General features: G+C 41.6%; 1 protein-coding gene across 1 annotated transcript; it reads left to right on the top strand.

Annotated features, from left to right (window-relative positions):
- Positions 1 to 29,913: 29,913 nt before the first annotated feature.
- Positions 29,914 to 64,332, top strand: LOC124598049 (structural maintenance of chromosomes protein 2-1-like). Its single transcript, XM_047135976.1, has 2 exons — positions 29,914 to 30,895; positions 64,157 to 64,332. The coding sequence occupies exons 1-2, from the start codon at positions 29,914 to 29,916 to the stop codon at positions 64,330 to 64,332; spliced, it is 1,158 nt and encodes a 385-aa protein (XP_046991932.1).
- Positions 64,333 to 72,089: the final 7,757 nt, after the last annotated feature.

Genomic DNA, 72,089 nt, shown 5'->3' with positions numbered 1-72,089 from the left:
GCAAAAAGTTGTTCATGATGAATGTCGACAAGGTCACAAGGTGGTCAACAGCGGAGCGGCGGCGACGAAAGCCGCATTGGACATTAGTAAGTAGTCGTCGAGATTCAAGAATCCAGACTAACCGAGCATTAACCATGCGCTCCATCACCTTACAGACACAGCTTGTAAGAGAAATGGGGCGGTAACTAGAAGGAAGGTGTCTATCCTTCCCGGGTTTGGGTATAGGAACAACAACGGCGTCACGCCAACGCATGGGGACTTGACCTTCGGTCCAGACGCGATTGTAGGTACGAAGAAGGAAGCTTTTGCCCGCCGGAGAAAGGTGTGCCAGCATCTGAACGTGAATGGCATCTGGCCCCGGAGCAGAGGACCGGGACAGTGCAAGCGCACGTTCGAGTTCCCGCATAGTAAAGGGGGCATTATAAGTTTCCAGATTCAGCGAGTGGAAGGAAGGTCGCCGAGCCTCTTCTGCCTCTTTCCTTCGAAGAAAGGCAGGATGGTAATGGGCGGAGCTTGAAACCTCCGCGAAAAAGCGGCCAAAGGCGTTGGAGACAGCCACAGCATCAACAAGGACCTCATTACCTGACGTCAGGCCAGGTACTGAGGAGTGGGCCTTAATGCCCGACAGCCGGCGCAGGCTACCCCAAACGACGGAAGAGGGAGTAAAACTGTTAAAGGAGCTGGTGAAAGAGGGCCAACAAGCTTTTTTGCTGTCTTTGATGACTCTACGGCTTTGCGCTCGGAGTCGTTTGTATTCAATACAATTCGCCAACGTAGGATGGCGGCGAAAGGTGCGTAAAGAACGTCGTCGAGCACGGATAGCGTCCCTACAAGCCTCGTTCCACCAGGGGACGGAAACGCGACGTGAAGAAGAAGTAGTACGAGGAATGGAACGTTCGGCAGCATTGATGATAACAGCCGTGAGGTATTCGACCTGACTGTCACAACTGGGAAAATCGTGGTCCGGAAAGGTCGCCAGGGAAGAGTAAAGTCCCTAGTCAGCTTTCAGTATGTTCCAGCTCGAAGGACGTGGGGATGGGGTGTGGTGCAGGAGACGAACGACACAGGGGAAGTGGTCGCTCGAATAGGTGTCAGAAAGGACATACCACTCGAACCGACGGGCAAGAGTGGTAGAACAGATCGAGAGACCCAAGTGGGAGTAGGTATGAGTAGAGTCCGAAAGGAAAGTCGGGGCGCCGGTATTGAGGCAGACAAGATTGAGATGGTTGAAGACATCCGCCAAGAGTGAGCCTCTTGGACAGGATGCAGGAGAGCCCCAAAGGGGATGATGGGCATTGAAGTCGCCAAACAATAAGAACGGCGGGGGAAGCTGAACGATCAGGTGCATCATGTCAGCCCGACTAACAGCAGATGACGGTGGAGTGTAGATGGTACAAAATGAAAAAGTAAAAGCAGAAAGAGTAATGCGGACAGCTATTGCTGGGAGTGGGGTGGTCAATGGGATGGGATGGTAATAAACATCGTCCCAAACGAGCAACATGACCCCACGATGAGCTGGGATACCGTCCACAGGGGTGAGGTCATACCGCTCCGAGGTATAGTGGGTAAAGGCAATACGGTCAGTCGGGCGCAACTTGGTTTCCTGGAGACCAAGGACGAGTGGACAGTGCAGGCGGAGGAGCAGTTGTAATTCCTCCCGATTAGATCGAATACCTCTTATGTTCCAATGAAACAACGCCATCGCTAGTCAAAAGGTTGGGGGAACGAGACGGGGGAAGAGCTGGTCACCTCGATGGCCGCGGAGGGCCAGGTTGCGAGGGAACAACGCTACAACCGACGGGAGGCAGATCCGGTTCCATCGACTCGTCGCCAGCCGCGGCCGCTGTCCCTGGTTGTGTAGGAGGGGCCGCATCATTTGCCGAAGAAAGGCCGGTGGAGCGCCTAGCAGCAGAGCGTCCCGGCGAAACTGAGGACGGCCAGGAGCAGCGACTCACGGATGGAGCGTCAGACGAAACGCGCCGGGGTGGAGAGGGGGATAGAGACTTCTTCTTGGAGGCCTTCTTGGAAGGCCGAGGAGGCACAGGGATGGTGGGCTGGACCCGAAGAAGGTCCTCACGCGCGGGGTCCGTTTTGGAACGCCGGACCTCGGAAGCTGGGGTCCGGAACGTTGCCCCGATGGATGCCTGAGAAGAGGATCGCTTCTCAGGTGGCGTGGGGGGAGGAGGAGGAGGAGGAGGAAGGGTGGCCCCTGGGGCAGAGGGGGTGGGGGCCCCGGGGGAGGAGGATTTGGAAGGGAGGGATTTGGGAGGCGGAGGCAGAGCCCCATGATGGGAGGAGGAGGCGGAGGGGGGACAGGATAGGGGTGAGGATACCGCGGAAGGAGTGGACACAACTGAGGCGAACGAAGTGGTCAATGACACGGGATGGAGGCGGTCGTACTTCTTCCGGGCCTCAGAATAAGAGAGCCGATCCAAAGTTTTGATTTCTTGTATCTTCTTCTCCTTCTGATATGCGGGGCAGTCTGAGGATCTAGGCGAGTGGACGCCAGGACAATTAACGCACCGAGGTGGTGGGGTGCATGTATGTTCCTCACGAAGAGGACGTCCACAATCGCCACAAAGGGGCTCAGCCTCACGCCGTGATGACATGTGCCCAAAGCGCAAACACCTAAAACAGCGCATAGGAGGCGGGACGTAAGGTCGCACGTCACACCGGTAGCACATCACCTTTACCTTCTCCGGGAGAACGTCCCCCTCGAAGGCGAGGATAAAGGCCCCGGTGTCGATGCGACGGTCTTTGGGGCCGCGCTGGACTCGCCGGACGAAATGCGCGCCTCGGCGCTCCAGGTTGGCCCTGAGCTCCTCATCAGATTCTAGCAGGAGGTCACGATGAAAAATAACCCCCTGCGTCCTATTTAGTGCCAAATGTGGGACAATGGATACTGGGATGTCCCCTAGGCGGTCGCACGCCTGGAGCGCCGCCGACTGTGTGGCGGGGGTGGTCTTGAGAAGAACGGACCCTGAACGCATCTTGCTGAGAGCCTCGATTTCCCCAAAGACGTCCTCAATGTGCTGAACGAAGAACATGGGCTTGGAGGTGGCGAACGTCCCCCCATTGGTTCGAGAACAGACCAAATAGCGGGGGAAGTACTTCGCCCCAAGCCGGCGGGCCTGTCCCTCCTCCCATGGAGTGGCCAAGGGGGAAAGGGCAGGAGAACCAAAACTAGAAACGGTACCTTTTCTTTTGAAAGACTCGGCCGCAGAGCGACCTGATACATGTTGACGTTTCATCTGCGAAACGTCCGCCCCGATACCACCCACTCCGACCCGGGGCTCTCCCCACGGGCGCCACCCAGCCGCAGCAAGGGCCACCTGGCAGGATGACCATTGCTGGGAGTCCTGATGCCCCAAGGAGACGGGCATCTACTCCTTGGCCGACGTGGGGAGGGTGCAACTCAGGTATCGGCAGTACGACCCCTGTGTTGCCAGGGGGCTACAACCTAGAGGGTACATGACGACCCCACCACAACGGGCTGGCTACCGTGCTGGATTTCTGGTGCCATGGAAAGTCCATCATGATCGCTGGTGCAGATGGAGATGCACTATGGGCGTAACTTGGACAACCCATCACGCGTTGAGGCCCAATTTGAGGAATAGTGGGTATGGTTACAACGCCAGTGCAATGCTGAGTGCCAAGGTCTTAGTGCACTTAGGACCAGTGGTACACCATGTAAGGTGTCCTTCCCCAAAAGGCTCGTACTTCTGTAGAATTTTGAAAAATGGAGGTCAAACCCCAAGGGGGACCATCAGATAGAAGGCCGAAACGGTTGAAACTCCTTTTAGTCGCCTCTTACGACAGGCAGGAATACCTCGGGCCTATTCTTACCCCGGACCCGCAGGGGGGGGGGGGGGGGGGTATGATGCAGTGGTGACAGTGATCCCTCTACGCATGTAATGGTCCAAAATGACGCCTTTTTCGTCCCAAAAGAGAGTCAGCATAACTTTCCCTGCTGATGGTTCTGTTCGAAACTTCTTTGGTTTTGGTGATGAGGAATGGCGTCATTCCTTGCTCGCCCTCTTCGTTTCCGGTTGGTGGCAGTGAACCCAGGTTTCGTCCCCAGTAACGATTCTTGCAAGGAAGCCATCACCTTGTCGTTCAAGTTCTTCACAAGCCTCAACACGTCCTTCTCTCATTTCAGGAGTCAGCTGCCGTGGCAGCCATCTTGCAGACACTTTGTGAAAATGTAGCACATCACGCACAATGTGGTGTGCTGAGCCATGACTAATCTGTAAACATGCTGCAGTGTCATTCAGTGTCACTCGGCGGTTTTTGCTTCACTATGGCTTCAACTGCTGCAATGTTCTGTGGAGTCACAACTCGTTGTGCCTGACCTGCACGAGGCGCATCTTCCACTGAAGTCACACCATTTGCGAACTTCCTACTCCATTCGTAGACTTGCTGCTGTGACAAACATGCATCACCGTACTGAACTTTCATTCGTTGATGAATTTCAATAGATTTCACACCTTCACTACGCAAAAACCGAATAACAGAACGATGTTCTTCCCTGGTGCAAGTCGCAAGTGGGGCTGCCAGCTTTATACTGATACTGCGACGGTACGTGTGCACCTGCACTATGCTGCCACCTACAGGCCATTCTGCACGCTGTTTGTAGCACGCTTACCAACTTACAGGATAAGGGCGCGAAATTTCGATTTGTTGTTACAAATGTAAGGTTTTCATTTGACTCACCCTCGTAAGATGATTGATAACTTCAGTACGAGCCTTTTTCCTGCATGGCTAAGGTGAGCGGATAGTCTACTTTGATTCAGGATGAAGTGTTACTCTGGAGTACATTAGTGGTTAGTGGAGTGAGAAGGATATATTATAGATGGTAACACGGTAGTAAGGGTGAAAGAAGCAATGTCGTCCGTTAGAAAATTATTGTCTGTAGCTTGAGGGGTGACTTGTACTCGTGTATTGTTTATTTGCTGAGTAGGGTGTGCCGCAGTGTGAGTATATAACGGCTGTTATTCTTCACCTCCCTTCGACGATATATAACAGTTTCTAAGAGTTGTAGCTCTGCTAAAACACACGAGCTAATGATCACTGACAGGAAGCAAATTATTTTGAAGGCGACACACAACGCATTATTCACCAGCCCCTGCTACACAGCGTACAAGAACCGGTTCGCAGACTGGCTCCGAACGGCGAGCCATTTGTTAAATGTGGCGATGACCACGCACAGGGAGCGCTGAAAATATGCCTTTCGCTTTTTTTCGAATAAATGCAGCAGCGAATTCGCCTGCTGCAGCAAAATTAGTCCGCCGTGTCCCGCGGCTGTGTGGGCGCGCGCGCTACGCGGCCATATTACGAGCAGATTTAGTGAGTGCGCCGTTCTTTTGTTTCTGCCAGATAGCCGGAACGCGTCCGGAGCGTTCGCCACCGCCAACCAGATGGCAGCACACAGCGCCGATGTGTCCGCAGCCGATAAATAACGCCTCATTTTAAACTGCCGGCGCTATAATTCCGCACGGAACGGCTGCACTCCGGTGATAAATTATGTCGCGAAATCGAAATAGCTGTAATTTATTCACCTCCATTGGCACGTGCAAGCTGCAAATGAATGGGAGCTCGCGCCCTTCGGAAGACAATCAGCAGATATACCTAGCTTTCACAGCATTGTTTCTTCGTTTCGGTTCGTGTGTCTGTAACATCACTGTACTGTGATCAGTTAAACTGCAATGAGCGTTTGATCGTAAGCCTAACATTTCGGTAATAAAGCTGTTGCTTCCGGAACCCATGCGAAACGAGTTGGGAAACGTACGTCTACTACAAAAATGACTGCCTTCTCTCCTCCTGTTTTACTTCAAGTTCCAAGGTGCTACTCCTGGCGACTGTAAAATGAATGTGCACAATGGAAGATAATGAACGCTAAAATGAAGATTTGGCCCTGTCTGACTACCCCTTGAAGCAGATATTAGGATCTCTTAATGATGGCCGGCCAGAGTTGCCGAGCGGTTCTAGGCGCTACAGTCTGGAGCTGCGCGACCGCTACGGTCGATGATTCGAATCCTGCCTCGGGCGTGGATGTGTGTGATGTCCTTAGGTTAGTTAGGTTTAAGTAGTTCTAAGTTCTAGGGGACTGATGACCTCAGAAGTTAAGTCCCATAGTGTTCAGAGCGATTTCTTAATGATAATTTCTCCTCCTTCTTGCTCTTTAACATATGAATTACAACATGAATGATTAAGGGAACAAGTAACTATAAAATGATAAATGCTCTTTCTGCCTATACATTTATTGTAGATTAAAACCCCTTTCAAATTGTTCAAATGGCTCTAAGCACTATGGGACTTAACATCTGAGGTCATCAGTCCCCTAGACTTAGAACTACTTAAACCTAACTAACCTAAGGATATCACACACATCCATTCCCGAGGCAGGATTCGAACCTGCGATTGTACCAGCAGCGCTGTTCCGGACTGAAGCGCCTAGAAAGACTCGGCCACAGCGGCCGGCTAAAACCCCTTTATATTACAACTGTTTATATATCAATGTCCAATGGACATAAATAGATACAAACGAATTTCCTTACCAATACGATTGGTTAATTGCCCAAATCTGCCCCTTTTTACGGCTACGCGATCTAGTATAAATAATGCGAGACGACTGACATCTACGTACCAAACACTAGAAGAGTCTACTTTCAAAAATGATCTACAATGGTGTGCAACCACAGTGGAAATAAAATCGCGGCTGTTTAACTTTATAGCCCTAATTTAACCGAATCAATTAGGAATATCACCGTATGTGTTGCGTCCCGTGTGGAGCGATGGTTCTCGTACACGTCTGCGACGACGGAAGTAGGGAAATAGGGGCCTATAATTCTGTCCTCCATGATTCACCGACCACGGTTGTTGGTGTGCAACTTGCGTCAGCCAACATGGATTTTCAGTTGCCCAATAATGCATGTTATACAAATTAACATTTCCATGGTTCGTGAATGTAGCCTCGTAAGTAAATAAAATCAAATTAATAAACGTGTCATCCCTGTGAATCAGAAGTTCAGCCAGCCGGCCGCGGTGGCCGAGCAATTCTAGGCGTTACTGTCTGGAACCGCGCGACTGCTACGGTCGCAGGTTCGAATCCTGCCTCGGGTATGGATGTTTGTGATGTCCTTAAGATACTTTGGTTTAAGTAGTTCTAAGTTCTAGGGGACTGATGACCTTAACTTCTAAGGTCCCATAGTGCTCAGAGCTATTTGAACCATTTTGAAGATCAGCCCCTCGGAAAAATTCAGTGCGGCGCATACGATCCGTACCAGTTAATTCTGGGTGGAGACTGATATGGTAAGGATGATACTGATGGCAATGCAGAACACGAACAACACTACTCTGGCTCATGCCAGATTCCCTTGCGATCTGACGCGAAATAACACAAGGATCTCGAACCACAATGGCAAGAGTACCAATTTCCGTTTCCCCGTTAGTAACTTTCCTTTGCCGAATGTGTTTCCGATGAGTTAAAGATCCATTTGTTCTCCATTTATCTTAGACATATTTAAACGTAATTGTGGGGTGGTGAGTACGTTGAGGATATCTTGCAGTGTATAAGTCTAGCCCTCACTGCAATCCGTTGGTATTCTCCGTAAACGAGAAGCATATCTGCTTGTTTTTTGAAGGAATACATCATTCACATTCGCTTGATTCGACGATACTAGTCTTACCGTTCCTATTAGTGTTGTATTGCGAAATCGTCGAATGATGTTTACATGTCAATGGCACGTTAAATGGATACGCCGTATTCGGCAAATATTTACTATTTGTACGATATATGAGAGAGAAGTGTCAGAACATGTGCTTCCACAAGTGCCGATGTGATAAATCATATCACTCAAGCCATGACAAGAAGATTGCAGCACTGCATTTATACCAATGGTCATCAATTCAAACACCTTCTGTAAATGGACGTACACGTCACCTTTTTGACCTTCGTTGACCTTCAAAGATCTTTCTGTCACACATCATTGGATTCGTGTCGATAGCCTCTGTCTCATAATAAGTACCAAACTATAGCATCCCATTTTAAACAAACAAAGTTGACCTTCATATCTCTGACGCGACTCCATCTAGCAACATTTGTCCCACAAACTTTTCAGCTTCTATCATACTTTTGGAGTTATTCTAGGTGGCAATAGTTAGTGACTCATCCTGTATAATACGGCTCGTAATATTAAAGGTAAAAACCATTACCGTTCTATCAAAAACACTCCCTCAAAGTACAAACAAAGCGAGATATAATGACCTGTGCACATTATGCCACCAAACTTATGATAACATAGAAAGCGAAAAAAAAAAAAAAAAAAAAAAAATTATATATATATATACATATATATATATATTTCTTTACATACCGTCTGGCCCGCAGCATAACATGCATCAGTATAACATATGATGAAAATGAAAGCTCCAAAACTAACTGCAGTAAGGTAGAATCTTATTAGTATTTTACACGACAGGCCTTTTTCGGGTTATTGACATTATCAAGTGACCCGCGAAAATAACATTGATAAGACTACCTACACATTAATCGCTGCTTTTCTATGTTCACATTTGCATTGGTACTTAAGTCTAGTTGGGAGTGACTACCATGTTCGACCTATAGTAAATTTTCTCTGCCACGTCTCGGTATGTATAATATTTTCTTGTGTTATGAGACGTAGGCAACGTCCTTGCTGCAGTGGTAACACCGGTTTCCGTAAGATCACCGAATTTAAGCGCTGTCGGGCTGGGCTAGTACTTGGATGGGTGACCATCCGGTCTACTTAGCGCTGTTGGTAAGTGGGATGCACTCAGCCCTTGTGAGGCAAACTGAGGAGCTACTTGATTGAGAAGTAGTGGCTCCGGTCACGGAAATTGACATACTTCGGGGAGAGCGGTGTCCTGACCAAATGCTCCTCCATCAGGCCTTCGTGGAGTGATGGAGTGAAGTTTAGTTTACTTATGAAACGTAAAAATACGTTTTTGGAAGGTATTTTGAAAGTTCTGTAATCTGACACTTCTTTACTACGATGATATACGTTTACAATTTATATGCAGTCTACCAGAGGTGATGTTACATTTCGTTAAAGTTATTTTCCTTTATATTTCATCTATGATCAGAGTATTTTTTTATCATATGACTATCCCATTTCGGTTCTATGCGCTTCAGTCTGGAACCGCGCGACCGCTACGGTCGCAGGTTCGAATCCTGCCTCGGGCATGGATGTGTGTGATGTCTTTAGGTTAGTTAGGTTTAAGTAGTGTAAGGTGTATGCTTCGCCGGCGATGGGCGAGGCATGACAGAATCTCTGACCAGAGAGTAGTTTATTGTTAGTTGTTGCTAGTCGCGAGTCTGCGCTAGTCTGCGCGAGTCGACAGTAGAAGTCAGTCTGCGCTAGTCTGCGCAAGTCTGCAGTAGTAGTCAGTCGGATACGGTAGTAGGGAGTCGGCATGCGTCGGCTGTGTGCTCTGGTCGCGACTCTGGTCAGGACTCTGGACGATGAGTATTGTTGTAGAAGGTAAAGAAGCAGCCTTGCGCATATTTAATAATGTATGTTAATTGTAATTTAATTTGTTCAGAAAAAATGCCCCAATAATAATTTTTTATAAAGTAATTTTTTTAAAGAAAAGTAATCATTTCAATTTAAAGAATTTTTCCACTCTTCTGAAGAAAAAGCATTCATTTCAATTTAAAGAATTTTTCCTGTGCATTACTTCCAAGAATAAAAAAATAAATAAATATGTATATAGACCAGCACTGCACGAAGCTGTGTCGATAAATAAGAGCAGATATAGTTGCAGTTTATTGAGGTAAGAATTTTGCTTTTGTTATTCGGGATACAGGGCCGAAGGTCAGCGCTGCTGTCCTTATAAAATTTACCAGATATTATTATTTCTGTTAGGAAGTTACATTTCGTTCATGGTTCATTATTCAATTAATATTATTGTTGGTTTATGGTCAATTTTCATTCCTTAAATTTTGTGGGGAGCTTACGCATGGTTCCATTTTGCATTATTATCGAACAATTTTTGTTGGGAGGTTACACTTGGCGACATCCGGCCAGGATCGTATTTCTTTGTGAATCTTCTGAGAAGTAGTCATGTGCCTGCTCTTATTTACTTAAATTTAATTAGCATTTGGCGCAACACATTTACTAATTTGTCACTCTTTCTTCCACAGATCATCGGTAATTTGTTGCTCTTTGTTATTATAGTGTTTGCTGGATTTTGCATTGTCTTTGTTTCATTTGTGAATAATTTTGATTTGTGTAAAAATGCCGCGAAAAACTGTTAACAGTACATCGCGATGTACAATGAGTGAAATAGCCGATTCTAATAACTTGACCGAAACTACTTGTGACACGAAGTGTAATGATGACAATCCTTCAATTACAGACAATCAGTGTGTACCGACTACTAATATTGTTTTTGATCCTAGTGATAAACAAACGAATTCGATTGTGTCCTCTGTTAATTTGACGACAATTGATGACGCGGGGCGTTCTGTTGCAATGAGCGCTGCCCAGCTTGACACACCCGGTTTGGAAAATTTACGTAACGAACAGACAAATTTTTCTAACGAAAATGAACAGTGTAATCAGAGTACGACAGATTTATTTAATTCCGAGGTAGTGATTAATAGTACACATCCGATTAGCAAACATTTTCAAGAATCACAAAATGACCGAATGATTACACAAAACGTGACAATTGCAGGTACGACATCAAATAGCACAGAGAATAGAGCCGATAATTCTGGCTGGGATCAAATTATGGCATTGTTGCTACAAATGAACAAACACCTTAATGAAAAAATAGACAACAATTTCAAACAGCGGAATGAAATGCTAGATAACCATTACAAACAACTTAATGAACTAATTAATGGAAGTTTCAAACTGACGAACGAAAAACAAGACAACCTTAACGAACAGAACAAACAAGTTAGTGAACAGATTACAGTTGTTACCGTGCAACGTCACGACACAAAAGAACAATCATGTGAAGAAAGTAAGGCTCATGCTAGGAACAGTAATGAAGAAATTACATCTGTTGCACAAGAACTAAATAATACACATGCAGCCACAACAGAATCAATTAGAGATGAAATTAGTGCAGTCGTTGAACAATGTCCTAAAAACGCAACACAGTTATGCGACGAGTTTAATTTAAAGTCACCAGAACTTTCACACACTCTGGATACGGAAGTCGATAAGAAATGTGAACAACAGATCAGCCAAATTGACGAACGTATTAAAGTGACAGAAATGAAAATTATTTCAGTCACTAACACGTCACAGCATACGGCACATTCCGATCATTTGTCACACACACACAGCCAGTGTAACATAGGTAATTTACAGAGACTACGCGACTTAAAATCCGAAAAGCTACGCGACTTAAAATCCGAAAAGACACAGACAAACAGATTCTTATGTAATCGTGAACCTGTTCACACATTCAGTGACGAGAACGTTGATTACAAGCAATTTGTATGTGTAAAAAAATCTAAGGTATTTGAAAATGACATAGCACAGGTACACGCATTGAACTGGATACGTCGATTTATTTTTGTACTTTCATCAGCATTGCGTGTGATGCAGAAATTAGCTTTGGACTTGATACAACAATTTGCTCTTGAATTTTCACCGCCATTGCCTGTAACGCAAAAGCTAAAATTTATCTGCAGCGCGTAATTAACCTCAGGGGATTCATTACGCTTTAATGAATATGTGCCGTAGCGTGCATAGGGCGCCGAGCTGTAGTAGTGCTGTTTCATCTTTAGTTTTCTGCACTGCTGCCTTCTCTTCTACTATCCTTTATATCTATCAAAACAGCTCTTCAACTATTGCTCTACCTAGTATTAAGAAAAGTGTAAAGAAAACCCGATATGACAAGTTTTTACCGAAAGTGACAATTTTTCATCAGCCCCTCCAGAAATGATAACTACCAGAACTTTAATAACAGATAAAAATTGTAATCATCAGTATGTGTAAAATTATCAGCAGTAGGAACTACATTTTTAGTAATAATAGAGGTTTTTCTCCGCAAAAGCAACAAAACCAACCGGTTAGCATACCTAACCAACAATGTAATGTACAAGGTCAACCAAGCTCTAATGTTTCGCCGCGTGCACGTATAGTCTCAGCTCCAACAAATAGTAACGCACAGCAACGAGGAAATCAGTACGTACAGAAAACACACTATTTCAATTCCTATCGCAATGCACCGTATAGAAATGACTATCATGACAGAAGTGAAAGTAATGAGCACAATTTTCAGCGTACATTTAATAACAGTCGATCTTATCAGCAGCAATAACATCCGCCACAACAAATAATCATGAATGAACCAGACAGTAGATATCATCCCGAACGTAATACGTCAGGAAGAATTAACAGAACAGTACAAATAGTCGAAATGCCACAGCATCCTCCTGAAAATAGTAACACGTCAGATAGAATTTGATTAAATACAGTACAGGTTGCATATTCCAGTAACGCAAGCAATACTTTTGACACGCAGAATCTTGTTCACGAGAATGTTATTTGAAACATGCTTTGTTGAATGCACCACTTTTATCGCACCCAGATCTTACCAGAAATTTTTCCATTGCCACCGACAGTTCTAACACCGCTTTAGGCGCACACATTTTTCAGTAAATTGAAGAAGATGGTTCTACAGTAATTAAAAACATAGCCTTTGCGAGTCGCATTCTGTCACCTGCTGAGCGCAATTATTCTGTTACTGAACTTGAAACATTATGTGTTGTATGGGCTTTTACCAGATTTCGGCATTTTATTTATGGAAGACATATGACCGTTTACACAGACCACAGAGCGATACAATTTGTACTTTCCGCAAAATTTACACGCGACAGATTAAGCAGATGGAAACTTTATCTACAGGAATTTAATTTTACAATTGTTCACATTCCCGGCACACAAAATATTGTAGTAGACGCACTATCCCGTTCTCTCAGCAACAATCAGCAAGACATCGCAACCAACTTCTGCAAAGGAAATTTCAGCGTCATGTACATTCAACAAGTTGCATTTGAAAATTTCATTTCGTCGTCATTACAAGACATAGCACAAGAGCGGAGTAAAGACAACGCATGGAAAGAGATTAAACACCTTTGGCAAGATAAGAATAATGTTACTATTAGAAACCATTACACTGTACGCAATGACATTCTGTTTCGCCGCTCCCATCCTGACAGCAACAATTGGTTATTATGCGTTCCTGACGAACTTGTTAACAAATTAATTTGGTATTTAATCTGGTATACTCATTTAAGTTACGCACATTACGGAGCTAGAAAAAGTGTTCTTATACTGAGACAGAACTGTTATTTTACCAACATGTAGAAAAGTATTCGACGAGTTTTAGCGTCATGTAAAATCTGCCAGAAAGCTAAATCAGATACGACTTCACATATTCCTCCATTACATCCCATTGTACCTGTTAAATTGAGACATATGGGCGCTGTAGACATTTTTGGTCCAATTCCCAGAACTAATAGAGGTTTTTGCTACATTTTTGTCGCTGTTGAACTCACTTCAAAATTTGTTACCTTCACTCTGTTACGCAAAGCTACTGCTAAAACTGTTTCGAAAGCATTTGTAAAACATTTTTTATTTCATGTAGGGCATGTGTTGAAAGTAATTTCCGACAATGGATCACAGTTTCGATCTGCTATATGGACACGTATGTTACGAGCTAGAAACATTTCTCCAATATATATATCCAGGTACCATGCTTCTTCGAACCCTTGTGAACGATTAATGAAAGAAATTGGTAAACTGTGTAGAAATTACTGCCATAAAACCCATATTGATTGGGACACACACATACTCTCGTTCCAAGATGTAATTAATTCCATACCGAATGAATCTAATATGCTATCTCCGTCTGTTATACTGAAAAATGTTGAACCACCTAACAAAATTAAAGAATTAGTAACCTTTCCTACATCTCGTCGACTGCGACACCATGAAATAATTGACATTGCGCTGAACAACATCAAGCGTGCAGCAGAGCGCCGAAGAAGACAGCAAAAACAGGTTTGTACACGCCGTGAATTTCACATTGGACAAAAAATATTAGTACATACACACTATTTTGTGAGTAAAACCTGTAGAACGTGCTTGTAAAATCTCAAAAAGATCCTGCCTATCAGTGTCATTACAATTCTCAATTGTATGAATTTTATTCTGAATTAACTCATTAGTATCAAATATGTCGTCGATATCATCCCTGTCAGTACTTGCAGAGTGATTGTTAGTGTCTAGTTCCGTAGAAAATTCCGAACTGTTGTCTAACAGAAGGTAAAGCCGATGAATTTCCTCGTCATGGTTTGAGAGCCAATCTTCAAATTTCAAAGCTATTGACTTACCTTCTTCTCTAAACTTATTTCAGCCTCGTGAAAGTTTAAGATTGCTTTGTATTCATTCAAAAAGTCTACTCGCAATATAATTTCCGTCGACAATAATGGAACAATAAGAAAGTTCATAGAGAAGCTGTGGCTTTGACAAAAGAATTCTAAGTTGGTTTGTTGGCGTACATATACACTTTTTCCAATGATTGCACCTTGTAATTTAATCTTATGTAACGGAAGTGTGTGGCAATCGTTTGATTTGTTGCATTTGCTAAAAGCTGTTTCACTAATTACTGAAATGGGACTGCCAGAGTCAAGTACTGCCGTAAATTTAACGTCATATCCTGAATGTGAATCACAGGATATGCAATGTTGTTATGTTTTACGTCGTGTTCCTGGAGTAAGATGTCCCTAATTTCTTCCATTTTTACGTAATTACTAGCTACGGCAGCTGCATCGTCAGTATCGTAAGTACGTTTTGTGGCTGCCAGCGGTATGAGTCATTGCCTATTGTGTCTCTGTTGGCGCGCGTAGTTATTGGGATTTGGAGATCTAACTTCTACAAATTCACATTGTCGAGAGGGCCCTGCTCTGTTTGAAGCCCGCCAGTTCTGATGCAATTCAGGTCTGTCGTTACGATCATGTCGGTAGATTCCATAGTTTCTTTCTTGTCGGGCATGTGGTGGAGAATTTCTCCCTGAATCGTAACTGCGCGCTGGACCGTTGCATCTAAAGTTATCGTGTCGCCCATGATAATAATTATTTTGGTTCCCAAATTGTCTGTTTCTCTGATTGTCTCTGTGATAGTCACTACCGCGGAGAGGTAATCTTTCCCTGTAATTATTACTACTCTGCCAACTGTTGTCATACGGGTGGTGTCTGTTTTGGTCACGATTTGTGTTGCGGGAATAGCCTTGTCGTGTCCAGTTATTATTTCTTTCATCGCGGAATTGCGACGGATGTGACCTGTAATTGCTGTGATCCTGTTTTCGCGTTCCGCGATTGTCAGTGTCAATTTCTAATTCTTGTAACAGTCCCTGAAAAGCTTCAATGTCGTCTTTGCAACGTCCTGCCAAAATAATATGTCGTAAATGTTCAGGTAGTTTGATTAAACAAATGCGGATGAGTTCTGAAGGGGTGTATGGGTTTGACAGGTACTGATTCTTGTGCAACATGTCTTCAAAATATTTCACAAGACTGGAAAATTCAGATTGTTCGAAATGTTTCATCATTATGATGCTATGTTTTACACTGTCTTGTGTAGCTTGAGACCAGCATGCTGAGAGGAAGGCATGATAAAATTCTCCTTCACTGTAGCAATCGTGAATGACCGATCGCATTCTTACAGCTGGTTCATTCTCTAAATAGCCACATATAAATTCTAATCTGTGCTCTAATGACCAGTTGGGAGGAAAACAATGAGAGAATTGATGGAGCCATGCTTGTGTATGAATGTCGTTGCCAGAATTCTTAAATGTTTTGAATTTACGTGTAGTAATGAACAGCTTATAGTCAAAATCATCATGTCGGCGAGTCGCATGTCGGTCATTGTTACGTCGTTTCGGCGGTTCCATATCAAAATTCGGTGTACCTTGCCAATTTCTTTCATAATTTCCGAAGTGCCCTGAGTTATTATTTTGTGGCTGTTCCGTATTTCTGTGTTCCTCTTCCCGTATTGGAGCGCGAGTGTCCTCTAAAATATGTAATTCCTGTATTACCTGTGTCAACTGATCTTGTACTTCCCGGATTTCTCTTTGGTGTTACGTATTAATTTGATTCTGATTTTGTTTGAATTTCCTAATTTGTTCGCACTCATCTGTGTCATTAAAGACTACCGGTTTTGTGTCATTCAGATTATCATCTGCCTTCGTAGATAAATTATTTAGCTGATCCGAAAGTTCAACTACGTTATCTGATAATGAACTACTTTCCTCCATGTGTCTTTCTGAACCAATTTTCAGAGTATCTACTGTGTCCTTTAAGTTTTCCTGAGTTTTTGCAAGTTGCGTAACCGAATCGGTAAATGCAACTGAGTCAATTTTAGCTTGCAAGGTGTCGTGATTTTCATGAACTATAGTTTGCAGTTCCTTTATGACTGCTTCGTGATTCTGTAATGCATTTTCATGACGCGAAAAAATAGGTTGGAAATGCTCACAAATTTGTGTTTTTACGTCATTACAGACTTTTTGACATTTCGATTCAATGTTATGTAACTCAGTAGTTAAATCTTCACGTGTTTGTTCAAGTGTGGTGTCTAACTTCCGAAGATTTTGTTCCATTGTGTCTCACTGTTACTGTGTTGTCTCTGGTTTTGTTCCATTGTGTCTAACTTTTGTCCAATGTGTCTAACTTTTGAAGCATTTGCTGTGTTTGTCTCTAATTTTGTTCCATTGTGTCTAACTTTTGAAGCTTTTGTCCCATTTGTTGCATTAATTGTAATAACAATGCACTGGTGTCTGAAACATGTTCCTCAGTGCTTTTCGGCAGTGAATTTGCACCGGCAACATTCACATTTTGACAAGCGGAAAATTTGTCTTGCTCATTTGAGGAAACGGTGAGAACCCAAAACCTGAGTCTTCAGTATTTGCAATATTGTGTTCTGTCATTCCCGAATCCTGAGGCGAGCTGTTGCCGACCGATTGATCGATAATGCTTCCCTGTTCACTACCTGTTTCTCTGTCTACACCATTATTTGACGCCCGCTCCATTTCCCTATGCACAGTAACCAAATTACTACTTTGAATATTAGTTAATTCATTACATGGTGGCGCTAACACACTGCTTTCGTCTTCACTGTCATTTCTCAGTTTACTTTGGAGCCTAGTATTACGTTTTTCACACGCCATTATTGTCACAATATTTCACACGATAATACAGAAAAGCACAATTTGAAGAGCAAAATAAGAAAACACATTAACATAGCATTGAAAATGATATCTCGTTAATTGCAAGCGCAGCTGCGAAATACTTGGTGCAAATCTACATGCATGCCACAACTGGTTTACTGAACAAGAATGAAAAACTGCAACTACAAAGGAAATTCTCTCTACAATTACGCACTAGCAATAAACAAAAGCTACACTAATTACACAAACTACAAGAAAAAATCAAAAGATTTCAGTGAGGTATTCTCGGCCAAGGGTCGACATATGAAACGTCCCCCTTAGAAAAATTATACATGACTGTGCTTAAACTGACACACAATATTTTTAGCGCAACGCAAGCTGACTTTCAAAAATCCCTACAAAAGATGGCCCTGACTAACATTTACCTATACCTTTCACAAACCACTTACCTCACCAAAAATTTTCGTTACTCGAACTACTGCAATACAGCGAGCGCCACTAATGCCAGCTAAATAAAAGATTCAAACTACTGAAGGCACTAACTACTGATAGGCATAGTTAGCAAATGAGAGATTTTGATAGAGAACAAACAATGTATTTACCTTAATAGTGTTGAAAAATCATAATATACATAGCAGTTCATGACATCCAGTCTTACAAATTTCAAACCTCCGCCATTTCTCTCCCCACATTCACCACTGCTAGCGGCTCACCTCCAACCGCGCAACGCTTCGCGCTGTTCACATCCAGCTGCCGCTGCCCAACACTACAATGGCAGATAACAATGCAAACTAGCCACAGATTGCACACAGTACAGCCAGTGATTTTCATACAGAGCGCTACGTGGCGTTACCAATATAAGAACCTAAACAGCCTACTTACATATTAAACATTAATTTTTGTTGGGAGGTTACAGTAGTTCTGAGTTCTAGGGGGCTGATGACCTCAGATTTTCAATTCCCATAGTGCTCAGAGCCATTTGAACCCCTATCCCATTTCGTATTCCATTATGTCAACAAAGTTTTCGAGACAGTATTTGTGTTTGGAATCTGTGTGTTCATTTAGAATGTCGTGTCCTCTACGCCTTCATGGCCTGTTGGGGTGAAGTTTAGTTTAGTTATGAAACGTAAAAATACGTTTTTGGAAGGTATTTTGACAGTTCTGTATTCTGACACTTCTTTACTACGATTATATACGTTTACAATTCATATGCAGCCTACCATAGGTGATGTTATATTTCGTTAAACTTATTTTATATTTCATCAATGATCTGTGTATTTTTTAAAATCATATGACAATCCCTTTTCGTATTCCATTATGTCAATTAAGTTTTCGAGGTAGTATTTATGTTTGGAATCTGTTTGATCATTTAGAATTTCGTGTAGATATTTCCTTGCAGGAATATATATTTCCAGTTCTTCGAGAATGTTCATAGTAAGCCCTTACGGTATTTTGTGTATTTCTAATGCAGTTACAACTTTTTCATCTTTGTGGTGTGGAGTTTTCAGATTAAATAGAAGCGAGATGAACTAAAGCGCGGCCGAGACGAGATACTGACAGAAGTAAAGCTGTGAGGACGGGGCGTGAGTCGTGCTTGGGTAGCTCAGATTGAGCCGGCCGTTGTGGCCGAGCGGTTCTAGGCGCTTCAGTCCGGAACCAGCTGCTGCTACGGTCGCAGGTTCGAATACTGCCTCGGGCATGGATGTGTGTGATGTCCTTAGGTTAGTTAGGTTTAAGTAGTTCTAAGTTCTGTATCCGTGGTCTAGGGGTAGCGTCTTTGATTTATAATCAAAACGTCTTCGATCCAGGGTTCGATCCCCGCCACTGCCTAAATTTTGATAAATAATCAGCATTGGCGGCCGAAGACTTCCGGCATAAGAAGTCAGCCTCATTCTGCTAACGGCCTTGTCAAAGAGGGCGGAGGAGCGGATAGAGTTTCAGGGCACTCTCTTGTCATAGGGGTGGGAAATTGCCCCTAAAGGCGGAAGAATCAGCAATGATCAACGACATGAGGATGCAGAAGGCAATGGAAACCACTGCATTAAAGACACGTAAGGTGTATCCACAGGATATGTGGCCTGTATTTGAAGAAGTGTCATGATGATCTCTCCATTGGCAAAAGATTCCGGAATAGTCCCCCATTCCAGATCTCCGGGAGGGGACTGCCAAGGGGGAGGTTACCATGAGAAAAAGATTGAATAATCTACGAAAGGATAACGTTCTACGAGTCAGGGCGTGGAATGTCAGAAGCTTGAACGTGGTAGGGAAACTAGAAAATCTGAAAAGGGAAATGCAAAGGCTCAATCTAGATATAGTAGGGGTCAGTGAAGTGAAGTGGAAGGAAGACAAGGATTTCTGGTCAGATGAGGATCGGGTAATATCAACAGCAGCAGAAAATGGTATAACAGGTGTAGGATTCGTTATGAATAGGAAGGTAGGGCAGAGGGTGTGTTACTGTGAACAGTTCAGTGACCGGGTTGTTCTAATCAGAATCGACAGCAGACCAACACCGACAACGATAGTTCAGGTACACATGCTGACGTCGCAAGCTGAAGATGAACAGATAGAGAAAGTGTATGAGCATATTGAAAGGGTAATGCAGTATGTAAGGGGGACGAAAATCTAATAGTCATGGGCGACTGGAGTGCAGTTGTAGGGGAAGGAGTAAAAGAAAAGGTTACAGGAGAATATGGGCTTGGGACAAAGAATGAAAGAGGAGAAAGACTAATTGAGTTCTGTAACAAGTTTCAGCTAGTAATAGCGAATACCCTGTTCAAGAATCACAAGAGGAGGAGGTATACTTGGAAAAGGCCGGGAGATACGGGAAGATTTCAATTAGATTACATCATGGTCAGACGGAGATTCCGAAATCAGATACCGGATTGTAAGGCGTACCCAGGAGCAGATATAGACTCAGATCACAATATAGTAGTGATGAAGAGTAGGCTGAAGTTCAAGACATTAGTCAGGAAGAATCAATACGTAAAGAAGTGGGATACGGAAGTACTAAGGAATGACGAGATACGTTTGAAGTTCTCTAACGCTATAGATACAGCAATAAGGAATAGCGCAGTAGGCAGTACAGTTGAAGAGGAATGGACATCTCTAAAAAGGGCCATCACAGAAGTTGGGAAGGAAGACATAGATACAAAGAAGGTAGCTGCGAAGAAACCATGGGTAACAGAAAAAATACTTAAGTTGATTGATGAAAGGAGGAAGTACAAACATGTTCCGGGAAAATCAGGGATACAGAAATACAAGTCGTTGAGGAATGAAATAAATAGGAAGTGCAGGAAGCTAAGACGACATGGCTGCAGGAAAAATGTGAAGACATCGAAAAAGATATGGTTGTCGGAAGGACAGACTCAGCATACAGGAAAGTCAAAACAACCTTTGGTGACATTAAAAGCAACGGTGGTAACATTAAGTGTGCAACGGGAATTCCACTGTTAAATGCAGAGGAGAGAGCAGATAGGTGGAAAGAATACATTGAAAGCCTCTATGAGGGTGAAGATTTGTCTGATGTGATAGAAGAAGAAACAGGAGTCGATTTAGAAGAGATAGGGGATCCAGTATTAGAATCGGAATTTAAAAGAGCTTTGGAGGACTTACGGTCAAATAAGGCAGAAGGGATAGATAACATTCCATCATAATTTCTAAAATCATTGGGGGAAGTGGCAACAAAACGACTATTCACGTTGGTGTGTAGAATATATGAGTCTGGCGATATACCATCTGACTTTCGGAAAAGCATCATCCACACAATTCCGAAGACGGCAAGAGCTGACAAGTGCGAGAATTATCGCACACTCAGCTTAACAGCTCATCCATCGAAGCTGCTTACAAGAATAATATACAGAAGAATGGAAAAGAAAATTGAGAATGCGCTAGGTGACGATCAGTTTGGCTTTAGGAAAAGTAAAGGGACGAGAGAGGCAATTCCGACGTTACGGCTAATAATGGAAGCAAGGCTAAAGAAAAATCAAGACACTTTCATAGGATTTGTCGACCTGGAAAAAGCGTTCGACAATATAAAATGGTGCAAGCTGTTCGAGATTCTGAAAAAAGGTAGGGGTAAGCTATAGGGAGAGACGGGTCATATACAATATGTACAACAACCAACAGGGAATAATAAGAGTGGACGATCAAGAACGAAGTGCTCGTATTAAGAAGGGTGTAAGACAAGGCTGTAGCCTTTCGCCCTTACTCTTCAATCTGAAGCAATGATGGAAATAAAAGAAAGGTTCAGGAGTGGAATTAAAATACAAGGTGAAAGGATATCAATGATACGATTCTGATGACATTGCTATGCTGAGTGAAAGTGAAGAAGAATTAAATGATCTGCTGAACGGAATGAACAGTCTAATGAGTACACAGTATGGTACTCCTTTCAGGAGTGCTAGGTCTGTATGGTTCGCAGGAGAGCTTCTGTAAAGTTTGGAAGGTAGGAGACGAGGTACTGGCAGTAGTAAATCTGTGAGGACGGGGCGTGAGTCGTGCTTGGGTAGCTCAGTTGGTAGAGCACTTGCCCGCGAAAGGCAAAGGTCCCGAGTTCGAGTCTCGGTCCGGCACACAGTTTCAATCTGCCAGGAAGTTTCATATTTAAAATTATTCCTCATTTCTTCTCACTGGAGAGCAATACTGTTTCAGTTCGACCGACCTACCCAAGACGTGTTCAGAATATACGAACTATCATCAACGATTAAGTAGACCCTTAACACCGCCCACTGATGATTTTCTTGCCAGAGCGGCGAGGGAGAATGCTAGCCAGCTCTGGGCGTGGTTAGTCGTGCTGCGGCTGTAACAGCCCGCAGTTACGTACCGCGCTGTCAATTGATCGCCGTGGCGGCGGCGGCTGCGACAAGGGCGTGTGGAATTTCAGACAGGCATGCGGCCCATCTCTGCTGACTGTCCGTTAACCTCACCAGCTCAACCGTTTCCCTGCAGTGATTCTCTCTTCTCCTGTACTAACAATAAGTCTCGAAACTATTGCTAGGACAACGCGAATGTACCTGTTGAAGTTTGCTTCATGCTGTAGCCTCAGTTTCTCTTAGGACCATTAGAGGCCCGTGACTAATACGGTTGGGCTGACATATGAACTCAAAATGGTCAGCTGTGCTCTGCTTACTTCATTCGTTGGTTGCTTGCGTACTACTTACAAGGGAACCTCCCCATCGCACCCCCGTCAGATTTAGTTATAAGTTGGAACAGTGGATAGGCCTTGAAAAACTGAACACAGATCAATCGAGAAAACAGGAAGAAGTTGTGTGGAACTATGAAAAAAATAAGCAAAATATACAAACTGAGTAGTCCATGTGCAAGATAGGCAACATCAAGTATAGTGAGAGCTCAGGAGCGCCGCGGTCCCGTGGGTAGCGTAAGCAGCTGCGGAACAAGAGGTCCTTGGTTCAAGTATTCCCTAGAGTGAAAAGTTTACTTTCTCTATTTTCGCAAAGTTATGATCTGTCCGTTCGTTCATTGATGTCTCTGTTCACTGTAATAAGTTTAGTGTCTGTGTTTTGCGACCGCACCGCAAAACCGTGCGATTAGCAGACGAAAGGACGTGCCTCTCCAATGGGAACCGAAAACAATTGAGCGCAAGGTCATAGGTCAACCGATTCCTCCACAGGAAAACACGTCTGATATATTCTATGCGACACTGCTGACGGCATGTGCGCCACATGACAGGAATATGTTGTCGACCCACCTAACTTGTACACTTGGCGAATGGGTAAAAGGATTCTTCTGCTTTGCCCAATTTAGATTTTCTTGTGGATGTGATATTCACTCCAAAAAAAGTGATGAAAAAAAATGAAACTATTCACCTCGAGGGAAGACTTGAATTAAGGACCTCTCGCTCCGCAGTTGCCCACGCTAACCACGGGACCACGGCGGTCCTCAACTCTCGTTGTCCTTGAGGTTGCATATGTTGCGCATGGACTACTCAGTTTGTATATTTTGCTTATTTTTTTTCGTAGTTCCACACAACTTCTTCCTGTTTTCTCGATTGATCTGTGTTCAGTTTTTCAAAGCCTATCCACTGTGCCAACTTATAACTAAATCTGAGGGGGGTGCGATGGGGAGGTTCCCTTGTTAGTAGATTCGTTATATCCTTTCGGCATCCTTAACACATGGACTGAGCGGAAAGCAAGTTCCTGAAAACTAAACTTATTGAATTCGCCACCAGCCTATGTTTGGAAGTAATACCAACTTGTATCAATGAAGTGATAATGTTGGCCGGCCGAAGTGGCCGTGCGGTTAAAGGCGCTGCAGTCTGGAACCGCGAGACCGCTACGGTCGCAAGTTCGAATCCTGCCTCGGGCATGGATGTTTGTGATGTCCTTAGGTTAGTTAGGTTTAACTAGTTCTAAGTTCTAGGGGACTAATGACCTCAGCAGTTGAGTCCCATAGTGCTCAGAGCCATTTGAACCATTTGATAATGTTGATCAAAGAAAGGGACGGCAAATTTGTACGCTTACAGTCGGTGGGGGTAGTAACTATAGCTCAAGACAGTTACATCTGCATCTACACCTACATGGATACTCTGCAAATCACATTGAAGTGCCTGGCAGAGGGTTCATCGAACCACCTTCACAATTCTCAATTATTCAAATCTCGTATAGCGCGCGGAAAGAATGAACGCCTATATTTTTCCGTACGAGCTCTGATTTCCCTTATTTTATCGTGGTGATCGTTCCGCCCTATGTAGGTCGGTGTCAACAAAGTATTTTCGCATTCGGAGAAGAAAGTTGGTGATTGGAGTTTCGTGAGAGGATTCCGTCGCAACGAAACACGCCTTTCTTCCAATGATTTCCAGCCCAAATCCCGCATCATTTCTGTGACACTCTCTCCCATATTTCGCGATAATACAAAACGTGCTACCTTTCTTTGAACTTTTTCGATGTACTCAGTCAGTCCTACCTGGTAAGGATCCCTCACCGCGCTGCAGTATTCTAAAAGAGGACGGACAAGCGTAGGGTAGGCAGTCTCCTCAGTAGGTCTGTTACATTTTCTAAGTGTCCTGCCAATAAAACGCAGTCTGGTTAGCCTTCCCCACAACATTTTCTATGTGTTCTTTTCAATTTTAGTTTTTCGTAATTGTAATGTCCAGGTATTTATTTGAAATAACGGCTTTTAGTTTGGACTGATTTATCGTGTAACCGAAGCTTAACGAGTTCGTTTTAGCATTCATGTGAATGACCTCACACTTTTCGTTACTTAGTGTCAACTGCCACTTTTTGCACCATTCAGATATTTCTTCTAAATCGTTTTGCAGCTCGTTTTGATCTTCTGATGACTTTATTGGTCGATAAATTATTGGTCGATAAACGACAGCGTCGTATGCAAACAACCGAAGACGGCTGCTCAGAATGTCTCCCAAATCGTTTATATAGAGAAGGAACAGCAAAGGGTCTGTAACACTATCTTGGGGAACGCCTGAAATCACTTCTGTTTTACTCGATGACTTTCCGTCAATTACTACGAACTGTGACCTCTCTAACAGGAAATCGCAAATCCAGTCACATAACTGAGACGATATTCCATCAGCACGCAATTTCACTACGAGCCGCTTGTGTGGCACATTAAATTAAATCTGTGGTATCCCGTACCTGCTATCTAATACGTCCTATTCTCATCTTAACCTCTAATTGGATGCTGGGGGCTCTTGGTGTAGAGATACTATTAACAATAACAGCCCTATATTAATTATATTTACAGGCTTCACATGGAGCATGACATCTAATGAACTTATCAACACAATGGATAAATTAAAGCTGCGCCACGAAGTAGCACATTCTGTACAGAGGCGCGTAACCGTTTGCCTGATCATGGCCGAAATGGAAATTTTACTAGATATTGTTCCATTCAAAGTTTGATCATTCCTTCTGCAATCTTTTCTTTTATATCTCAAATTATTCATTTCAGTGGAGTTGAATACAGACTGCATGTAGTAAGGAGGTGGAGTAGTCATCTGGTTAGATGGCCGTCAAAAGTGATTCCCTAATATTATCAACGTTTGTTGATCTAAAGCACTACTTTCAACATTAAGTTATGCATATATGGCATTGATTCTAAGTATGGTAACCACGTTCGGATTAATGACAGTAGTTATGAACTTCACGTTGTACTAATGATAACAATCATGAATTTTACGTTATTTAGTCCTTAAACACAAAAGGGGAACTTCTATATATGGGAGGGGCATCGAAGAAATTCAGTGTTGTTTGACGTACCAGCATGTAACATTACAGTTAGACAAACGCACGTAAGACCTGCAGAAATGAGGTAGGTTTTGCGCATGGTAGACATTTCGACTAAATGCGCCAGTTTGCACTGTAGGAAGGCGAAAAATGAGGGGCTTTGTACGCAAATTACGTTATACTTTAGCAGAATAGTCACTGTATCTGATATTACTCAGCAAAGCTACTTGATGTGGATGGACTAGACAAATAAAGCCTACCGAGAAATTTAAAACTTGAGATAAATTGATAAATTTAGCTTCTACTGGTTACTGTTCCACACCAAGGGATTGAAACAAACTGCGTGCACGGACAGGGGGTAACGAACTCACAATGGCGGAAACACATGGGGTCCGTTAGGATTCAAAGAAGTAATTCACTGAAAATTACTAAATTATTACGGAGGTGTGACTGATGGTAATCATGAACACTATATCGAACTACAGGAAATTAAATAGCATCTGCGTCATGATCAAACCATACACTCAAAGAAAAAGTTGAAATCGAGCAAAAGTTCTCACGAAAGGCGATATCAAACTTCATAGAATCGCTTTTGATAGACATTAATACGCTTGAGCACACTTTGAAACGTCAAGTGGGTGCAGAACAGATTCCACGCCCTCATGTGGCGAGAATAGTGGATGCATTAAAAGTCACAAAGAAAAATTCCTTATATTTATGAAATAACTGATACTATGGCCTGGATTCTGTGCTCTTTGGCAAGTATTTAAAATGCTTAACCGCGCGCAAAATTTTGACCCCTAGTTTTAATCTGTGGCGCCAACATGTGCTTATAACCACATCACAAAGAAAAACTGGTATAAAATTTATCTTTATCACACTATACGTTACTAATCCGGCAATAACTCGAAACGTTCTCTCAAATGGATACATTTTACTCATAGATATTCTACAAACAGACGGCATAGCTGACGGCCAACTTTCACAATTAATGTTCAGGACCACAATTTAATGTACTTTGACCCGACAGAATTGTGACAATTAAATCGTTTTGTGACACTTCCCTGATTAAACTGACTCGAAACGACGTATTAATAAGGCTTTGCACGATAATACAACCCATTTTTAAACCTTTTATCCAATCTCAACAAGAGCTCCGGAACTGCAGCCACCGCACCCCGTGCAACCCCACCTAACATTGCCTCAGCATGGGAACTTCTGGAGACAACATCTCGTTCTTCAAGCCGCCTTTCCATTAGTTGACACCTGACGGCCACTACTCTCGATCTTTCCTACGCCCAACAGGCAATCTCTTTGCTTCCATAAAGTTCAAAGAAGGGCAGCATGTTTTGTATAATTGCGAAATAGGGGAGGGAGTGTCACTGAAATGGTACAAGATTTGGGCTGGACATCATTTGTTTTAATGATGTCCAGCCCAAGTCATTGCGTCGGAGTCTTCTCACGAACTTACACTCACCAACTTTCTCCTCCAAATGCGAAAATATTTTGTTGACGCCGACCTACATAGGGAGAAACGATCACCACTATAAAATAACGGAAATCAAAGCTCGTACGGAAAGATATAGGTGTTCGTTCTTTCCGCACGCTATATGAGATTGGAATAATAGAGAATTGTGAACGTTGTTCGATGAACCATCTGTCAGGCACTTATACGTGATTTGCAAAGTATCCATGTAGATGTAGATGTAGATGCAGATGCTTAGCTTTTCCACAGCCCACTAACGTCTGTCTTGGTCTAGACCCTCACCTTTTGTAAGTAGGCTGTTTATGTTTTCTTATTGGCAACGTTACGTAGCGCTCTGTATGAAAATCACTGGCTGTGCTGTGTGCAGTCTGTGGCTAGTTATCATTGTTGTCTGCCATTGTAGTGTTGGGCAGCTGGATGTGAACAGCGCGTAGCGTTGCGCAGTTGGAGGCGAGCCACCAGCAGTGGTGGATGTGGGGAGAGAGATGGCGGAGTTTTGAAATTTGTAAGACTGGATGTCATGAACTGCTATATACATTATGACTTTTGAACACTATTGAGGTAAATACATCATTTGTTCTCTATTAAAATCTTTCATTTGCTAACTATGCCTATCAGTAGTTAGTGCCTTCCGTAGTTTGAATCTTTTATTTAGCTGACAGTAGTGGCGCTCGCTGTATTGCAGTAGTTCGAGTAACCAAGATTTTTCTGAGGTAAGCGATTTGTGAAACGCATAGGTTGAAAGGTCTCTGTTGGATTCCTTTCATGTTTAATTTCTTAAATCTGTTGTCATTTATGGAGTAAATTCCTCTCCTAAATTTACTGTGGCGTTTCTGACTATCTGGGAGGAGACTGAGTAGTGGAACGTGTTACTTTTACACATAAACAAGAACGATCTGTCACACTACTACACTTTAAAACACAGTTTATATGTAATTCATGTCACACAGTCTCATACGGAACCTACATCCGCTTTCTTTTATATACTATATATGATAAGATACTGTCATCCCCCTTCCCTTCTGTGTGAGAGTATGAATGAGCAAATGTATTTGTAGTTGCATGCTTGAGGGTAGCAGACAAGGCTGTCTGCTAGAGAACAGTAGGACCAACGTCGGAACAGGTAGCTACGCTTTCTTAAAGCAGAGAGGTTTCTATCCTTAGTATGGTTCTGTCCGTCCATTGTCATGTTGGTATAGGAAGCTGCCCCTCTGGCCCCTTCCGTTTGTCTTTGTGAGCCACCCTCAGGAAACACGCTCGGCAGTAGGCAGTTGCAGTCTGGCGGTGGCGAGCGTCTGAAGTGGTAAGATCTCCGGCTAAGCGCGTGTCTGCTAAGTCCATAGGACAATGGATTTGTTAAGTTCAGCCTAACTGAAAATTTAATCATCTTTATTTCGGGTTTAGCTCTAAAATATCTAAGGTTATCTTAAATTGCAGCGTAGTGTAATTCTCGTGTGAAGTTCATATTAGTTTGCGGTAGTTGCTTTGTCATTACTTTGTGAGTAAAGTGGAACCACGTGTTGATCAGTAACTCTAACTAAGTTCATCACTCTTAAATGTGAATGCTTGTGTGATTATAACGTCTCGTCTTGACAATATTTTACAAGATAGCAACTTTTCTTTATGTTCAACCCACGTGGAGTGTACTTTGCGAGACCAGTACCACGTGCTTATATAACTGTTTGACCCATCAGGTTAATAGTAAGACGTTAGTAACCAGTTCAAGGTTTTTCTTTTGTCAATTGCTTTTCGATCGAATTTATTTTAATTATCAATTATATATTTATTTTAATTATCAATTACTGTGGAGTTATACGCTTTCTGTAAACCAAGTTGACCACGTGGAGCATGTGGTGTAATCATCAAAGTAGCCTTCAGCTATTCTTTTTGGGAAGATTTCACAAAGAGTTAATATGAATTTAGTATACCAGTGTGTGGTAATTACATGACGGACAGGATTGTGTTACGAACGTAATTTCTTTGGGTGAAAACTGAATCTGTTGGTTGTGGTTAATTTCTCCTTGCTTATGTTTCAACGTTCTTTGGGTGTTGTTTTGTGAATGCAGTGTTGTACGCAGTCTCCCAATCTTGGCTCCATATTTGATGTGTTCCGTAAGATTAAAATCTCACATTTTTACAATCCTTAAACAAGGCACCAGCTCAGCTATAACTCACGTATAATATGCTGAAATTTCAACGAACAATTTTAAAATAAATTTCCAAATATAAACTGATTTCTTTCTTTTTATTTAAATTCTCCTTTTTATATATAGATATATTACCGGTTGTTGTATGACTGTAAAAGATTATAATCAATGTTAGTCTGTTTGGGAATTTGGTAAACTTAGACTAGATACCTGATGAAACAGTTGCTTAGTAATACAAGATTAACCTCCCCAGACAGCTCACAGCTTTTAACCCACTTTCATTGTCAATTAGCACCGATATCAGCATACCAAATTAAAGTTACAACATTACACATGGCGACCCTGTTCTGTGATTCCGCTAGACTCTGGAATCTCTGAAATGTTAGATTGCGAGCGTGTTATAATCTTAATTTTCTTTTCCCTACAGCGCTCAAACATCTTCTGCGTTGTTTTCGAGCAGACTTTCAAAAGATTCACGGCGTTGTTGATCGGCGTTGCCTTGTTTGTCTTGTTGTGTTTTTTATATTTGTGTGTTTTATATGTCTGTGTGTTTTTTCTATTCTCGCTTGTAATTCCACTGTTTCGATCTAAGATAAAAATTTGTTTTGCGTGTGAAAAAGTGCGTACTAGGTTGGGTGTCTTTCGTGTGACTATCGTAATTTTTGTGAGACACATTTATTTTGATTATTGTGTCGCATACCGGTTATAAATTGCACTAATGCAGACACGTAACCAAACTAAAAGTAAACGGTCCGACAACCTAAGCAACATGGACCAAGGGGATAATTTAATTTCGAATGTTAACGCGTCGGGCGGTTCCGAAAATGCAATGGGGAATACTTCAGACGAAATGCAAGACAGGACGAACGGGCTCACAGCAGAGCCAGAAATTAATTTGCCTCCAACTAACCAAATTGATTTAGCAGAACTCATGAAAGCCTTATTGCAACAAAATAAAGAAAACACAGAGAAATCGATCCGCGAGCTAGGGGAACAAATGACGCAGAAATCAGAAAAATCGTTCGAACAAATGACGCAGAAATCAGAAAAATCGTTCCGAGAACAAAAAGAATCATCCGAAAAATCGATCCGAGAGCTAGCCGAACAAATAGACGAAAAACTAATCCAGCAGACAAATAAAGTTGACAAGTCGATGCAGAGAGTGTCCGATGATATCTCACAAAGAATAAACAATCTGGCAAGTGAGATAAAAAGTGATATTATGAAAGAATTAGGCCGTACATTTGAACAAATCGATGATCGTCTGCAAGCCTTAGAACAGAGCAAGCGGAGGGGCGATGCCGAATCTAAAGAAAGCGAAGAACGGCTACTTAGGAATTTCCAAGAGCTGAGGGAAGAATGCCAAAGGGAGCACCAGCAGGTACTCTCGAGGGTCCAAGAGGTAGAAACGCATTGTCCCACGTCCGTTAGCAACACAATAGCGGACAACAGTTTAGCGATCCACGCGTTGGAACAGCAAGTAGAACAATTGAAGCAGACTGGGGCGGAGGACAAGAGACAAATTGATGATAAGATTGCGGCATTAGCGGACATTGTAGGCACGATGAAGCTGACGGAAAGCGAGAACAATACTACACCGGTAGCGGCCGCAGAGACCGAAGAAGTGCGTTCGCTTCTGAGATTTCAGAAGGGACAGTTCGAAGTGAACAGGCAAAACAGAGCTGTAACAGGCGAATTACAAGAACGCGTGGCGCATCTGGAAAACCGCATGGCGTGTGATTCCGAACTCGTCAATAGCATTAAAAATAGCCGTACGAACAGTGCAGAGAGGGACTCCGGCCACGAGGGAGATTTTGACGACAGGGAAGAATGTAATTTGAGGGGCAGACATGAGAATAATAGAAACATTCAAGGGCCTCGCCAGGAGGAAATGCGGGGATTTGATTTCAAACATTTCCTTACGGTGAGAAAGTTTGAGATATTCCGAAATTCGCAAAAAGGAATACATCCACGAGCATGGCTCGAGCAATTTGAGTTCTGTCTTCCTCCCGACTGGGCAAGTTCACATAAAATAGAATATATGTGTGGCTATTTGGAAGGCGAACCGGCGATTCGCATGAGGTCGGCAGCGCGTCACTGCAACTCCACTCGGGAGTTTCGACAAGCCTTTCTGTCCGCCTATTGGTCGGAAGCGGCACAAGATAGGGTCAAACATGGCATAATTATGCTGCCAAATTTGAACCAGTCTGGTTTCGGCAGCCCTGCACGCCTATTCGACCACATGCTGCAGGCAAATCAATTCCCATACGACCCATACGGGCCTGCGGAACTAATTAGGATATGCATCACCAAATTGCCGATGCACTTGCGGCACGTCATTCTTGCGTGACGATGCAAAGAGGACGTGGAAACGTTTAAGACGCTTCTCCAAGAGTTGGAATACAATACAGGAGAATGCCCGCCTAATCAGGCACAAAGTTATTACGGGGCACAGCAGCGCGACCGCAGTCGTGGCCGTATTACTAATCAACGGCGTGACTGGTCGTCGCGACGCGAACGGAACAATAATCGGGACCGGCCGTATAGAAACTGGGGTGACAGTCGCGAACACAGGTGGAACAACAGAAATGATCGAGGACGTAGACAGAATCGTGAACGGTACAGGTACGGCAACCAGAATCGATATCACGGTGAACACGGTGGGAATAGGACTGTAGGCGGAGCACCTCATGATGTGGAAATTCGGCCGGCCAACCCTAGACATAATCCAGCAAATGGAAATGAACAAAACCGGCAATGACAAATGATCAGCGCAGAAGGCGCCCAATCGGAACAAATGAGCGACATGGCAAATGAGTAGAAAGGACAGTGGGGAGTAGAGAGGACGGTGAAGAGAATGAATTGATTAGTTTAAATTTGTGACATGCATTTTGAATAATATGTTGGTAAAAATTAATGATAAAGATGTTTTTATGTGATTGATTGAAGTGATGTTGTTAATTTGTTTTCTTTCCTTGTGCAATTAGGATTTAGTTTGATTCAAACGTAAAGATAAAAGGTTTCCTTGTGAACGAGTGAAATGCTGTTTATGTTTTTTTGTGTGTAAATTGAAAAGAGTCGCTCGTGAGGAAAGCAAGATCGTTGCTGAATTAGTGCATAAACTCAGGGGAATATCTGATCTGTGGGTATTATGGGTCTGGCAAACCCAGGTCCCCAGCTGTTAGTAGCCTTGTTTCCGATTTTCTGCTTTCAGTGCTACTATCTATCTATTACTATTCTATATCTGTCAGTATAAATGAGGATCTCTTACTATAGTATGCGTGCTGTATGAATATTTTAAGATAGGAGAACTCTGAGAAAGGAATGAGTAAGTTTGGAATCTTGAAAACAGGATGCGATAATACGATTGTTTAACCATTGGCTTCCCAATATGCGATGATATGTTAATATTGATGATATATGTCTTTTTTGTTCTTTATAGCTGAGTACGTAAAGTGCTGTATGTGGATTTCGTAAGTATATTGATTCCCTTCAAGGTGAAAGAAGAATTGTGGTTTGTGTAATTTACGTGGCCCTGAAATATTATTGTGGTAGTCAAATACGAGCAGTTTTTCAGCAAATGGAGAATGGAACAGAAATATGGATCCTTTCTGTACTCTTGATTGATGTCGAGCCAAAGCCTAAAAAAAAAATTATTCTGCGTTAATACTTGTCCTAGAAAAGCGACGTTTATGTATCTTTTCTGATGCTGTGAGCATTACAGCTTACCGTTTTCGCTGGTGCGGGATGCACAGCAGCCTATATGATTTGTACTGAGGAAATTTCCCTCTTGAAGGTAGAGGATGATTAAATAATTTTGATTATGGGACCGAAGGAAAGCTTGGTTTAAGGTAATAAGGATGAAGCAAAACATTTGTCATTTAAACTACAGGAGGATTCGGATCTTTTGTGTCTCTTGTGAGTTCAACATGTTAAGATGAAACTGTTTTACAGAATAGAGGTGACCACAATTTTGCCATTCATGAGAAATGAGTCCAGAATAACCACCACAGGCGAAATAACTGATTTGGAAGCGAAAGGTAACTTAAAGAAGGGACGAAATAGGTAAGAAAATGTAGTATAACCTGTATAATTAAAATATTTGTACCCTTCTCAGAGCCATCTGTGTGATTAATTCTTGTGATAACGTAATTTTAGATGAAATTTTCTTACTGTTTTATGTGTGAATATATGAGTATGATAAATGTATAATTGCGAGTCTCTTTTCAGGTGTGCGAACTGGTATAAATGTTTTGGTGTGTAAATAACCATTGTTCTTTTTACTGTGTATGTTTAAGGAAAGTTTCTCCATATTTATCATGTGACAAGACGTATGCCGCGAGCGTCAAGAAGAGGACGAATTAGAACAATGTTGTAGTGGTATATACACAGTGTTGAAATAGCATTGAAGTAGCTTATTGGCTTAACTAGTAGTGGATAGAAGTAGAATATTGAGTAATGCATGTTTATGGGTAGTTAGTTTGTAGAATAGACAACAGGTGTGCATGTATGTGTGTGTAAATAACATGTGAACCCTATGCTGTCCTGACCTATACTTGCACAAGGCATAATCCTATTCATTTTAGTGAATTACTAAGTAGCATTGGATTTATTAAAACGTAAGTGAACCACATTAGTGATGTGGATTTAAATATTATATTGTCAGTTCATTTAATTTTTTATTTTTTTTACATTGTAAAGTCATTTCACTTTTATTTTTTTTACATTGTCAAGTCATTTAAATTTTATTTTATATTGTCGATTCATCTAATTTAAAAAAAAAAAATTAAGTCTCACGTTTGTTCTTAAAAATTGTGAGACAATACTAAGTGGTATTATGTATGACATTGTGTAATCACATAACTACGATAAAAAAATTTTCTGTGAATGCAGTTGTGAACGTGAAAGCGAACCGGCTAAACTCTTACGAGACAGCGGGAGCAGCCGGACTAGTTGTAAACTGGCGGGTTTCCCAGCGGGGGACGCTGTCAACCGGGCCACTTCGGGAGCGCGGTCGACAACAAAAGAAGGGCATGCGGCAAACCCTTTCCCTTGCACCTGGAGCTAATGGGCGGCCGCCCCGTGCGACCCTTCCTCGAGGCGATGACCTGAGATGGGCGAGCGGTCCACTGCGCGGAAATCCATCTGCTGGCAACGCACCACACGCACGCGACCGTGACGAGACGGCCGCGGAGAAACAACACAAGGGGCGTGGAGCCTTTTGACAGGTACTGTCCAGAGAAACTGGCAGACTTCAACGACGCCTATCAACATCTCCTGACGGATGCCCACTGTCAAGCGACAGTAAATCATGGTTCGATGTTCTCTGGTCGCTAAGGGTGGCACAAAAGAAGAGCCACTAAGTGCCATCCTTGCCCAGGAATATCAACTTGGCGTGTCAATCGAGGATACCGCACGAATTTGACAACACAAACATAGAACCAAATCGAGATGTACATGCCACAGACCACCAAGGTAAACTTCATGAGAGGGCAGAGACGGCGGGATTGCACGCAACAGATGGACAAAAAAATCCCTACTGACAGCGGCGGCGACGCACCCCCTTCCCCTCCCCTCATATTGTGCCTCGGAACAGTGGAACTAGTGAGTGTATCAGTGAACAGTGATTATACGGTTCTTAGTTCAATGCATATACGTGTGTTTCTGTCACAGAAACTTTGATTCGTGTGTTTTGCAGGGATTCGATTTATTGGTGTTTACTAGACTGGCTCTTGTATTTTGCAGGTGTTCTATTTATTAATTTTTTTTAGACTTTGACTCTCGTATTTTGCAGGTGTTCTATTTATTGTTTATTTTAGACTTTGACTCTTGTATTTTGCAGGTGTTTTATTTATTGGTGTTTTTTATTAGATATTGACTATTGTACTGTTTTATTGATCAATGTTTGTTCTTGTGTGATGTATTAGATTTGTGTTATTTTGTTTCGTAAATTCATTCATGTGGCATTGCTTCGTTTATCAGTCAGATTGCTATTCATTCTCATTGGACTGTGATCGATTAGCCTTTGCATGAGGCATATTTATAGTGAGGAACCCCTTAAGGGTAACAATCACATAATTAATTGTATTTTCAGTATAATGACACAGTGCTCATTGTTTGCTAAGTAACTGAAATATAGTAGAGTGATTAAAATAATGCCACATAGTTATGTTAATTTTACAAATTATTAGTTTTATAAGATATAGAATTTTTTTTGCGATAACGACTTTGTAAAACATGGTTTTTTTCTTATCAATTTTTGCTTTTGCGGATTGTGCATTGTAATGTTCTGCTTTATAATACTGATGTTATTTCATGTTCTTTTTTAATTGCTGTGGCACCTTTGCTATTTTCATAAATTTTGCTTGTTAATAAACAGTCATAAATTTGCCTGTGATCAGTTGGCTCCTGCAGTGAGCAAATACTGGTGAACTCCATAAGGGTAACAACCAGAAATTGTTTTCATATTAATGACACAGGAACCATTGTTTTTACTTGCTGACCGAATTAGGTCTACACTATCTTTTAAATAGGTGTCACAGATTGTGTTCTTTTTTTCTGTTTGAAATTAGTAGATTTTAAAGATTTGTTGAAATTATTGTGTTTTAGCAAGTAGCTGGTGACCTTTTGCCTTTTCTTTACACTTTTGGTTTAAGTAGGGTGTGAGAAGCCTGCTTGGGAATGTCCTAGCATGGCCAGAAAATTCCCTGCACAGTCTTTTCCCGGAGCGTTGGGGTTATGAAAGGTCTCTGTTGGATTCCTTTCATGTTTAATTTCTTAAATCTGTTGTCATTTATGGAGTAAATTCCTCTCCTAAATTTACTGTGGCGTTTCTGACTATCTGGGAGGAGACTGAGTAGTGGAACGTGTTACTTTTACACATAAACAAGAACGATCTGTCACACTACTACACTTTAAAACACAGTTTATATGTAATTCATGTCACACAGTCTCATACGGAACCTACATCCGCTTTCTTTTATATACTGTATATGATAAGATACTGTCATCCCCCTTCCCTTCTGTGTGAGAGTATGAATGAGCAAATGTATTTGTAGTTGCATGCTTGAGGGTAGCAGACAAGGCTGTCTGCTAGAGAACAGTAGGACCAACGTCGGAACAGGTAGCTACGCTTTCGTAAAGCAGAGAGGTTTCTATCCTTAGTATGGTTCTGTCCGTCCATTGTCATGTTGGTATAGGAAGCTGCCCCTCTGGCCCCTTCCGTTTGTCTTTGTGAGCCATCCTCAGGAAACACGCTCGGCAGTAGGCAGTTGCAGTCTGGCGGTGGCGAGCGTCTGAAGTGGTAAGATCTCCGGCTAAGCGCGTGTCTGCTAAGTCCATAGGACAATGGATTTGTTAAGTTCAGCCTAACTGAAAATTTAAGCATCTTTATTTCGGGTTTAGCTCTAAAATATCTAAGGTTATCTTAAATTGCAGCGTAGTGTAATTCTCGTGTGAAGTTCATATTAGTTTGCGGTAGTTGCTTTGTCATTACTTTGTGAGTAAAGTGGAACCACGTGTTGATCAGTAACTCTAACTAAGTTCATCACTCTTAAATGTGAATGCTTGTGTGATTATAACGTCTCGTCTTGACAATATTTTACAAGATAGCAACTTTTCTTTATGTTCAACCCACGTGGAGTGTACTTTGCGAGACCAGTACCACGTGCTTATATAACTGTTTGACCCATCAGGTTAATAGTAAGACGTTAGTAACCAGTTCAAGGTTTTTCTTTTGTCAATTGCTTTTCGATCGAATTTATTTTAATTATCAAAATTACTGTGGAGTTATACGCTTTCTGTAAACCAAGTTGACCACGTGGAGCATGTGGTGTAATCATCAAAGTAGCCTTCAGCTATTCTTTTTGGGAAGATTTCACAAAGAGTTAATATGAATTTAGTATACCAGTGTGTGGTAATTACATGACGGACAGGATTGTGTTACGAACGTAATTTCTTTGGGTGAAAACTGAATCTGTTGGTTGTGGTTAATTTCTCCTTGCTTATGTTTCAACGTTCTTTGGGTGTTGTTTTGTGAATGCAGTGTTGTACGCAGTCTCCCAATCTTGGCTCCATATTTGATGTGTTCCGTAAGATTAAAATCTCACATTTTTACAATCCTTAAACAAGGCACCAGCTCAGCTATAACTCACGTATAATATGCTGAAATTTCAATGAACAATTTTAAAATAAATTTCCAAATATAAACTGATTTCTTTCTTTTTATTTAAATTCTCCTTTTTATATATAGATATATTACCGGTTGTTGTATGACTGTAAAAGATTATAATCAATGTTAGTCTGTTTGGGAATTTGGTAAACTTAGACTAGATACCTGATGAAACAGTTGCTTAGTAATACAAGATTAACCTCCCCAGACAGCTCACAGCTTTTAACCCACTTTCATTGTCAATTAGCACCGATATCAGCATACCAAATTAAAGTTACAACATTACAAGGTTAATGTTAGTCAGGGCCATTTTTTTTGTAGGGATTTTTGAAAGTCAGATTGCGTTGCGCTAAAAATATTGTGTGTCAGTTTAAGCACAGTCATGTATAATTGTTCAAAAGGGGACGTTTCATATGGCGACCCTGCCAGGATACCTCACTGGAAAATACTGATTTTTTCTTGTAGTTTGCGTAATTAGTGTAGCTTTTGTTTATTGCTAGCATATAATTATAGAGATAATTTCCTTTGTAGTTTTAGTTTTTCATTGTTGTACTGTAAAACAGTTGTGGCATGTATGTAGATTTGCAGCAAGTATTTCGTAGCTGTGCTTGCAATTAACTAGACATTATTTTCAGTGCTATGTTAATGTGTTCTCTTATTTTTGCTCTTCAAATTGTGTTTTTCTGTGTTGTCGTGTGAAATATTGTGACAATAATGGCGTGTGAAAAACGTAATACTAAGCTCTAAAGTAAACTGAGAAATGACAGTGAAGACGAAAGCAGTGTCTTAGCGCCACCATGTAATCAATTAACTAATGTTCAACATAGGAATTTGGTAATTGTGCATAGGGAAATGGAGCGGGCGGCAAACAGTGGCGTAGGCAGTGAAACAATTAGTGAACAGGGAAGCATTATCGATCGATCGGTCGGCAAGAACTCGCCTCAGGAATCTGAAATGACAGGACACAATTCTGTAGATTCAGGTTTTGCGTCCTCACCGTTTTCTCAAATAAGACAAGACACATTTTCTGCTTGTCAAAATGTGAATGTTGCCGGTGCAAATGCACTGCCGAAAAGCGTAGAGGAACAGATTCCAGACACGAATGAGAATAAAATCAGAGACAAACACAGCAAAAGCTTCAAAAGTTAGACACAATGGAACAACACCAGAGACAAACAGAGCAACAGTTAGACGCAATGGAACAAAATCTTCTCACCACGCTTGAACAAACACGTGAAGATTTAACTATTGAGTTACATAAAATCGAATCGAAATGACAAAAAGTCTGTAACGACGTAAAAACACAAATTTGTGAGCATTTTCAACCTATTTTTTCGCGGCATGAAAATGCATTACAGAATCACGAAGCAGCCATAAAAGAACTGCAAACCATTGTTCATGAAAATCATGAGACCTTGTGGGCTAAAATTGACTCAGTTGCATCTACCAATTCGGTTACGCAACTTTCAAAAACTCAAGAAAACTTAAAGGACACAGTAGATTGGATTTCAACACAAATGGACACTCTGAAACTTGGTTCAGAAAAACACACTGAGGAAATGTGTTCACTATCGGAGAAAGTAGCCGAACTTTCGGATCAGTTCACCAACTTATCTACGAAGGTAGATGATAATCTGAATGACACAAAACAGGTAGTCTTTAATGACACAGAAGAGTGCGAACAAATTAGGAAATTCAAACAAAATCAGAATCAAATTAATACGTAACACCAAAGAGAAATCCGGGAAGTACAAGATCAGCTGACTCAGGTAAAACAAGAATTACGTATTTCAGAGGCCACTCGCACTCCAATACGGGAAGAGGGACTTAGAAATACGGAACAACCACAAAATAATAACACAGGACACTTCGGAAATTATGAAAGAAATTGGCAAGGTAGACCGAATTTTGAGATGGAACCGCCGAAACGACGTAATAATGACCGACATGCGACTCGCCGACATGATGATTTTGACTATAAGCTGTTCATTACTACGCTTAAATTCAAAATATTTAAGAATTCCGGCAACGACATTCATCCACATGCGTGTCTTCATCAATTCTCTCATTGTTTTCCTCCCAACTGGTCATTAGAGCACAGATTAGAATTTATGTTAGGATACTTAGAGAATGAACCAGCTGTAAGAATGCGATCGGTCATTCACGATTGCCACAGTGAAGGAGAGTTTTACCATGCCTTCCTCTCAGCATATTGGTCTTAAGCCACACAAGACCGAGTAAAACAAAGCATCATAATGATGAAGCATTTCGAACAATCTGAATTTTCCAGTCTTGTGAAATATTTTGAAGACATGTTGCACAAGAATCAGTACCTGTTAAACCCATACAGCCCCTTAGAACTCATCTGCACTTGCTTAATGAAATTGCCTGAACATTTAAGAAATATTATTTTGGCAGGACGTTGCAAAGACGACATTGAAGCTTTTCAGGGAATGTTACAAGCACTGGAAACTGACACTGACAATCGCGGGACGCGAAAACAGGAGTGCAACAATTACAGGTCACATCTGTCACAATTCCGTGATGAAAGAAATAATAACTGGACACGACAAGGCTATTCTTACAACGCAAATCGTGACCAAAACAGACACCACCCATATGACAACCACTGGCAGAGTAATAATAGTTACAGAGAATGATCGCATTTCTGTAGTAATTAATATGACAGAGATTACCATAGAAACAGACAATATGGGAACAAAAACCATTATTATCAAGGGAGACAGAATAACTTAAGACGCAACAGTTCAGCGCGCAGTTACGATTCCGGGAGAAATTCTCCACCACATGATCGACAAACAAGAAACTATGTAAGCTACCGACAAAACGACAGACCTGAATTCCATCAGAACTGGCGGGATTCAAACAGAGCAGGGCACTCTCGACAAGGTGAATTTGTAGAAGTTAGGTCTCCAAATCCCAATAACGACGCGCGCCAACAAAGAGACAATAGGCAATGACTCATACCGCTGGCAGCCACGAAACGTACCTATGAAACTGACGACGAAGCTGCCGTAGCTAGTAATTACGTAAAAATGGAAGACATTAGGGACATCTTACTCCAGGAACACGACGTAAAACATAACAACATTGCATATCCTGTGATTCACATTACAGTAAATGACGTAAAATTTACGGCAGTACCTGACTCTGGCAGTCCCATTTCAGTAATTAGTGAAACAGCCTTTAGGAAATGTAACAAATCGAACGATTACCCCACACTTCCGTTACGTAAGATTAAATTACAAGGTGCAATCTTTGGAAAAAGTGTAGATGTATGCCAACAAACCAACTTAGAATTCTTTTGTCAAAGCCACAGCTTCTCTATGAACTTTCTCATTGTTCCATTATTGTCGACAGAAATTATATTCGGAGTAGACTTTTTGAATGAATACAAAGCAATCTTAAACTTTCACGATGCTGAAATAAGTTTAGAGAAAGAAGGTAAGTCAATAGCTTTGAAATTTGAAGATTGGCTCTCAAACCATGACGAGGAAATTCATCGGCTTTACCTTCTGTTAGACAACAGTTCGGAATTTTCTACGGAACTAGACACTAACAATCACTCTGAAAGTACTGACAGGGATTATATCGACGACACATTTGATACTAATGAGTTAATTCAGAATAAAATTCGAACAATTGAGAATTGTAATGACACTGATAGGCAAGAACTTTTTAGATTTTACAAGCACATTCCACAGTTTTTACTCACAAAACAGGAACAATCAAGGGATTTCAATACCAATATCGTGTTCGTGAGCATACTAAATTTTGTGTTAGACCATACGTAATTCCAGCACATTATAGGGACCGTGTTAGAACAGAAATACGAGGGGCGTTCAGAAAGTAAGCTCCGATCGGTCGTGAAATGGAAACGACTATGAAAATCCGATAAAGCTTTGCACAGATGTGTTGGGTAGTGTCTCTAGTATAACCCTAGTTAGCATCACGTCGCTCTTCTCATTTCTGAGCTCGCAGTGAATGCGTAAAGATGTCTAGAAAATAGTGTCTGCCGCAAAGTACGAGGGCCTGGTGAGGAATTTCGCCTGAAGCTAAGCAGCTAACGTTACATAACTGTCGTGCTGTTTCGTCTTCACGACAATTCTCAGCCGCATTCTGCAGGGGCAATGAAGATGCTCCTGCATCGTTTTCAAATGGAAATGTTAGATTACCCACAATACAGTCCGCAATTGTCTCCCCCTGAGTTTCATCTCTGGTCACATGAACCGCTGTCTTTGAAGACAACATTTTGACACAGACAACGAGGTGTAGGCCAGCGTGGAGAATTGGCGGATAGCACTGGCGGCTGCCTTCTATGATGAGGCTATTGAAAAGTTGGTACAACGCTATGACAAAAGTCTAAGTCAGAACGGCGACTACGTAGAGAAGTAGCTGAAAGGTGTAGCTAATTGTTACAAGTAAAACATTTCCGATGTTCACTGTGAATTCAATTTGGCAATCAATCGGAGCTTACTTTCTGAACAGGCCTCGCACAATCTATGCTTAATGAGGGCATTATTGAGCCTGCAGTAAGCTCATACAACAATCCATTACATGTCATTGAGAAGAAAAATGGATCGATCAGACTTGTCTTGGATTCGAGACAAATCAATACTATGATCATTCCTGAAACAGACAGGCCGCAAACGGTGGAAGAACTTCTTCAAAATTTTAATGGCGTAAAAGTGTTGTCTTCTATTGATCTTATATCCAGCTTTTATCAGATCGAACCTCATCCAGAATGTAGAAAATACACAGCTTTCCTTTGTTTCGGCGTTTGTTATCAGCTTCGGAAACTTCCTTTTGGTTTGAACATTTCTTCGGCAGCATTCATTCGCGGGCTAAATTCCATTTACCTGAGTTCTTAAAACGTCACATCACCTTATATGTGGACGATATTCTGATAGCAGAAACCTCATGGCCCGCATCTCGTGGTCGTGCGGTAGCGTTCTCGCTTCCCACGCCGGGTTCCCAGGTTCGATTCCCGGCGGGGTCAGGGATTTTCTCTGCCTCGTGATGGCTGGGTGTTGTGTGCTGTCCTTAGGTTAGTTAGGTTTAAGTAGTTCTAAGTTTTGGGGGACTGATGACCATAGATGTTAAGTCCCATAGTGCTCAGAGCCATTTTTTAGAAACCTCATGGAAACAACACAATCACATCCTCAACAGCGTGTTACATATTTTTGCAGAATCTGGAATTACAGTTAACTTGGAAAAGTCTGAATTCGGTAGGTCAAAGGTGAGGTTTTTGGGACATATTATTTCTTCTGAAGGCATTCAGCCGGATCCTTAAAAGTTAGAAGCAATCAGAGCCATTCCAGTTCCATCCACAAAAAAACAAGTCCGCAGTCTTCTAGGTCTCGTAAATTTTTACCGTCGTTTTCTGAATATGCAAATTCTAGTTACACCAAAACTTTGTTCTCTCATTGGAGAAAATACTATTTGGAACTGGGACGAACAAGCACAGTTGGAATTCAATTCTTTGAAAGAATCGCTACTTAACGCGCCAATACTAGCTCATCCAGATCTGTCACAAGATTTCTGCCTTAGTACGGATTCTTCTAAAGTCGGTCTTGGTGCCCATTTATTTCAAGAAGCCATAGAAAATGACACTACTGTTCAGAAAACCATTGCTTTTGCTGCCCGAGTGCTAACAAAATCTGAAAAAAATTATTCCGTTACTGAATTAGAAGCTTTAGCTATCGTTTGGGCATTTAACAAATTCCGTTTCTTTCTTTCTGGTAAGCACGTAAAAGTATACAGTGATCATCGTGCATTACAATTTCTTATGTCTTCAAAATTAAATCATGATAGGTTAAAACGTTGGGCATTGTTTCTGCAAGAATTCCACTTTACAATAGTCTACATTCCCGGCAAGGAGAACATTGTTGTGGACGCACTGTCACGCGCACCGGCTGGGCTTGAGAAAAGTAACACAGAAGGCAACCTCGAGAAAAATTTCAGTATTCTTTACATTCAGAAAGTCGCCTTTGAAAACTTCATCACCACATCTTTAAAGGACATTGCTCATGAACAAGATAAAGATCCGATTTGGAAGGACATCAAAAGTGAAGACACACACACAGATTCGACATTAATATCTGGTTAGAAACAACATACTGTTCAAACGCTGCACTGTTGATGACAATCTATGGGTACTTTGCATTCCAGACGATTTTGTTAATAAGCTCATTTGGTACATTCATTTCAGCTACGCACATTTTGGTCCACGAAAACGTTATCATATTCTTCGACGACTTGTTATTTTAACAATATGGAAAAGAGAATTCGAAGAGTCTTGTCTATTTGTAAACTTTGTCAAAAGGCTAAACCATCTACTGTCTCACATCGTGCTCCATTGTTTCCTATTACTCCTTCTAAATAAAAAGAATTTGCTGCTGTTGATCTCTTGGGACCGCTTGTCAGAACATCTAATGGATTTTCGTACGTTCTAGTCGCTGTTGAACTTACTTCAAAATTTGTTTCTTTCACTCCTTTACGTAAAGCCACTGGACGGTCTGTATCGAAAGCCTTTGTTAAAAATTTCTTACGTGAAGTTGGACACGTTAGTAAAGTCATTTCAGATAACGGACCGCAATTCAGATCTGCTGTTTGGTCACGCATGCTTCGGAACCGTAAAATCAAACCTGTTTTTATTTCATTGTACTCACCACATTGTACCCTTTCTGAACGGATTATGAAAGAAATCAATAAGCTTTGCAGACTTTATTGTCACAGAAAGCATCAGCATTGGGACAGATATTTACACTTATTTCAAAACGTGCTGAATGAAATGTCTCACGACTCCACTGCTTTACCACCTACTCTTGTACTGAAGAATGAAGAACCACCGAACAGAATGAGAGAGCATGTACCTTTGCCGAATACACGTAAACTTCGACAGAAAGACATAATTGATTTGGCTATTAAAAATATAAAATCATCAGCAGACAAAAGGAGAAAACTACACGGTAAAGCAAAAGCAAAGAAATTATACATTGGTCAGAAAGTTCTCATTAAAGCTCATTCATTATCACATAAGAAGAAAGACTTGAGTCACAAATTCATTCTAGTTTACAATGGACCTTACAGAATCCGACGTATACCACATGATAATTGCGTTGAAGTTGAAACTCTGCGTACTAGGAAGAGTAAATTTTTACACCACATTACACATGTAAAACCGTTTATTGAAAGATAATCTGCTTTTTAACTTTGTCTTTGCCATAAAACTTTTCACTTCACATTTCTAGTATGCTTTGTCAGACTTAAGAAACTGTTAACATGCAACAATGTTTGAAGTTAAATATCCAGTCTAGAACCTAGGGAACATTTTTAAACAGAAATTACGAATGCATTGTTATAGTGAACAGACGACACAGTGTTGTATTTGTACATTCTTGCTTGTTAGTTGCACGATTACGTAACGACTATCAGGCTTACATACTTAGGACACATACTGGTACTGCTAATGAGATTTTAATGCAACATTTTGGTTTACTTGAAAATACATTCTGGATTTAAAGTACTTTCAGTGAGATATCAAATGACATAGTGGTTAGTTTATGTGACAGCTACACGATTTTATCACGACGCTACTAATGAGTGACAATATACAATGTTGCTTTTGCAGTGTTTCTGTTTTATATCTGCACAGTTTTCTGTTTTATTCTGGAAAGTAAAACATGTTTTAGTAGTAACTTTTGTGGTATAGCTACAATGACACAGCCTTTTTCGTAGCACAACAATACGTTACATTATAGTACTTTCTTCATCACAGCAATAAGCATAATAACTACGATATCTATACGCAAAGCATCTCACTTTTGTTTATGATGAGGTGAGTACATTGACTTCAGCAGAACTTTGCTTACAGAGGACGATAACTACGACACTTCAACAGAATTATCTTACGGCAAGACTCACATTTAGCGCTACAGGACACGCATTTCAGTGATTAATTTTGTACTTAAAACATTTATTTTTAAAGATTTTTGAATTACAAAGAAAGTTTTCCGTGATACATTTCATTGCATTTCTGTAATCTGTAACACCTGAGGGCATAATTACATTAATCCTCAGGGGGGTACATGCTTACTTTGTGTACCATGTGTGTGGCAAGCACAAGGATCCCTAGCTAATATGGTATTTGCTTATACAACTTTACACATCGGTACCATATTTCTCCAACACAGAATTACACAGCTATCTGATTATTTAACAGAGAAACAAAAATTTTTTTATGTCAGTGACACATGTTTACGCAATTACACAGTTGAATAACTTCACACTTATGAAGTTGTATTTTGTCTGCACTATCGGAACTGTTCTTATTTTTTCGGAACCATTGTGATACTATGAGAGCTTTGAAAGATGTATTTGGTAAGGGAGCATGATTTTAAAGTACATTTGAGGCAGATGACACTTTTGACATGAGCAGAGAATTTTTTTTAGGTTTTGAAAGTATTGGAGGAAGCTACGACGATTTTGAGAATTGACTGAGATGTTACGATATTATTACGACGACGACGTGTATTATGCTATTGAGATATGTTTGAGATCAATAAGATGATGCTAACGTATATGAGGAATTTGATTATGCTATGTATTTCTTATGATGAAATATTGAAGAAGTTCGACGAATATGTATATGTATAATAAGGTAAGGAGTAATTAATAGTGGTTAGGGACTCTGGTTTGTGAAAAAGGTTGTTGGAAACCAAGAATCGTACTTTAAGAGTTATGAAATGTATGTAAATGCATGAATGTATTACAATGCCGATGAAAATTTTTTGGACTCTGCTATATCAATAGGATTTTGTTTCTACAGATTTGTAACGCAAATTCTTGACCTGTGAAATATTTTTATATGAGACTGTCACTGTAGCGGAAACTGCTGTCGTAAATATTTCCGTAAGAAAGTTAAGTGACAACCTGCATGTAATGCGTCGTGGGCAGCTGCGTGACAGTCGCCTGGAAAAAAGCCATTAGTGTGTGCCTTTCAGAGGCACAGGTGGAGAAAAAAGGAGGCCATTATCCTCGCTATTGACATTCTATTGTAGAAGGCATTGCAAATACGACACGCTCATTATTTGGAAACATATCGTACTTTGTGCTATTTACTGAAATGCTTATGAATTGATGGGAAATATTCTTACATCTGCAAACCTGATTATGACAAGTGTCTTTCTACTATAGTTGCGAGCTACTGACTTACGAAATGCCACATAGCTATTAAATGATGTTTTTATGCTTTGGTTTGCGTAGTTGCTTATTTCATTTGATATCTGGTTTCCAGCTGTCTTGCAGCATTGGTTTCATAAAATAAAATTAAATGCATTTGCTAATGTGAACACTTTCTGTCAACAGATCTACTAAATAATTATTTTCTGATCCACATTCTTCGAAAAAGGAGCTCTTGGAATGGAAAGAACAATAAGAAAGGACTAATAACAGTAACTGCATATACAATTTTCTTTTCAAGTACTGGTAATTTCATTTGTAGAATAAATTGTGATGCATCACTCTAGTGTTAAGATGTGACATAGGTATTAAACATGGCCATTTTTACTGTAATATTTTTTTCTGCTTGAGCTATGTCATGTTTAGATATAAGTTATTTCATTTGCTGCTGCTGCTGTTTGCCAGGCATAGTGTTACTGATTTGACTTTGTGTTACTCTGCTAAGCCAGTTTACTACTGATTTATTTTTCTTGTTTGCTGCTCATTGCCTTATATTAGTTGTAATATTGTTGCTTACTTTGCCAATTTGTATTTTTTTGTCCTTGCTGTTTGTGTCAATTTCTTATGTGCTGCTGCATTGCCTTGTCCCTTGGTATATATATCTGAGCTCAGTAGATTTAATTTAGCTTAAGAGGGGGTAGACTGTATAAGAAACTAACTATGATGAATTGGAAGAAATGCATTGAGAAGCTATAAGAAAATGGTTTGGCAAAAAGAAGGTAGTGCACAGTGGAGAGAAACTATTTTTGAAAGAGGATGTGAACAGAATACAGAAAGCATGCTTGGATAGGATATTTTCTTTTTGGCTGGAGCAAATGTTGAAATAAAAGGGACAGTATATAGAATGAAGTTTTGGGTTCGACTGCAGTACCAAATGTTGCACTGAAAACGAGCCCTGTCCTTTCCATTGTGTTATCCCCCTATGTGCTTGTGTACTCTTGTATATTTGTGTTTTTCCTGTCTTTACGTGTTTAGCTAATAAGAGTTACGTTGTAGAATTTTTCTGATAATATGTTATTTTCTTTGTAAAGATGTTTAGACATCATTTATTCCGTTCTGTTTTAATGCTAATGTGTGAACTTGATGTTTCGAAAGTTATTCTCATCTTTTATATATGAACTTATGTCATAATTCCTGTAACACTGATGTATATTTCTATTCTTTTGTAAAGCCTGTATTACTACAAATGTTATCTGTATTGTTATGTTTTTAATTATGTATTTTGTACCTTTGTTATTGTATTCTCATTTATAAAATTTTAATTGACACCAGTTCATCAAATTAAGTAACTTGTAAGTTACATTTCACTGCACACGTTTCTGTTGGTCATAGTATATGGACAATATGTGAGAAGTAGGGACTGATAGTGTTTGCACGTGTGTTAATAATTCAGCAAGGGACTGGATGACAGCATTCATTGCTGGTTCTAAGGATAATTCCAAAAACTTTGTGAGTACACAAGTGGTGGTTATGGACTTATTATCCGCAAGACTCTTCAATGGTGATTGTGCACCTGCACAGTCACAACAGATGGCTGCTGGCCATTTCTGCGAGGACTACAGTGGGTCTACACCTCTGGTGGCCCACCAGTACCATAATCTCTACCAGGACTACAGTGGGTCTGCTCTGTGATGACCTACCTACCATTGTTCTTCAAAACGTCGAATGACTCTGCTGTGGGTTTGCTCTGTTGTGGCCCATTACCTGTCAGTATGTCAAGAGTCAGCACTGTCTTTCTGTTGGAAGGACAACACTACTTCTTCAAGATTGCATGGAAATCCACTACTTTCGTGTGCATTTTCTTTTACTGCTCAGACTTTGAGGAAAACCTTGCAATGTTACTGTGATGAATGATCAGGACTGTCTTTATGGAGTGCGAGAAAGTTTTAGCTTTTGACCAACATTGTATCAATAAGTGTGTGCCTTTGATTTCTTTGTTATTATAATTATGAAAAATGTTATCAAATCATTATTGGCCACTGCCCAAAACAATTTGTAAAATTTTTTGTGGGGAGCATGGGGGCTATGTAAGTAGGCTGTTTATGTTTTCTTATTGGCAACGTTACGTAGCGCTCTGTATGAAAATCACTGGCTGTGCTGTGTGCAGTCTGTGGCTAGTTATCATTGTTGTCTGCCACTGTAGTGTTGGGCAGCTGGATGTGAACAGCGCGTAGCGTTGCGCAGCTGGAGCTGAGCCGCCAGCAGTGGTGGATGTGGGGAGAGAGATGGCGGAGTTTTGAAATTTGTAAGACTGGATGTCATGAACTGCTATATACATTACGACTTTTGAACACTATTGAGGTAAATACATCATTTGTTCTCTATTAAAATCTTTCATTTGCTAACTATGCCTATCAGTAGTTAGTGCCTTCCGTAGTTTGAATCTTTTATTTAGCTGGCAGTAGTGGCGCTCGCTGTATTGCAGTAGTTCGAGTAACCAAGATTTTTGTTAGGTAAGCGATTTGTGAAACGCATAGGTTAATGTTAGTCAGGGCCATTTTTTTTGTAGGGATTTTTGAAAGTCAGATTCCGTTGCGCTAAAAATATTGTGTGTCAGTTCAAGCACAGTCATGTATAATTGTTCAAAAGGGGACGTTTCACTTTCTATATCCCATCGCAGCCAAACTTCATGCCAACACACTCTCATGAAAGGCCGTAGACAGGAATTGGGATGTGTGACACAAAACAAAACGCACATAGGTTCATTCTTACAACTACAGGCCATAGCTCATGACAGCAAAAAATAAATTTAGTTACGTCATGGAGAACAACGACAATCAGTCTAGTGACATTCTTATACACTGAAGCAAAAAACTGGTATAGACATGCGTATTTAAATACAGAGATATGTTAACAGGCAGAAAACGGCTCTGCGGTCGGCAACGACTACATAAAACAACACGTGTCTGTCGCAGTTGTTAGGTCGGTAACTGCTGTTACAATGGCAGGTTATCTGAATTGCAGTGAGTTTGAACATGGTGTTATAGTCGGCGCACGAGCGATGGGACACGTCATCGATATCGGCTTTCGGACTCGGAAGCCCACTCGTGTACTTTTGATGACTGCACGACACACAGTTTTACGCCTCGCCTGGGCCCGACAACACCGTTGATGACACGTTACCCGGTCGGACGAGTCTCGTTTCAAATTGTATTGAGCGGATGGGCGTGTACGGGTATGGAGACAACCTCATGAATCCCTGGACCATGCATGTTAGCAGGGGAATGTTCAAGCTGGTGGAGGCTCCCTAATGTTGCGGGGCGTGTGCAGTAGGAGTGGTATGGGACTCCTGATACGCTTAGAGTTGACTTTGACAAGTGAGACATAGGTAAGCATCCTGTCTGATCACCTGCATGCATTTGTGTCCATTGTGCGTTCCCACAGACTTGGGCAATTCCAGCAGGACAATGCGACACCGCACACGTCCAGAATTTCTGCAGTTCCTTCTATCATTTCTACTACACATCATTCCGTAACAAATAGGAAAGAAGTGATTCCACTTAAATAGCATCTAGACTGGTTAAATTGAATTTGAACTATTTCATTATTTCAATGAAAAACCAAACTTCACGTGCTACGAGCTGCCGCGCGCGATTAGCCGACTGGTCCCAGGTGCTGCAGTCATGGACTGTGAGGCTGGTCCCGGCAGAGGTTCGAGTCCTCCCTCGGGCATGGGTGTGTGTGTTTGTCCTTAGGATAATTTAGGTTAAGTAGTGTGTAAGCGTAGGGACTGATGACCTTAGCAGTTAAGTCCCATAAGATTTCACACCCATTTGAACATTTTTCTGCTACGAGCTTTCTTTTTTTTTCAATTAATTTTCAATGCATAAAATATGTTTATGTTAAAAGCAATCCCTTAACGCGAATATACAAAGTCCAGATTTATTTGACCTTGGACAGTGATGATCGAGGTGTGGAAGTGATAATTGTGGCTGCGTTCAGAAACAACGAAACGTTCATTTCCTCAAATACCCGCGGGTAGAGTCGTATCATGTTACTGAACTTAAACATGCACCAGACGCTGGAAAACAGGAGCTGATAGCGGGACCTGATATCGTTTGTGCTCAAGTATGCTTCATCTGCAGTCTTAATCTCGATATCTAGCACAGAGAAGATAATATGTTTAAAGCGGTTGAAAAAGAAAAGGCGAACTTTTCATTGATGTCTTGCTGAAACAAAATCCTCGCAACTATTCGTTCAGACTCCAAAACAACGAACTATAAGGTAACCAGCACATGACTGGAGCATGGTCCATTGTCCAAGTTCTACGAGGTTTCTGATGGCAGTTGTATATCGCTGTGGTTATTATTCAAATGGTTCACATGGCTCTGAGTACTATGGGACTTAACTGCTGAGGTCATCAGTCCCCTAGAACCTAGAACTACTTAAATCTAACTAACCTAAGGACATCACACACATCCATGCCCGAGGCAGGATTCTAACCTGCGACCGTAGCGGTCGCGTGGTTCAGCTTATTATTAATACACCATCATTTTATTATGATTCCATCGGTGACAAGGGACACAATGACTACCACGTGCTTGGCTGAGGGCCACAATAGCAAAATGTCGCTGACATAGAAAACTGCTTAAGGAGACTTGGAACCACGAAGACTCAAAAAATGGAACTATTTTTTATTTAATAAAATTCCGTGATTCTTCCTGATTCTAAAAGTACACTGTCGGAAAAATGTAGTACACTGTGATAGATGACGCCGGCTTTGATCCGATGACAGCATATGCCACTTGTTGTAGATGTACTGATAATTGTTTGAACGTCGTCCGTCAATACACAATGTAGTGTCATGCCTACCAGAGCGCAATCCGTGTTCACTCTTTAACAGGGAACGCACACACCCAGAAGGTTAAGTGTGGTACAGTTGTGTGAAGCAAGAAGGCAACGATGCCACAAAGACATACTCTTGCTTTCTACGAGGTGCATTCAAGTTCTAAGGCCTCCGATTTTTTTTCTCCGGACTAGAAGGAGATAGAAACATGCGCATTGTTTTAAAATGAGGCAGCGTTCATTGTCAATACGTCCCAGAGATGGCAGCACCATACGGAAGATGGAATTTTACCGCCAGCGGCGAGAATGAGAACTGTTTTAAATACTTAAAATGACGACCTTTTCCTTACTTGAACAGCGTGCAATCATTCGTTTTCTGAATTTGTGTGGTGTGAAACCAATTGAAATTCATCGACGGTTGAAGGAGACATGTGGTGATCGAGTTATGGATGTGTCGAAAGTGCGTTCGCGGGTGTGGCAGTTTAATGAAGGCAGAACATCGTGTGACAACAAACCAAAACAACCTCGGGCTCACACAAGCCGGTCTGACGACATGATCGAGAAAGTAGAGAGAATTGTTTTGGGGGATCGCCGAATGACTGTTGAACAGATTGCCTCCAGAGTTGGCATTTCTGTGGGTTCTGTGCACACAATCCTGCGTGACGACCTGAAAATGCGAAAAGTGTCATCCAGGTGGGTGCCACGAATGCTGACGGACGACCACACGGCTGCCCGTGTGGCATGTTGCCAAGCAATGTTGATGTGCAACGACAGCATGAATGGGACTTTCTTTTCGTCGGTTGTGACCATGGATGAGACGTGGATGTCATTTTTCAATCCAGAAACAAATTGCCAGTCAGCTCAATGGAAGCACACAGAATCACCGCCACCAAAAAAATTTCGGGTAACCGCCAGTGCTGAAGAAATGATGGTGTCCATGTTCTGGGACAGCGAGGGCATAATCCTTACCCATTGCGTTCCAAAAGGCACTACGGTAACAGGTGCATCCTACGAAAATGTTTTGAAGAACAAATTCCTTCCTGCACTGCAACAAAATCGTCCGGGAAGGGCTGCGCGTGTGCTGTTTCACTTAGACATCGCACCTGCACATCGAGCTAACGTTACGCAACAGTTTCTTCGTGATAACAACTTTGAAGTGATTCCTCATGCTCCCTACTCACCTGACCTGGCTCCTAGTGACTTTTGGCTTTTTCCAACAGTGAAAGACACTCTCCGTGGCCACACATTCACCAGCCGTGCTGCTATTGCCTCAGCGATTTTCCAGTGGTCAAAACAGACTCCTAAAGAAGCCTTCGCCGCTGCCATGGAATCATGGCGTCAGCGTTGTGAAAAATGTGTACGTCTGCAGGGCGATTACGTCGAGAAGTAAAGCCAGTTTCATCGATTTCGGGTGAGTAGTTAATTATGAAAAAAATCGGAGGCCTTAGAACTTGAATGCACCTCGTACAGCCAACAGAGCGACTTTGAAAGGGGTCGAATCTCGGCTCTCCGAGTGGCGGGATGGCCCCTTCGAAGAATTGCCACACAAGTGGAACGTACTACGTCAGTTGTACAACGATGCTGGTATTAATGGTCATGTGAACATTCTCACACCCGCAGACATGGTCCTGGTCAACCACGAAGAACAGACGCTCTCCAGGATCGTCGTATTGTAAGGGCAGCGGGAACTGTTGCGAACCGATTGTTAGCAGTGGGATTGTGGGCACGCATCCTCCACCCGCGCCACAGCATCGACGTGCAAGACTGGTGTCGTCAGACTTGGAAGATGGAATGGAGCGCTGTAGCCTTCACGATGAAAGCTGTTTCTGCCTGCACCCGAGTGATAGTCCTTCGCGAGTAAAACGGGGACCACATGAGTGCCGTCTCGTAGAGTACATTTGTTGAAGACAACCTGCCCCCACCTGATTAGATGAGATTAGATTTCCTTTCATTCTAATTGATCTGTAGTGAGGACGTCCCCCGGGATGTAGAATATGACAGAAAAACAACAATACATGACAAATGTTTACAAGTAAAACAAATAAGCTAATGTACCTTCCACAGGTCCCAAGTGGAATGATCCTCATTTTTTTTTAATGGACGCTATATAAAAGAATCATTTTACAATAGTCGTTTACTAAGATCGCATTAATGCGCTGAAATTAAAATTATAAAAAAATGTTTTTATTTATTTATAAGGTAATAAACATATTCGGTTGATAGGACATGTTCTGAGGCATCAGGGGATCACCAGTTTAGTATTGGAGGGCAGAGTGGAGGGTAAAAATCGTAGAGGGAGACCAAGAGATGAATACACTAAGCAGATTCAGAAGGATTTAGGTTGCTATAGGTACTGGGAGATGAAGCTTGCACAGGATAGAGTAGCATGGAGAGCTGCATCAAACCAGTCTCTGGACTGAAGGCCACAACAACAACAACAACAGAACTACTACAATACTTATATACAATGAACACATTACTGCACTGAAATGGTGCAGGAGTTAAATTGTACTTTATATAGTACAAAATATATATATATATATATATATATATATATATATATAATGGAATAAAAGGAGTTGGCCACCAAGAATTCCTTTGGGCTTCTCTTAAACTGAATGTCATTGGTTGTTAAGCTTTCTATGGCTGCTGGCAAGTTATAGAAAATGTGTGTTCCTGAATAATGCACGCCATTTTGTACAAGAGTAAGTGACTTTAAACCCTTGTCAAGATTCTTATTTCTAGTACTGATTCCATGAACTGAGGTGCTGGTTTGAAAAAGTTATATATTTATAATGACAAATTTCATTAAGGAATAAATATGATGCCTTATGTTCTGGGGTGCGATAAACCAAAACTTTCTTTCGTCACAGGTGTTTCTGGAGGGGATACTACCCAGCGCTCGGTTCCTTCAGAATGCTCCCACACTCATTCTTTTCTCCTTCCTGAAATAAGAAGGTGATGTGTTGTTCCAACAGGACAGTGCTCGCCCACACACGGCCCGTGAGACTCAACGTGCTCTGCTAGACGTGCGGCAACTTCCCTGGCCAGCACGATCTCCGGACTTTTATCCAACTGAGCAGTTGCGGGATTTGATGGAGCAAGAAGGGATTCGTGTGACCCGTCAACCAACAACTCTCACAGAACTACGTGAAGGGGTCGGAGACGTGGCATGACGAATCCCAGGACAGTATTCGCCTTTTATACAATCGAGTGGATGGCAGGTCAGCGCCTACCATGGAGGTACACCACGTACTGATATGGGTATTTCAGCATGGGTCGATATCAGGTACCTCAGAACCGCCTGTGCTATTGATCTGTAAATGTGTGAGTAATCTTTTCATGTTCTCCTTTTGCACTGTTGCAGCAATAAATCTTGAGTGAATTTGAAACCTCTAACATGATGTACTAATTTTTTTTCCGGCACTGTATATTCTTTACGTACAGCACCTCTTCATTTTCATGTTCAAATGCCTTTCTAAAGCAGATGCGGTCTGCTGTCAAACAGAAGGCCTTGCCTAAAATATATCGTTATTTGATTTTGCGACTGCTATTTCAATAGTAACTCGTTTGTGTAATATCCTTTAACAACATAAAGACTGTACTACAAGCAAGTATTTATTGCAATGCTCTTTCTGTCGGTGCAATTATATTATTTGACTTTAATTACGTTTTTCACCTGTTTTCGTACTGTAAACTTGTTGTATGACAGCATATTTCAACCATTTTCAATCGCAAATGCCAGAAAGAAAGAAGTCTAATTGCAGTCGTAAAATTTTACGGTAATCAACACAAGCCTGTTGTTGTAAGTCGTAAAAACAAACAAAAAAACTGTTACACCAAGGCGAAGTGAGACTAGGCTTAAAAGTTAGCCAAGCAACGCTTCAAAACACAGGTTGGAACATCTTACCGAAAATAATCAAGATGTTGGAATTCTAAATAGTGAAAATAAGTTACATTTTAATTAGTAAATTCAAGCTTTTAGAGTTGCTTTTGTCTGTTGCTAAATGTAAACAGTGAGAACTTATGTAAGGAAAAGGCCTAGCCAGCACAATTGTAGTCGAATGTTAAGTGTGCAAAGAAACGAATTGTACAACGACGTCTCCCGTAACATGCGCAGGATATAGTGAAGTGAATGTCAGCCTTGCTTATTCCATGACGTGTATTGGGAAGGGAAGAAAAGAAGCCAATATATTATGTGCTGTGATGGATCTCCCACCACCACCTGTAAAATCTGAGAGGTATTATAACTGTTTGCGTAGTGTTCTAACGGAACTTAGTGAAGCAACTATGCAGAGGTCAAGGAAAGAAACTGTAGAATTTTTTCAATCTACTAATATTGTTGCTCCAATGGAAGGTTCCTGGCAGAACAGACGCCATACATCGCTGTATGGAGTTGTCACAGTTACCTCTCTAGATATAGGCAAGATGCTGGACTATGAATTGCATACTTTTTTATTATTACCTCATCCAGTTCTAAAGCTACAAAAACAAAATTTCGTATGAGTAATGATGTAGTCCTTGCCTACACAGTGAACAAATTATTGAACAATGTAATAAATATTTTAAGCTGGAACAAGACAAATGTCCTTCAATTACTAGGACAAAAGATTGAAATGTAAAAAACAATTTTTAAACAAATGCACAGAACAACGAACTGATAAATATTCCTGGTTTCTGTTTCAACAAGTTAATAATTAAAAGAATAAAATTTGTTTTTACCTCTTATTTTAATTGTATGGAAGTAAACCGTACCTAAAATAAAAATTACGCGTAATTCAGGACGTATCAATATTGAACTCCACTGTGTATCACATAGTATTCAATTTTTTTCCACATAGAGGTCACAGTATACTAATTATTTGGTTAATGTTTCATTCGAATATCTGTTAACCTTCTTGAGTTGCTAACTTTCAAAATACTAGTAAAAACTACAGGCTATGATGTACAAGTTCCCATAAAATTACGGTAGTCCACGCTTTAATTTTATATTATCATGCTTATTATAGCAAGCACGATCATTTTATAATCATTCTACAGTGGTAAGAGAAAAGGGCATCACGTGCACGGCTTTGGGCCACAGCAGCAAAGATGTGATTCACAAGAAAAATTAATTAAATTACGCAGTTTCACACGCAATTACACGCGAAATATAATCTACACAGTTGTTGAAAACTTAAAATAACCCCCATTAAAGTCTACAGTTTCGAGCTTCGTACTGAAAAGACTACATAATGGCCACGGAGATGGCCGAAAAATTTAGAGAGAGCGCTTGCCAAAGACTTCCACACATTACGCCTGCGGCTGCCAGACAACGAATGCCTCGCCCCACTCTCTTGTGTTCTAACGCATCGGCCGAGATTTTGGGTAGGGGGGGGGGGGGGGAACAGGTACCAATTGACCTCAACAATGCATGCGAAATCGTTGGTTCGACCAAGCCAGCAAGTTGCCATCTTTGGTCCCACAACTGCTTACCCAGAGGTTTGTGTTGGAAACACTACATCAAACCATGCCAGATTACCAAACACTTCGACTGTGCCGGTGCGAGTTTTTAAGTGCTCTCTTTGCTTCCAAACAGATGAAAGTCGGAAGGTGGGAGATCCGGGCTGTTGGGTGGATGAGGAAGAACATGAAATTAAGTTTTGTGAACTCCTATCGGGTACGCAGACTTGTATGAGGCCTAGCGCTTTCAGAACGATTGAGAATATAGTTTGCGTTTTTGTGGCGGCGAACACACTGTAGAAGTAACAGATGTGTGCGGCCGGTTGGCACGCGGGAAATCGGACAGGTTTGTGCGACCTTGTTGCGACGATGGGAGGCGCCTTACCTAACGACTCCCCCCGGTTTAGTTCACTGCCATGTCTCCATAGGTGTCCCGCAACCGCCTATGAATATCTGCGATGCTCTGATTCTCCGCAAGAAAAAAAATAAATAAATAAAATAAAGTAAAAAGAATAAAAAATTAAAAAATTAAAAAACTCAACGATAGCTCTCTCCTTGGAACGTACCTCCGTTAAAGATGCCAGAGGTTATGTATATGGCCACTACTTACGAGAACTCCATGAAACTATATGGGCTGAAGTCGGAATATTCCACAATGTCTCATAACAAGTCCCGCAGTTCCTCCACCGAAACCGGCCGAGAAATAAAAATGTACTGCATTAATTATTGAACGCCCCTTGTGTTTTACCCGTTTTTCTCTATAGCTTTCACCTATTTATCTGTGAACATCGAATTTCATATTGTCGAACGATTTTTCTAGGTGGACAAATTCTGTGAACACGTCTTGTTTTTCCTTATGTCTTGCTTCTATTATCAAGTATCTCTCCAGACGCACAGAATCTAAAAGTGAACTAGAGAAGTCGTTTATTTGATTTTATAAATTCCAAAGGAATGTTAACTGTGGCTTCCATCTTATTCCATCGCCAGGTCTCCAAAACTTTTTTAAATACGCACTTTAATGCTAGATTCCCTATATCTTTTTTGTCGACTCCAATTTCTTCTTCCATCACGTAACCAAACATTTCCTCCGCCTCGTAAACCTCTTCAACGAAGTCTTACCACTTACGAGTATCTGCTCTCTTCTCTGTGTTTAACATTTCAGTTTCTCTTCCTATTAAAGATTGACGTCTTTGCTTTTAATTTCTTTAGATGAGTTCATAGTTTCTCCTGATACTGAGGGACAAGGCGCGAAGCAACATATACCATTGCTGACATTTTCATATGAGATATTAGTATTCAGTTGCTGGGATTTGGAAGTCATTTTGTAAGAATTATGCAAAATGTGGCGTGGCATTGTGAGGGAGATAACATGTGAATATGCTCCAATGTGGACGTGCTATGCCGAGCAGCCGGCCGCGGTGGCCGAGCGGTGCTAGGTGCTTCAGTGCGGAACCGTAAGTCTGCTACGGTCGCAGGTTCGAATCCTGCCTCGGGCATGGCTGTGTGTGGTGTCCTTAGGTTAGTTAGGTTTAAGTAGTTCTAAGTTCTAGGGGAATGATGACCCCAGATGCTAAGTACCATAGTGCTCAGAGCCATTGCAACCATTTTTATGCCGAGCAATCGACTGTTGGGAAAACGTTGCACAGGAATCATTTGAAATAGGATTCGCGAAACTCTGGTCAATGGAGCGAAGGATACCAGCCGAGTGCGGCACGAATTCCTGCGTTAGCGGCGATACAGTAAGAGTGCGCCCAATAGTGTCCAGCACGCAAGTCGCACCCAGGATGCTCAAAGATGCGAAAGGCGCATTCGCGACCCCCACCACTTCGACATCAGCCCCTCCCCGCCCTAACTGCTAGACAGCATCCAGCCACCCGTTGACAGGTGCAGGGTGGCTCACCGCTAGTACAAATATCTTCCCCAGTGTCTCTACGAGAATGCCAGAGCTGCCCTGTAGATCCTCCAACCAACATCTTCTTCCCCCAAATACAATAAAGAGTTTCAAAAAAATAGTTCAAATGGCTCTGAGCACTATGGGACTTAACATCTGAGGTCATTAGCCCCCTAGAACTTAGAACTACTTAAAGCTAACTAGCCTAAGGACATCACACACATCGGTGCCCCAGGCAGGATTCGAACCTGCGACCGTAGCGGTCACGCGGCTCCACACAAGCGCCGAGAACCGCACGGCCACACCGGCTGGCAATAAAGAGTTTCAAACCAGAATACCACTTGATACGACTTTACTTAACACCTGTTTGTTTAACCTTTAAATCTAAAGGGGGTGGAAGGGCTGACCCAATAAAGTGAACATTTCAATTCCAATGGTTTTATTAGCTACCCAAAACGATCACGTGAAATTTGACAGGCGCCACTCGGGCAAGATTATTTAAGAGACATTACATAAAACCATAAGCACGTTAATAAATCATCTCTCATAAACACTGAAAACCGCCAGTGAGGCAAAATATGTAAGAAACTCTCATTACATAAAATCACAAACAAGTTAACAAATCATCTCCCACGAACTCTCAACAAAACTGACAGAACCCACTAAAGCTGAATTTAAAAACAACTCTAGTTAAGACACGTTATTTAAAACCCGTTCAATTTCAACTTTAACACGAATACCTAAAACATATTTATTAAACTTAAGTTGGGCAATTTTGCAGGGCGAACCCGCAATTATTCAAATGCCCATTGACTTGTAAGATGGACGTTTACGGCATAGAAAGTTACAACTTTGTACAATGATAAATGTGTAACAACAGAAGATAGGTCCAAGCTTGTAAGGCCGAAGTTTAACCACGAACGGTAGAGCCGACTGAGAGAAGTAATACTTTGAATCAAGACGTGGCTCCGTTTGCAACCCCACGTCGAGTAGGCCACCAAAATGTGAACCAAGCAAACGCTACCGAAGAGGAACACCCGAGCTCTGGCAAAGTCCATCGCCCGTAAGCTAAAACTGTTATGTAAAGGGAAGCTCTGCCCTTCGGTTGCCCGCTGCCTCAGCTCATTGAAACACAGACCACACCCGACAACGGGAGGCAGAATAACTTTCCTTAAGTTTAACATTTAGGGTTGACCAGTATATTAACTCTATAAAAAATGGTTCAAATGGCTCTGTGCACTATGGGACTTAACATCTGAGGTCATCACTCCCCTAGAACGTAGAACTACTTAAATCTAACTAACCTAAGGACATCACACACATCCATGCCCGAGGCAGGATTCGAACCTGCGACCGTAGCAGTCGCGCGGTTCCGGACTGAAGCGCCTAGAACCGCTCGGCCACCGTGGCCGGCCACTAACTCTATAAAATCAGGGCTAAACAACAACTCTTTCCATTCGAAACTGCTTCTTTCAAGTAAAACTGTATCTGATAAACAAACACTAAGAGTGGGAAATGAACTGGCTCCAGAGAACCGACAATCACAAGAACTTAATGACACACAGCTGCAAAAACATCAATATTATGCGGAAGCAGAGCACACACTTAGTACTAGGCCCCAAATGAAATCGAACGAACATAACATCACACGTACTGCAACGTCTTACTGTACCAAGAGCGATCACAATGACAGTTAACTAGTAATTAGCGCACTTAACTGGGTGTCTTGATGCTGGGGCGATTTTGCGAAGATACCAGACCATCACTTCGCAAGACCATAACAGCGTGTCCCTCCAAGGAAGCGGGCACATCCACAGCTCACGAGTTTGCCGGAGAATCTACAGCGCCAGCCAACTACCGCCGACTCCTGTACAACCACGTGACAACCGTCGCCCGGCCCCAGGCACGCCATCTTCGCTTCTACCTGCCAGCCAATCGCCGACTCGCGCACCGCGGCGTAACGTTCTAAAAAGTGTTGTGTCCTCTCCCCCACTCGCGGTCGGCACACCCTTGCGTCTCGGGCCGGCCCAAGACCAAAGATAAACCTCTGCACCAGGAAATCGATCGTACTCATGTCAGAGATACTACTGCCACCAGTCCCGCCACGATTCACCACCAAGTTACGCTAACACAATCGGCTGAAAAAAGCTATGTACTCCTCGGCAGCCTAAAGTCTCCCTTTGAATTAACAAACAAACAAAAAAGGATGAAGAGGAAAAAGAGAAAGGACTTCGCCTTCGCCAGAAGATGATAGGTACGACACTCTTCGCAACGTCGCGATATTTTGACAGTGCCAGATAGCTGGAAGCCCGAAAGATTTTCATCAATCCTTATTGCAGATGTTCATATTTGTATGGAAAGTTTCTTGTTTATTCGCCATCCCATTGCTTCTTTTTCTATCCAGTTTCTATTCATTCTCCTAGGTACTTAAGTCTCACCACATTCTGAATTTTCCCTCCCTCTTTTTATTGTTACCTGCAGGCTAACAAGGGGACCCTCTGTGGTGTCACCGCCAGACACCACACTTGCTAGGTGGTAGCCTTTTAAATCGGCCGCGGTCCGCTAGTATACGACGGACCCGCGTGTCCCCACTGTCAGTAATTGCAGACCGAGCGCCGCCACACGGCAGGTCTAGAGAGACTTACTAGCACTCGCCCCAGTTGTACGGACGACTTAGCTAGCGATGCAACACTGACGAAGCCTCGCTTATTTGCAGAGAAGGTAGTTAGAATAGCCTTCAGCTAAGTCAATGGCTACGACCTAGCAAGGCGCCATTACAGAATAGTGCATTTATCTAAAAAGTATAACTTGTATCGTCAAGAGCGATGTACACCAATGATGGATTAAAGTTAAGTATTCCAGCAGCTACGTACTTTTCTTTATAGCATTCATTACGTATTCTGTTTCAGACCTCACGCCAGCCTGCGTAAGTGTATAGCGTGCATTTCGGCTTCCTCAAACAACACGGTGTTGGCACTTCTGCCGACACTTCACCCTCCATACTCTAAATCACGGATTTTGATGCGCTTCAAATATGTTGTAGAGCCACCTACCCTGAGTACCTGGCTGTTGGCGCACTTTTTTTTTCAAAATCGACCGAATTTTTCAATTTTATTTAAAAGAATATCAACAAACAGTGTAAGGTGTGCGAAATTATAAAGATGTATTCAGTTATTAATTAATTAATTCATTACATTTGTAGTTCGCATCATGTTCTCCCAATTCATCTTCTTCGTTCAACTCTATCAATTCATCATCAATAATGATCTGTCTTTCGACCAAGAGATCCTGTATTGCGATACATATATCATCTCCAATTGCAACGGAATTGGCAGAGATCACGCTAGGCGTTGTATTCGTTACGAGATTCAAATCGCTGAGTAGATTTTCGGCGCATTTAATGGCATTTGTGCTTTTGCCTTTTGATTCTTCGTTCAAACTCCTCTACTTGTGGATCTTCTTCTGGTTGCGCTACACTTGGTTCTTCCATTTCACGGAATTTTGATAACTCACAGCACTAGAGACGCTTTGCGAACAACTGACGCTGTAGTTAGATGCGAACGTAAAGGAATATAACTCGCATCCTCATTGGCCTAGGAGATGGGTTCCCGTTACGGCTAACGATATTCACGGGAGAGGGCGCGATAATGGGCGGAGATCGATTTCAGATAATACAAGAAGCGACCGTTGTACGAACATTTGGAACTTCAACTGCAAACCACAAACGGAATGAATATTTGAAAAAATTAATAATTGAATGTTGTTGTGGTCTTCAGTCCTGAGACTGGTTTGATGCAGCTCTCCATGCTACTCTATCCTGTGGAAGCTTCTTCATCTCCCACTACCTACTGCAGCCCGCATCCTTATGGATCTGCTTAATGTATTCATCTCTTGGTCTCCCTCTACGATTTTTAGCCGGCCGTCGTGGTCTAGCGGTTCAGGCGCTCAGTCCGGAACCGCGCGACTGCTACGGTCGCAGGTTCGAATCCTGCCTCGGGCATGGATGTGTGTGATGTCCTTAGGTTAGTTAGGTTTAAGTAGTTCTAAGTTCTAGGGGACTGATGACCACAGATATTAAGTCCGATAGTGCTCAGAGCCATTTGAACCATTTTGAGCGATTTTTACCCTCCACGCAGTCCTCCAATACTAAATTGGTGATCCCCCATTGTCTCAGAACATGTCCTACCAACCGATCCCTTCTTCTAGTCAAGTTGTGCCACAAGCTCCTCTTCTCCCCAATTCTGTTCAATACCTCCTCATTAGTTTTGTGATCTACCCATCATTCAGCATTCTTCTGTAGCACCACATTTCGAAAGCTTCTATTCTCTTCTTGTCTAAGCAATTTATCGTTCACGTTTCACTTCCATACATGGCTACACTCCATACAAAAACTTTCAGAAACGACTTTGTGACATTTAAATCTATACTCGATGTTAACAAATTTCTCTTCTTCAGAAATGCTTTCCTTGCCATTGCCAGTCTACATTTTATATCCCCTCTACTTCGACCATCATCAGTTATTTTGCCCCCCAAATAGCAAAACTCCTTTACTACTTTAAGTGTCTCATTTCCTAACCTAATTTCCTCAGCATCAGCCGACTTAATTCGACTACATTCCATTATCCTCGTTTAGCTTTTGTTGATGTTCATCTTATATCCTCCTTTCAAGACACTGTCCATTCCGTTCAACTGCTCTGCCAAGTCCTTTGCTGTCTCTGACAGAATTACAATGTCATTGGCGAACCTCAAAGTTTTTATTTCTTCTCCATGGATTTTAATACCTACTCCGAACTTTTATTTTGTTTCCTTTATTGCTTGCTCAATATGCAGATTGAATAACATTGGAGAGAGGCTACAACCCTGTCTCAGTCCCTTCCCAACCACTGCTTCCCTTTCATGACCCTCGACTGTTATAACTGCTATCTGGTTTCTGTACAAATTGTAAATAGCCTTTCGCTCCCTGTATTTTACCCCTGCCACCTTCAGAATTTGAAAGAGAGTATTCCAGTCAACATTGTCAAAAGCTTTCTCTAAGTCTACAAACGCTAGAAATGTAGGTTTGCCTTTCCTTCATCTTTTTTTCTAAGATAAGTCGTAGGGTCAGTATAACTGAATACATCTTTATAATTTCGCACATCTTACACTGTTTGTTGCTATTATTTGACATAAAATTGAAAAAATAGGTCGATTTTGAAAAATAAAAGTATACGAGCAGGGTTCGAACACAGTACCTCGAGCGCAGTAGCCCTGAATCTTTACCGCTGCGCTAACCTGCCTTGCTCTAACTGTTTGTTATGTAACGAATGTACAAAGCACGTAATGAACTTCAAAATCGATTTTCTCAAAAACCAAGTGCCTCTACAACATATTTCAAGCGCATGAAAATCCCTGATTTACAGTATGGAGGGTCTCCTTGTAAGTGATTTTTTTATCTAACTCGCTCAAGGTTTCAAAAAGAGAAAAGCACTGACTCTCGAGCGTGGAACCTATATCTCACACAGCTTCGCAGTCTTGACTAGCAGGAAAGGTGGCCTTTGACAGACAGGGTCTCCGCCGCTGAGGGAGCGACTCCCCCGCGGCAGCTCGGCGAGGCGTCTGATGGATGTGCCCGCAGAGGTTGCGGCTGCCAGCTCGCCACGGGCGCGTGCCTTGGCCCCCAGGGCCACACACCACCTGTCACACAGGCGTGCCTCAGTGAGCTGCTAGCGAGCCACTGACGACAACTCCGTCTCAACTCAGTTAGCACCCTAGCAGTAGCGAAAGATGTGGTCGAGGTGGCCACTTGATTCACAACCGGGGAGACGGCGATTCGAATCCCAATTCGGACTTAGAGTTTGGGAATTCCGCTACTTCTCTGAGCGCCTTGTGGCAAACGCCTATTTAAAGGGTCCATATAAATTACGGTAATACAGCCGGGCGATGTGTTCGACAACCTGCGATATTTCAACATCTACATCCACATCTACGCGATTACTCTGCTATTCACAATAAAGTGCCTGGCTGAGGGCTCAATGAACCATCTTCAAGCTGTCTCTCCACCGTTCCACTCTCGAACGGCACGCGAGAAAAACAAGCACTTAAATTTTTCTGTGCGAGCCCTGATTTCTCTTATTTTATCGTGATGAACATTTCTCCCTATGTAAGTGGATGCCAACAGAATGTTTTCGCAAGCGGAGGAGAAAACTGGTGATTGAAATTTCACGAGAAGATCCCGTCGCAACGAAAAACGCCTTTGTTTTGATTGCCACTCCAATTCACGTATAATGTCTGTGACACTATCTCCCCTATTTCGCGATAATACAAAACGAGGTGCCCTTCTTTGTACTTTTTCGATGCCATCCGTCAGTCCCACCTGGTGCAGATCCCACTCCGCACACCAATACTCCAGAATAGGGCGGACAAGCGTGGTGTAAGCCGTCTCTTTAGTAGGCATGTAAGTAGGCTGTTTAGGTTTTTATATTGGTAACGCCACGTAGCGCTCTGCATGAAAATCACTGGCTGTGCTGTGTGCAGTCTGTGGCTGGTTAGCATTGTTGTAATATTCGCATTGTAGTGTTGGGCAGTTGGCTGTTAACAGCGCGTAGCGTTGCGCTGTTGAAGGTGAGCCGCCAGCAGAGGTGGATGTGGGGAGAGAGATGGCGGAGTTTTGAGAACAGATGATCTGGACGTGTGTCCATCAGAGACAGTAAATATGTAAGACTGGATGTCATGAACTTATATATATAATGACTTTTGAACACTATTAAGGTAAATACATTGTTCTCTATCAACATCTTTCATTTGCTAACTATGTCTATCAGTAGTTAGTGCCTTCAGTAGTTTGAATCTTTTATTTAGCTGGTAGTAGTGGTGGTGGTGTTGGTTAGTGTTTAACGTCCCGTCGACAACGAGGTCATTAGAGACGGAGCGCAAGCTCGGGTAAGGGAAGGATTGGGAAGGAAATGGCCGTGCCCTTTGAAAGGAACCATCCCGGCATTTGCCTGAAACGATTTAGGGAAATCACGGAAAAGCTAAATCAGGATGGCTGGAGACGGGATTGAACCGTCGTCCTTCAGAATGTGAGTCCAGTGTGCTGACCACTGCGCCACCTCGCTCGGTGCCAGTAGTGGCGCTCGCCGTATTGCAGTAGTTCGAGTAATGAAGATTTTTGGTGAGGTAAGTGGTTCATGAAAGGTATAGGTTATTGTTAGTCAGGACCATTCTTTTGTAGGGATTATTGAAAGTCAGATAGCGTTGCGCTAAAAGTATTGTGTGTCAGTTCAGTGTTGATCAGAATAGGTAAAGAAAGAAATGTGTGAGGATGTTCAGTTCTGCTCAGCTGTTTGAAAATCAAATAACGTAAGGGATTTATCAGCACAGGCATTCAATAATTTTTCTAAGGGGACGGTTCATATGTCGACCCTTAGCCGAGAATACCTCACTGGAATCTTCTGATTTTTTCTTGTAGTTTGTGTAATTAGTGTAGCTATTGTGCATTGCTAGCGCGTAATTGTAGAGAGAATCTCCTTTGTAGTTGCAGTCTTTCATTGTTGTACAGTAAAATAGTTGTGGCATGCATGTCGATTTGCACCAAGTATTTCGCATCTGAGCTTGCAATTAACTAGATATTATTTTCAATGCTATGTTAATGTGTTTTCTTATTTTGCTCTTCAAATTGTGCTTTTCTGTGTTATCGTGTGAAATACGTGATAATTATGGCGTGTGAAAAACGTAACACTAGGCTACAAAGTAAACTGAGAAATAATTGTGACGACGAGCGTAGCTTATCAGCACCACTGTGTAATGAATTAACAGACATTCAAAGTAGTGATTTGGTAATTGTGCATAGGGAAATGGAGCGGGCGGCAAATAATGGTGTAGACAGTGAAACAAATAGTGAACAGGGAAGCATTATCGATCGATCGGTGGGCAACAGCTCGTCTCAGGATTCCGAAATGACAGGACACAATCTTGCAAATACTGTAGATTCAGGTTTTGGGTCCTTACCGTTTTCTCAAATAAGTCAAGACACATTTTCTGCTTTTCAAAATGCGAATATTGCCGGTTCAAATGCAAGGCCGAATAGCATTGAGGAACATGTTTCAGACACAAGTGTATTGTTATTACAATTAATGCAACAAAATGGGACAAAAGCTTCAAAAGTTATACACAATGGAACAAAATCTTCAAAAGTTAGACACGATGGAACAAAATCTTCAAACGTTAGACACAATGGAACAAAATCTTCAAAAGTTAGACACAATGGAACAATATCAGAGACAAACACAGCAAAAGTTAAATACAATGGAACAAAATCTTCAAAAGTTAGACACAATGGAACAAAATCGGAGACAAACACAGCACAAGTTAGGCACAATGGAACCAAATCTTCAGAAGTTAGACAAAATGGCACAAAATCTTCAAAAGTTAGACACCACGCTTGAACAAACACGTGAAAATTTAACTACTGAGTTACGTAACATCGAATCGAAATGTCAACAAGTCTGTAATGATGTAAAAACACAAATTTGTGAGCATTTTTAACCTATTTTTTCGCGGCATGAAAATACATTACAGAATCACGAAGTAGCCATAAAAGAACTGCAAACTATTGTTCATGAAAATCACGAGACCTTGCGTGCTAAAATTGACTCAGTTGCATCTACCGATTCGGTTACGCTACTTGCAAAAACTCAGGAAAACTTAAAGGACACAGTAGATACTCTGAAAATTGGTTCAGAAAGACACATGGAGGAAATTAGTTCATTATCAGATAAAGTAGTCGAACTTTCGGATCAGCTAAATAATTTATCTACGAAGGTAGATGATAATCTGAATGACACAAGACCGGCAGTCTTCAATGATACAGAGGAGTACGAACAAATTAGGAAATTTAAACAAAATCAGAATCAAAATAATACGCAACACAAAAGAGAAATCCGGGAAGTACAAGATCAGTTGACACAGGTAATACAAGAATTACATACTTCAGAGGACAGTCGCGCTCCAATACGGGGAGAGGGACATAGAAATACAGAACAGCCACAAAACAATAACACAGGGCACTTCGGAAATTATGAAAGAAATTAGCAAGGTAGACCGAATTTTGAGATGGAACCGCCGAAACGCAGTAACAATGACCGATATGCGACTCGCCGACATGATGATTTTGACTATAAGCTGTTTATTACCACACGTAAACTCAAAACGTTTAAGAATTCTGGCTACGACATTCATCCACAAGCGTGGCTTCATCAATTCTCTCATTGTTTTCCTCCCAAATGGTCATTAGAGCACAGATTAGAATTTATATATGGCTATTTAGAGAATGAACCACCTGTAAGAATGCGAACGGTCATTCACGATTGTCACAGGGTCTCAAGCTACACAAGACCGAGTAAAACGTAACATCATAATGATGAAACATTTCCAACAATCTGAATTTTCCAGTCTTGTGAAATATTTTGAAGACATGTTGCACAAGAATTAGTACCTGTCAAACCCATACAGCCCCTTAGAACTCATCTGCATTTGCTTAATCAAATTGCCTGAACATTTACGACATATTATTTTGGCAGGACGTTGCAAAGACGACATTGAAGCTTTTCAGGGACTGTTACAAGCACTGGAAATTGACACTGACAATCGCGGGACGCGAAAACAAGAACACAACAATTACAGGTCACATCCATCTCAATTCCGTGATGAAAGAAATAATAACTGGACACGACAAGGCTATTCTTACAACGCAAATCGTGACCAAAACAGACACCACCCGTATGACAACCGTTGGCAGAGAAAAAAATAGTTACAGAGGAAGATCGCATTTTCGTTGTAATGAATATCACAGGGACAATCAGAGAAACAGACAGTATGGGAACCAAAATAATTATTATCAAGGGAGACAGAATAACTTCAGACGCAACGGTCCACCGTGCAGTGATAATTCAGGGAGGAATTCTCGACCTCTTAACCGACAAGAAAGAAACTACAGGAACTACCGGCATGACGACAGACGGTATAATCATAACGACAGACCTGAATTTCATCAGGAATGGCGGGATTCTAACAGGGCTGGGCCCTCTCGACAAGGTGAATTTGTAGAAGTTAGATCTCCAAATCCCAATAACGACGCGCGCCAACAAAAAGACAATAAGCAATGACTCACACCGCTGGCAGCCACAAAACGTACTTATGAAGCTGACGACGTAGCTGCCGTGGCTAGTAATTATGTAAAAATGGAAGACATTAGGGACATCTTACTCCAGGAACACAACGTAAAACATAACAACATTGCATATCCTGTGACTCACATTACAGTAAATGACGTAAAATTTACGGCAGTACTTGACTCTGGCAGTCCCATTTCAGTAATTAGTGAAACAGCCTTTAGCAAATGAAACAAATCGAACTATTGGATCACACTTCCATTATGTAAGATTAAATTACAAGGTGCAATCGTTGGAAAAAGTGTAGATGTACGCCAACAAACCAACTTAGAATTCTTTTGTCAAAGCCACAGCTTCTCTATGAACTTTCTTATTGTTCTATTATTGTCGACGGAAAAGTATATTGGGAGTAGACTTTTTGAATGAATACAAAGCAATCTTAAACTTTCACGATGCTGAAATAAGTTTAGAGAAAGAAGGTAAGTCAATACCTTTGAAATTTGAAGATTGGCTCTCAAACCATGACGAGGAAATTAATCGGCTTTACCTTCTCTTAGACAACAGTTTGGAATTTTCGACGGAACTAGACACTAACAATCACTCTGCAAGTACTGACAGGGATGATATCGACGGCATATTTGATACTAATGTGTTAATTCAGAATAAAATTCAAACAATTGAGAACTGTAATGACACTGATAGGCAGGACCCTTTTGAGATTTTACCAGCACATTCCACAGTTTTTACTCACAAAATAGAAATTTCAATATCAATTTCGTGTTCGTGAGCATACTAAATTTTGTGTTAGACCATACGTAATTCCAGCACATTATAGGGACCGTGTTAGAACAGAAATACAATCTATGCTTGACGAGGGCATTATTGAGCCTGCAGTAAGCTCATACAACAATCAATTACATGTTGTTGAGAAGAAAAATGGATCGATCAGGCTTGTCTTAGATTCGAGACAAATCAATACTATCGTCATTCCTGAAACAGACAGGCCGCCTGCAAACGATGGAAGAACTACTTCAAAATTTTAATGGTGTAAAGTGTTGTCTTCTATTAATCTCAGATCCAGCTTTTATCAGATCGAACTTCATCCAGAATGTAGAAAATACACAGCTTTTCTTTGTTTCGCCGTTTGTTATCAATTTCGTAAACTTCCTTTTGGTTTGAACATTTCTTTGGCAGCGTTCACTCGCGGGCTAAATTCCATACTACCTGATTTCTTAAAACGTCACATCACCTTATATGTGGACGATATTCTGATAGCAGAAGCCTCATGGGAACAACATAATCGCATCCTCAATAGCATGTTACGTATTTTTGCAGAATCTGAAATTACCGTTAACTTGGAAAAGTCTGAATTCGATAGGTCAAAGGTGAGGTTTTTGGGACATATTATTTCTTCTGAAGGCATTCAGCCGGATCCTTAAAAGTTAGAAGCAATCAGAGCCATTCCAGTTCCATCCACAAAAAACAAGTCAGCAGATTTCTAGGTCTCGTAAATTTTTACCGTCGTTTTCTGAATATGCAAATTCTAGTTACACCTAAGCTTCGTTCTCTCACTGGAAAAAACACAATTTGGAACTGGGACGAACAAGCACAGTTGGAATTCAGTTCTTTGAAAGAATCACTACTTAATGCGCCAATACTAGCTCATCCAGATCTGTCACAAGATTTCTACCTTAGCACGGATTCTTCTAAAGTCGGTCTTGGTGCCCATTTATTTCAAGAAGCCATAGAAAATGACACTACCGTTCAGAAAACCATTACTTTTGCTAGCCGAGTGCTAACAAAATCTGAAAAAAATTATTCCGTTACTGAATTAGAAGCATTAGCTATCGTTTGGGCATTTAACAAATTCCGTTTCTTTCTTTCTGATAAGCACGTAAAAGCATACATTGATCATCGTGCATTACAATTTCTTGTCTTCAAAATTAAATCATGATAGGTTAAAACGTTGGTCGTTGTTTCTGCAATTATTCCACTTCACAATAGTCTACATTCCCGGCAAGGAGAACATTGTTGCGGACGCACTGTCACGCGCAACGGCTGGGCTTGAGAAAAGTAACACAGAAGGGAATCTCGAGAAAAATTTCAGTATTCTTTACATTCAGAAAGTCGCCTTTGAAAACTTCATCACCACATCTTTAAAGGACATTGCTCATGAACAAGATAAAGATCCGATTTGGAAAGACATCAAAAGTAAAGACACCCACACAGATTCGACATTAGTATCTGGTTAGAAACAACATACTCTTCAAACGCTGCACTGTTGATGACAAGCTATGGGTACTTTGCATTTCAGACGATTTTGTTAATAAGCTCATTTGGTACATTCATTTCAGTTACGCACATTTTGGTCCACGAAAATCTTATAATATTCTTCGAAAGACCTGTTATTTTAACAATATGGAAAAGAGAATTCGAAGAGTCCTGTCTATTTGTAAACTTTGTCAAAAGGCTAAACCATCTACTATCTCACATCGTGCTCCGTTGTTTCCTATCATTCGTTCTAAATTAAAAGAATTTGCTGCTGTTGATCTCTTGGGACCTCTTGTCAGAACATCGAATGGATTTTCGTACGTTCTAGTTGCTGTTGAACTTACTTCAAAATTTGTTTCTTTCACTCCGTTACGTAAAGCCACTGGACGGTCTGTATGGAACGCCTTTGTTAAAAATTTCTTACGTGAAGTTGGACACGTTAGTAAAGTCATTTCAGATAACGGACCGCAATTCAGATCTCCTGTTTGGTCACGCATGCTTCGGAACCGTAAAATCAAACCTGTTTTTATTTCATTGTACTCACCACATTGTAACCTTTCTGAACGGATTATGAAAGAAATCAATAAGCTTTGCAGACTTTATTGTCACAGAAAGCATCAGCATTAGGACAGATACTTACACTTATTTCAACACATGCTGAATGAAATGCCTCATGACTCCACTGCTTTACCACCTATTCTTGTACTGAAGAATGAAGAACCACCGAACAGAATCAGAGAGCTTGTACCTTTCCCGAATACACGTAAACTTCGACACAAAAACATAATTGATTTGGCTATTAAAAATATAAAATCTGCAGCAGACAAAAGGAGAAAACTACGCGGTAAAGCAAATGCAAAGAAATTATATATTGGTCAGAAAGTTCTCATTAAAGCTCATTCATTGTCACACAAGAAGAAACACTTGAGTCACAAATTCTTTCTGATTTACAATGGACCTTACAGAATCCGACGTATACCACATGATAATTGCGTTGAAGTTGAAACTCTGCTTACTAGGAAGAGTAAAGGATTGCACCACATTTCACATGTAAA

The sequence above is a fragment of the Schistocerca americana genome, chromosome 1 (assembly GCF_021461395.2).
Source record: "Schistocerca americana isolate TAMUIC-IGC-003095 chromosome 1, iqSchAmer2.1, whole genome shotgun sequence".
Taxonomy (NCBI): Eukaryota; Metazoa; Arthropoda; class Insecta; order Orthoptera; family Acrididae; genus Schistocerca; species Schistocerca americana.
Note: the sequence above shows the minus strand (reverse complement) of the source record. Positions and strands in the feature narration are given on the sequence as shown.

What these genes read in the sequence shown, in the direction of transcription:
- LOC124598049 (XM_047135976.1), top strand. Translation starts at nt 29,914, where the DNA reads ATGCAAGACAGGACGAACGGGCTCACAGCAGAGCCAGAAATTAATTTG. An exon ending in TTTTGACGACAGGGAAGAAT is followed by an intron (nt 30,896 to 64,156) that starts GTAATTTGAGGG and finishes GGCCTTTGACAG; the next exon opens with ACAGGGTCTCCGCCGCTGAG.